This window comes from Orcinus orca, chromosome 6, assembly GCF_937001465.1.
Source record: "Orcinus orca chromosome 6, mOrcOrc1.1, whole genome shotgun sequence".
Lineage (NCBI taxonomy): Eukaryota > Metazoa > Chordata > Mammalia > Artiodactyla > Delphinidae > Orcinus > Orcinus orca.
The window spans coordinates 49,135,341-49,207,429 of NC_064564.1; the positions used below are offsets into that span (position 1 = coordinate 49,135,341).

Below are 72,089 nucleotides of genomic sequence, written 5' to 3' on the forward strand. Positions count from 1 at the left end.
TTGCCTCAACTTATCTCAAAATAGGGACAAGACCTTCCTCATCTTTATAGCACTCCCTAGTGCTTGGAACAGTGCTAATTAATAGCCATCAATCTAAATCTATTCAAAAACAATTGCTTGGTTTGAAAAACTGTATAAAACAACTGACTTGTTTATAGTGTGCTCTGTTTAACAATATAGGGAAGGGATGTGTTGAGAGAGTTTCTCTGAAACATGTTAAAACAGAAAGTTTAATCCTTAATGTTTAAACCTTTACTAATTGAAAAACCGAGACTGCCAGAATAAAGGTTGTGAAATAGTCATGTATTCATTGTACTGAAAAAATCAAGACACATTAGGGTATTAGCAATTCTGGATGAAAGGTTCACTTCTAGAAATCATGTTTCTTCTACAGATACATCTCAACAGACTAATATAAGTCGGGTGGGGTCTTCTCCAAGAACCAACGCTGGAGCTCTGGCTTGAAAGCTCTTCACAACAGACAAGAGACAAAAGAGTAAAGCAGACCTCCTGTGCTATTCTCATAGCATTGCTGTTTGTCCGGGTAATACCACATGATATAAAGTAACACCTGTGGCCAGGAGAACACAACATTTTATTCAGTGGATTTCTGAACAATTACATCCTACTGGCTGGGTAAGTATTCATCCTTTCCTACTCATTTTGACCAGCAATTTTGTCGCCTAGAAAATTCAGGTGTAAGACTGACATTTAAGGATTGCTATGAGTAATCACCACTGAAACAGCTAAAACTTGACTTTAGCTTTTCTTGAGGAACTGCTTTACTTAACTGTTTGCCCTTCCTGTAAGCCATGTTTGGCTTCCACCTGAATTAAATAATCTGTGAGGCAAAACTACCTTCCTTTGCTTCAGCCTGCCACAGCACCTGAAATTCTAACCATTAGTATCATTCAAATTATTCAATTAAACAACCATTGAGAGCTCACTACACGAGGGAAATACATTGATTAGTTGTGAGAAAGTTAAAAAAAAAAAAAGTAGACACAAACTGTTTTATAGAGTATATAACCCACAAAGGATGAATAAGCAAATAATTATAATTCAGTATATATATATATATATATATATATACACACACACACTGAATTATATATATTATATATTGTATATAATTATATATATATGTATATACATATATATATGCAAAAAATATGCTAGAGAGGGTCAAAGCTAGAAGAGATATAATCCAGCTGGGAAAATACGTTAGAAAAGCAATTGGGAAAATCTTTGTATACAAGAAAATATGTACAAAGAATCTTAAAAGATAGATTTTTAACAGAAGTAATAGTGATAGCATACAAGTAAAACAGGCATGTGAGCAAAGCAGAGCGACCTCTCCTTGGTTTATATGTTTCTTTCAAAATGGGCAATCCAAAATTGATAAAACCTAACCCAAGGACACTGCAGTGAACAGCCGACAGACAACGAGATTCAGAGGAAAGAAGATAATTGACAGGGAGGTTTCAATGGTCAAGGGAAGCCTTTGAAAGGTCCAGAACATGAGGTACAACGGGAAGATCCTGAAGTTTCTGGGGGCGGCAGGAGATCACCGGTCAATGACATGGCGATCCCAAAATGAGTTTTGCCTTCTTTACCATTTATTCTTGGGCAGTCTCTAACCTCAATGTGCATTAATCTGCTTTGACAAAGCAAAAAGAAAATAAATCCAATGATGCACTTTGCTTGAGAATGTGGAATCTATATTGAGGCCAACCTTAGGGAAACGGGAAATCAGAGTGAAGGTTACAGCTCTGACAGCGACCTGGGCTGGCTGTGCTTTCATTCCTTTCTAGGTCACACTGACATGAGGCCCAGTGACAGCTTTGAAATCTGCCAAAGAAGTCAGCACATGCCAGGATGGAATGGGATTCCACACCCCTTTGCTTTCAGTAGCAAAGAACTCTCATCAGAAATAGTCTAGTGCTTTAAACAAAGTGCCACTTAGCTTAATCATTCTTATAATTCTAAAAGGCCTTTTGATAGCCACAAATGGGTAAGGAAACAATAAAATGACAACAGATAAATGTACCAAGGATATAAATACTAAATTAAAAGGAAAATTACACGTAGACAACAAGTTCTACTAATAATCAATAAAAAGCAAATTAGAACAACTGCATACCATTTTTCACTTATGAAATTAGCCATTTAAAAGTTATAATATTCTATCTGATAAAGAAAACTCTTTGCCATAGAGAAGGAACATGAGATACTGACATAAGGCTTTGATTCAGTAATTCAGTCTTTGGAAATTTATTCCAAGAAAGTATATTCTATCTATATTCTATTTGTAGATCATATTCACATTATTTCTAATAATGCAGAACCATAAACAACTTTAATATAAACCAAGGAGAATGATGAAATCTTTTTAAGACATGAAAACTATGTGGAGCATGGAAAATGCTGATGAAATACATCAAGATACAAAATCACAAGAGTACAGCATGCATACTGATAGTATCTAAAAGGAAATATAAAACAATGCTTGTTTTACTTGACTATAGGATTTACAAATAACTTTCTTTTGTCTTTTCCTACATTTTCTCTAGTACTGACATGTTGCTCTAGTAATTTTTAAAAGCTGTATATTTTTAAAACTCTTATTCATGAATTTCTAACTGCCATTGGATTAAGAAAATTATTTCATCACAGTATTTGTAGTACCTGAAAGCATTCACTATATATTTGGTTGCATTCAATATATATTTGGTCCCATTCAGTTTTGCCAAATAAAGAAGAAGTTATTGCCTAAGAAATAGCCCTTGGGAGTGAGTCTTGTTTCTCAGCGCTAACTGGCAAGGATCCAGTAGGTACCCACCATGCCTATTCCTCTCTTCGAAACACACTTTCCAGTCCCAGACACTTTCCCTGCTTATTTTATTAACCTCACTGTGTTTCAACAAATAAAGTTTGTAAACCTTAGGCTTTGTAGAGCACGTATTCTTAACTAAATCAGGCACAGGTTTCTGTGTTGTTTCAACTCTGCAATGCTATAAACGTAATTGAGTCAATTCATTTCTGATCCATCACTTACAAAAAATATAAAAGATTATTTCATGTTAAGTGACACATGTAATGAGATAAAAAAAACTTGATTATAGTAATTCCTGACATCAGAATTCTTTGTTTTGTAAAAGGGCTTCATTGTGATAGAAAATGAGACCTTGAATGTTAGAGATAGTTAAAGCACTCTCCAAAAGAAAATTAGAGGAGTCCGCAGTTTTGTTTTGAGCTTGCCAGTTACAAGGAAAGAGAAGGGAAAGGGAAAGGACAGGAGGAGAAAGGCGAAGCAGCAAGGTGGCAAAGAGCTCCAGTATTAAAGGAGGGGAGTGCTAGTGCGGTGAGGGCGGGAGGAAATCCCTGGTGATGGTGTGGCAACAAGGCATAGTTGTAAGACTTTAGCTGTGTGAGATATGACCACTCCCTGTCACCGACGGACATTCAGAAGTTGTGCTCTCTGCCCCTCTGCAGCAGCCTTCTGTTTGTGACTGCTGTGAGTGGCTCTCATTTAGTTGGACATAAAAGGTTTAGCAAAGAAAACATACATCATTCAGCAGTGGCAGAAAACTGAGGATAAGGTGACCATGAAAGCATAAGCTCCCAGGGAACCTGAAGAAATTCTGGGAAGGGCTTCAGACTTCCACAATTCTTGGAACAAGGTTTTAATTAATTTAGAATTCCACAGACGCCCAGCTGACTTCCCCAGTAGACAAGTTAATGGCAGAGAAAAACCTAGCATCCAGGGCTTTAGACCCTAGGTCAGTTTTTGTGACACAATTTCATGCTGTCTCTTAATTCCATTTTCTATCCATATCTGTTCTAAGAGGTCATAAAAGCATAACTGTCATGGAACAAAAGACATGGATAGTACAGAGAAAAGAGAAGGAAATGCTCTTTTAACTGAAATATACTTTTTAGGTACTGAAGGATCCCTTCAAACACCTGCTATAGAATGAAATGTTAAATAGAAATGGAAATGGCAAAGATAAAAGATAAATTAGCCTTTTCTATTGCTTTCTATTGCTTTTGTTCCTCCTCCTTTTCAGTATTTTTTCACTGCTGCTTGGAAGATGCTGAGTTTCCCAAGCCCCGAATCCATTATTAGAAGATAGGAATCTTATATAATCCACTACTTTCTGATCCCTAAGCAAAAAACCAGGACATACAAATAAGCATTCGGGAGAGTAAGAAGCTGGTACAGCAATTTGCACCATTCTTGTGTACATTTTCACCGGGGGTTCCACTCCAGCCCTGAGATTTTAAGATTCCCCAGGCTCTGCAATGGTCTGGACTGGGAAGGAGGAATTTGGGAGAAGAGAGGTCATCATCTCACCTATCTCTAACTCAGAGTTTTGTGTTGAGGAAAAGCTTTGACAAAAGACTAGATCTCCAGGAATGACCAAAATGAAAGGAGATTTTTATATGTGGTCCTTCTTCTGACATAACAGTCAGCTAAATCAGTGAACCCATATTGAGAAATGAAAAATAACACAGCATGCCAAAGGCAGTTACTCCTGATGGAGGGTATGACAGACAAATCTTCACATTTTTACTTTCCTGTTTTTTTTTTTCTCCCACAGTGTCATCAATCTCTCCTTCCCCTGTAAGCCAGCTCATCTTCAAGAGCAGCACCAAGCATGACAACAGCTTTTTCTTCCCCTAGGGTTTGACACTGTTTGTTGCTGGGAAGAGTCTGTACCTTATTTTACCTGTCACAGAGGAGATTATCTTCAGCAGACTCTTATGCCTTTTGGTAAAGTGTGGTCCTTGGACCAGCATCATGGCCACCACCTGGGAACTTGTTAGAAATGTGGAAACTTGAGCCTCACGTTGAATCAGAAACATTTTAATAAGAACCCCAAATGATTTTGATGCATATTAAATTTTTAGATGTGCTTTAGGAAAAATTGGAAGGTTGTCACCTAATTCCTAAATTACCTGTGAATGAATAGTACTTTGAGTGGCATCATGAAGAAAGCATGGGCTTTGCAGTAGATGTTCCTAGGGTTGAAACCTGTGCTCACCACTTAGCAGCTGTGTGTCATTGGGCAAATTACCTAACATCTCTGGTTCTCAGTTTCCTCATATGTTAAACAATAAAAATAAATAAGTCCTATAAAGTTGTATTAAATGAAACAATGTATCTAAAATATATAATCTAAGACTGGCCATAGTAGATAGATATTTTAAATCATCGAAACAAAGTATGAGCTTCAACCAATATCTGAAGCTGACGAATGTCGTCTCATGAGCAGTTCTTAAGGGCTCACTTTCCTTTCGATAAAAGGACTGACTACTCAAAAACATTCCTCCTAGCAGACTTCCATTGATCTTGAGATTCATACCTTAGTGTTTTGTATTCTTACTGAGTTTTGTTTGTTCTGTTTTGCTCTGCTTGCTTTGCTTTCTGTTTTAGTAAGGGGTTCTCCAGAACAAAATTATAGTAGCACTAGAACAGGGATGTCCCAAACTAATAAACCATTCAATGGTGATATGTACTCAAGACCCTATAAAAGGGAAAAATATGAGCTTAGTAGCCCTGAAACAGGGAAGAGATTAGCTCTTAATTCAGAAAACATGAACTAAGCACTGATTTGGCGGTATTATAAAAAATGGAAATAAAACAGTCTTTGCCCTCAAAAAACTTAGGCTGTAAGAAGGTAATTTAATAAATGCTATGGAAAAAGGAAACACATGGAATTTGGGGAGCTCATAGAAGGGGGCATGTAGACTACATTTTTAGGGTTAGGGATGGAGTATTCTGGGAAGACCTCGCAGGTGAAGTGTCATTTAATGTGCAAAAGTTATAAACAAATTGTTTACAAGTCTATCAGCTCACTCAGGAATAAGAAAAGGCTGGCTGGCTTTAAATCCTAACTCGGATGTTGAACAAATTATTAACCTTTCTATGTTTCTCTTCATATATCAGCATAAGAGAAAAAACATTAGTGCATACATCATAGATTAGCTGTAAGAATGAAATAAAAATATATCTATACCTGGTGCTTAAGAAATACTTGCTGTTTTAGTTTTCTTTTTGCATAAATTGTTTCAGAATAGCTATCCTATCTCTTACCAGAATTTCTGTGTGAAGCAAGTGGGTCAAGATTATGGTAGATTACTGTTAGAGTCCCCAAAGGGATAATATCTCATGTTAGTATATATGTATATATTTGTATATACACACATTAATATATACATACATACACACACATACATTTACATGTATATGGAAAATATTTAAATTACATTAAGAAGAGGAAGAAATGAGGAGGTAGGTAGTGAGAAAAAGCCTCTGAGCAAAGGAGACCTCAAAAATGTCTCAAGGTCAACTCATCCGATATCAAACTATAAGTCCCCCCTGAAACTTGCTCTTCCATCATCTTCCACCTCAGTTTGTGACAACATTCTCCAGCCACTGTCAGGTCAGACACAGGAGTTGTCCTTGAGATCTCCTTCTCCCTCGTGCCCTTATCACACCACTGAGTCCTGATGCCTTGATCTCCTAAATATCTCAAAAACAACCGCCCCCTCTTAAATTCCTCCTTCACAGTGAATGTGGACCTCAGGGTTGGACACAGCATTGGTATCCAGTACACTTATCAAACCTGCTTTAGAAAATCAGAGAAAAAGCCCTGTGTCTCTTTTTCAGAAGGTATATATTTATGTAAACAACATGAATTGTGACAGAAAATAATATCTGATGTATTTTAAAAACTTGTGGGGACTTCCCTGGCAGTCCAGTCGTTGGGACTTGGCCTTCCAATGTAGGGGGTGTGGGTTTGATCCCTGGTTGGGGATCTGGGATCCCACATGCCTCGCGGCTAAAAGGCCAGAACATGGAACAGAGGCAATGTTGTAGAAAATTCAATGAAGACTTTAAAAATGGTCCATCAAAATAAAAAATCTTAAAAAAAAAAGACGTATGAAAAAGAGATTAGAAGGGAAGGGAGTCGAAGGACAGCATTTAGGTTAAGGCTTGTAGTGGGCTGGATGATGGGCCCGAAGATCATGTCCTAATCCCTGGAACCTATAAATGTTACCTTATTTGGAAAAAGAGGCTTTGAAGATGTGGATTAATGGTTTTGAGATGAGATTATCCTGAAAGATCTGGATAGGCCCTAAATGCCATCACAAGTATCTATATAAGAAACAGGTAGGAGGAGATTCCACACATACACACATAGGCGAATGTCCCGTGAAGACAGGGGCAGAGATTGGAGTGATGCAGTCATAAACCACAGAACACTGAGGACTGCCGGCAGCCACCAGAGGCTGGAAGAGGCAAGTTACAGATTCCCTGCCAGAGCCTCCAGAGTGAGCTCAACCCTGATGACACCTTGACTTTGGAATTCTGGCCTCCAAAAGTTTGAGAGGCTAAATTTTATTTTTTGCTACCATTTTGTGGTAATTTCATACAGAAGCCACAGGAAATTGATACAGGCACCACCTCATTTTATTGCTCTTTACTTTTTTGTGCGTGGTTTTTTTTTTACAAATTGCATGGCAACCATGCATTGAGCAAGTCTATCAGCGCCATTTTTCCAAAAGCATTTGCCCACTTTGTGTCTATCACGTTGTTAGTTCTCGCAGTATTTCAAACTTCTCCATTATTATTTTGTTTTGGTCATCTGTGATCTTTGATTTATAACTATGATAATTGTTTCGGGGCATCACAAACCATGCCCATGTAAGACAATAAACTTAGCTGATAAATGTTGTTTATGTTCTGACTGCTCCACCAACAGGCCATTCCCTGTTTCTCCCCCTCTCCTTGGGCCTCCCTATTCCCGGAGACACAACAATATTAAAATTAGGCCAATTAGTAACCCAGCGCGGCATCTAAGTGTTCAAGCGAAAGGAAGAGTCACACATCTCTCACTTTAATTCAAAAGCTAGAAATGATGAAGCTTAGTGAGGAAGGCACATCAGAAGTTGAAATAGGCTGACAGCTAGGCCTCTTGTGCCCAACAGTAGGCAAGTTGTGAAAGCAAAGATCTTTAAGGAAATTAAATGTGCTACTCTATTGAACACATGAGCTATAAGAAAGTAAAACAGCCTTATTGCTGACATGAAGAACAAACCAGCCACAACATTCCCTTAAGCCAAAGCCTAATCCAGCGCAAGACCCTAACTCTCTTCAATTCTATGAAGGCTGAGAGAGGTGAGGAAGCTGCAGAAGAAACATTTGAAGCTAGCAGAGGCTGGTTCATTAGGTTTAAGGAAAGAAGCCGTCTCCAGAACAGGAAAGTGCAAGGAAGCAGCAAGTGCTGATGTAGAACCTGCAGCAAATTAACTGGAAGGTCTAGCTAAGATCATTAATGAAGGTGGCTACACTAAACACCAGGTTTTCAGTGTAGACAAAGCAGCCTTATAGTGGAAGAAGATGCCATCTAGGACTTCCATAGCTAGAGAAGAGAAGTCAGTGCCTGGCTCAAAGCTTCGAGGACAGGCTGACTCTCCTGTTAGGGGCTAATGCAACTGGTGACTTGAAGTTGAAGTCAGTGCTCACTTAGCATTCTCAGAATCCTAGGGCCTTTAAGAATTAAGCTAAATCTACTCTGCCTGTGCTCTACAAATGGAACAACAAAACCTGAATGATCACAATCTGTTTACAAAATGATTTACTGGTTAAGCCCACTGTTGACTGCTTAGAAAAAAAGATTCCATTCAAAGTATTTCTGCTCACTGACAATGTCCCTGGTCATCTAAGAGCTCTGATGGAGATGTACAATGTGATTAATGTTGTTTTCATGCCTGCTAACACAACATCCATTCTGTAGCCCATGCATCAAGGAGTAATTTCAACTCTCAAGTCTTATTTCTAAAATACATTTCTTAAGGCTATAGCTGCCATAGATAGTGATTCCTCTGGTGGATCTGGGCAAAGTCAACTGAAAAACTCCTGCAAAGGACTCACCATTCTAGATGCCATTAAGAACAATTGCGATTCATGGGAAGAGGTCTAAACATCAACATTGAAAGGCGTTTGGAAGAAGTTAATTCCAACCCTCATGGATGACTTTGAGGGGTTCAAGACTTCATTGCAGTAAGTAACTACAGATGTGGTGGAAGTAGCAAGAGAATTAGAAGTAGAGCCTGAAGATGTGACTGAATTGCTGCCATCTCACAATAAAACTGTGATGGATCTGTTGCTCCTTAAGATGAACAAAGAAAGTGGTTTCTTGAGGTGGAAACTACTCCTAGAGAAGATGCTGTGAAGACATGGCAATGACAACAAAAGATTTAGAATATTACAGAAACTTAGTTGATAAAGCAGAGGCAGGGTTTGAGAGGACTGATTCCAATTTTGCAAAGTTCTACTGTAGGTAAAATGCTATCAAACAGCATTGCATGCTACAGAGAAATCATCTGTGAAAGGAAGAGTTTATCGAGGCAGGAAACGTCATTGTTGCCTTATTGTAAGAAATTGTCACAGTCACCCAACTTTCAGCCACCATCAATCAGCAGCCGTCAGCATGGAGGCAAGACCTTCTGCCAGCAAAAAGTTTATGCCAGCAAAAAGGCTTAGATGATGGCTAGCATTGTTTAGTAACGAAGTATTCTAATTAAGGTATGTACTTTTTTAGACATAATGCTACTTCACATGTAATAGACTATAGTGTGAGCATAACTTTTATGTGTACTGGCAAACCAAAAAATTCACGTGACCTGCTTCATTGCAGATGTCTGGAACCGAACCTGCAATGCCTCTGAGGAGGTATGCCTTTATAGTCCAGCAGAAGTAAAACTGGGGCCATCTGTGCACATTCAAAGAAACTGGGGGTGAGATGTGACTTCATTACAATATATAAAGTCCCTGGAAGTTTATATTTGGTCCCATGCAGTTCTGCCAAATAAAGGAGAAACGGTTGCATTTAAAAAAGTAGGACTTAGGAATTTAGTCTCTTTCCCAGAGCTAGTTGAGAATCTCCAGTATTTATTCACCATGCTTCTTTAAATCTCAGCAGCACACAACATACCTTCAAACCCCAGTCGCTTTCCTGTCTTAATTTTATCATAACCTGACTGTGCCCCACAAGCATGACTTGCGAATCTTTGGCTTTGCAGAACACCTATTACAAACTGAGGAAAGTACATGAAGGCAGAAAGGAATTCCTGTGTTAACTCTGCCACTGAACAATTCCATGAACTTAGGTAAGACTCCTAGTTTCTGGGTTAAGAAGGGAAGGGAAGGAGATTATTTCACTTAGGTGACACATGTAATGAGATTATAAAAAAATTATGGTAATACCTGGCATCAGAATCCTTCTTTGTGAGGAAACTACCTTTGCTTGAGATAAAAAGTGAGACCCTAAAAGTATCAGACAGTTAAGGTGCTCAACACAAGACCATGAGAAAAGTTTGGGTTTCTTTTTGACCTGGTGAGAAGTAAGGAAAAGAAAGAGAGAAGAGTTGGAAAGGGGAGTAGGGGCTGGAGATGTGAGTGGTTGAAGGGAAAGCGTCTTCTGGCCAATGACGTGAGTCCCTTCCTTCCCAAGAGCAACGACATCCAGCCTCAAACTGCCCTAGTCCAGGTCATCTGCTCATGAAAACACAGCACCCCCAGGCTTACTCTTCTGACCCTCTCCCATGATACTAAAAATATGAAATTAGGATCGTTTCAAGGTTCACCTATGCAGCGGCCATTGGGATTTAGGGGCCAAACTTAAAAGGTAAGAAGCATTAGTTGATAAAGCCAGGGCAGCTGGGCTCCGAGGCCATACTCCTCCTTTTACACTAGTGATGCCTGAAGTTCTTTCAGAAGGAGGAGCACATATTTTATATTAAACAATTCAAGTAGTGAAGGCTAGCAATGCAAGTGAATTTCAAACCATAATCCTCCAATAAATAAGTGCTGTTGTTTGATATGGAAGGAGACGCAAGGGGACATAACACACTCGGCAGAGAGGAAGGGGCTCGGCAGAGGAAGGTACCGCGTGTCAAGAGAGGAGTTTCTGGGTGTGGAAGGCAGACCCCAGTGGCTTCACAGTGTTCCTCAACATGCCCCTACCAACAATTAGGCAAGGCGGAAAGCAGCCGCCAGACGCGAATCCGGAAAATACTTACAGAATCTGACCACTTCTTACCACCTCTGCTTCCACCCCCTGGAAGCCACCATCTCCTCTAGCCTGGACTCAGCTGTAGCCTCACACAGGCCTGAGGGCTTCTAGCCTTCCAGCCCTAGAACCTGTCCTCAACACTGCCACCAGAGGGATGTCCACCTCTGTCACGTAACGTTATTCCTCTATTCAGAATCTTCCCAAGGCAGCTCGTCTCGCTGCAAGCAAAGGTCAAGTCCTTATAGGGGCTTCTGAGGCCCTACCCGCCCCACCCCCATTCTGACTCCATCTTCTACTGCTTTTCCCCTCCATTCTCTCAGTAGCAGCCACAATGGCCTCCTTACTGTTTTTCAAACCTCCTGCCTTGGCCCTAGCCCCAGCTATCTTCTCCTCCCAGAACACTCTCCATCCCACCATGCCCCCTGGAGAGGTCCACTCTTTTACCTCCTTCAAGTTCCATGCTAGACTCTCACCTAGCCCCCGAGGCTGCCCCTCAGCACCTAAATTAATGCTCTGCTGCCCTCTAACCCATCCCCCGCACTTCCAGTTCCCATCACCTACTCTTCATTCCACGTGTGTGTCACTGCCCAGACTGTTCCATGATTTATTACCTTTGTTGACTGTCTCTCTCCACCCCAACCCCTGGGAATATGAAGCTCTATGAGGTCAGGGATCTTTGTTTTATTCACTGATGCATACAATGCCTGGTATTTAGTAGGTGCTCAAAAAGTATCTAATATTGAAGAGTGAATGAAGGTAAATCGGGAAACTTTTCCATAATCAGCACATTTAACACAGAAGATAAGGCGATGTTTGAAAGCATCACCATGCATCCTTGTGCTCTGAAACTAGCTTCAAGTAGAATTACTACTACTCATTCATGTATTTAATAAATATTTGATGAGGGCCTGCTTTATGCCAGGTGCTGTTTTCAGTTCTGAGGATATAACAGTTGGCAAAAAACAGCCTCAGGGAGGTTCAATTCTAGTGGGTAAGGCAGACAAGATAAACAGGCAAAATACTTAGACTGTTAAATGGTGGTAAGTGCTAAGGAGATCAAGCAGGCGAGGAGGCTAAAATGATTCATATACTTTCTGAGAACAAAAGGAGATAGTAGACAATAATAGAAGTGTTTAGAGAAGTATTAGGCAACGTTGAAAATCCTACACCATTTAAAAAGTTGCATTTTTCCTATGGTCTGGTTTTACTCGAAGCAAGTTTTAGATGTGTCACGCACGTACCTCTCACAAAGTCACCGTCTAAGTGGATCGGCTTCATGTTCACCGGGGACTGTCACTTCCACCCCACAGAGAGTGCCGTCCTTCCTACGGGCAGATGGTATGTACTCACCAGGCAGGTTCAGTAAGCAGGACTGCGCGGCATTCGGCATTCAAGGATCCCCACCGTCTCCAGTAATCCCTCGATGGTGGCGAGTACGAGAGGCACAGCCTAGTGGCCCCATGAGCCATGTTCCACCACTCCAGCCACTCCTGTGGCATCTCACGCTCACAGAGTGAAGTTCCACATCAGTTTACCTCTGCAAGGGCATCATTTTGTTCCAGGACTCGTGCCTACTGATTGCAGTTTCCTTAGCCTCCCTTGAAAGAAATGATAAATGCTATAAGCAGAAAATCAATTGTGGGACCTCTGGCCTTATCATGTATCCCTTCCAGGCCACTCAATCCTCTTCCCAAGCTACTTGCTGGCTAAGTCCTCATCCCCTCACTTTCAGAATTCACCAAGATTCCTGTTCAAAGACTCTCTTGGGTCAATGAAAGTGAACAGAAGTGACATGTATCAGTTCCCAGAGGGAATGTCTAAGAGCTGTGTTCACCTGTTCTCTTCCCCTACTGCAGTAAGCCCTGGACATCGCGTCTTATGATGGAGGCATCGTAAGATTATGAAGCCTTCCCTCAGTCTAAGCCTCTAAGTAACTACAATAGCTTATCTGTGGACAGGAATCTATGAGCAAAAATGACCTTGTGTTTTAAGCCACTAAGATTTTAGGGTTGTTTGTTACCCGAGTGTGACAGTTTATCCTGAAAAAAGCCACCAGCAATCCTTTTGTGAGCACCTGGAAGTCTTTCCTTCCCGCTTAGGAAGGCTAGCACTAAGGAATTTGGTGTGTCTAAGGAGAGATTCTGACATTTTTAATAGATGAGGGAATTCATACTGATATATGAAAGAGTCGAAGTGCCTCGTATCTATTCTGGGGCTCTGATTACTAGAGAAGGTTACTTTGAGGGGCAATATAGAAATATGCCTCTGAAATCTCCTCTGATACATCCCAAGAGAATTTATTTCAAGTTTCTCTAGAAAGTGGGAGGCTAACCTCAAAGTTTAATTTTAAAAATCCAGAAACCCTCTGAGTAACGGAGAAAATGAAAACAGAAGACTTTTACTGGAGCACTCTTTGTTGCTTCAGCAGTTCTTAAAATGACATGGAAGCAAGAACAATGACTGGGGGAACAGGAGGTCCCAAAGCAACAGGAAGAGTGATGGTGCCCACATGTGTGGCAGTGACATCTTATGAAGTGGGCTGCAGAAAGGCTGACAGCCGTTAACACCTTCTATGGTTGGAGCAGAGATTAACCCCAGAGCCTATAGCAGACCTATAGTTGCTCTAACAAGAGCTGATGAGCTATGTCAGGATCCTGCTTAAGGGGAAGGAGGTGGGAGGGCCTTGCCAGAAATTTCACCATCAAGGTTCAGACTCAAAATAGGCTTTTATTGTCACAGTGACTGCTACCTGGATTCTTGACAGTCTTCCCCTAGACTGGACTGGGAAATTAAGAATTCATGTAAAAGAGGATAAATGTTTATAGAATCATCTGGAAGGATCTGGAATCTGTTGCAATAATCAGGCACAAAAGTTTAAATGAAACAAGGCATTCCCCACATCTTAATGAACCTAGGGATACCCTGGGTCTTTAACTCATAGCCTTTAATAACAACTACTTGGAAGCCAAACCCAACTCCCCCCAAACAGGAGATGTCAACAGCAGTAAAATGGCATAAAACTGGAAGCCATGGGATGCCACACCAAAACACACATTATAGTTTCAAGGACATCTTTATTTTCACAGTATTTTCTTTGAAGTTTATATAATAGTACATGGAAATTATCATCCAAATACCAAGCATACACTACAGACAGCTCTAGACTTCTCAACCCCCTCAGCCTGTAAGTTGCTTCGGGGTAGAAATGGGTGCAATGTCGAGAACAGTCATTCCAGGAATTGTCTGTGAGCTATGGCTCCCATCACAGCTCACAGGCAGCAGCTTGAATCTGCTTCAATTTAATCAGAAAAGATAGATGGAAGGGAGCCCACTTAGTTCATGGCTGCCAGCCCTCGCATCTCCCTCCCACAGACACGCACACAGGAAACCTGGCAGCTCCCTTCTCCCTTCGTGTCTCTCTCACTAGGCTAAGGAGGAGACAGATGCAGGAGGGAGGGGAAAGCAAAGGCTGCCAGAGCACTTGCCACATTCAAACTTGCCAGTACAGCCCACCCCCAGTGCCCAGTGTTCCTCCGGAGCTCTGGCCGGGCTCAAGACTGAGAAATGGGTCTGAGCACCCGAGCAAGGTGTCCCAAAGGACAGGCAGGCCCCAACAACAAGGGCTTTCTTTGAAGCAACAAATATAGGAGATGATTTTACCCTAATTAAATCCTCTTATCTCTGAAAGAGAGAATTGGGAGTTAGGCAACATTTTGCACTCAACACAGAAAATATGCCCAAAAGAGTTCAGAGATAATCAATGAAGAGTTAGGCGAAGAGCGAGTGAGAGAAGCAAATGGGGAAAATAAATTTTAAACACTGATGAACTTTTCCAGTGTCCCCACTGGGAAGAATCCCATTGGGCGACTGTGACACATGCCCAGGCAGGCAGTTTTAATTGGCAAGACAACAGACAAACCTGGGATCATGGTCTACTTCCCTTACTAATAAATGTCCCAAATGCTCCCAGCACAAACTGTCAAAACAAATCCAGCTTTACTGGGACTTCTGTGGATAGGTGTTAACACTCCACTCAACCACACAAATTATGAGGCTGCTGTATCAATGTAACCTCCTCTCTCCCAACAATCAAAAATGGCAGGAAAAATCTAGAGCAGAATCCTTAACCTCAAGCACACACTCTAAACAGAGTGAAGAATACAGCCCCTCAAGTTAAGTGACATGAGGCAAGCTAGATGAGCAGTTCAAAGTTCTCACCTAGAGCTAGAGAACTGCCTTCTTTATTTATTTGTATGTTTCTTACATGGATGGACTATGCTTGATGTAATGGCTAATAAGCTGTATGTGCTTTGTGCACTTACAGTTTACAAAATGGCAGAAGAGACAATAGTTATACGACAAGGTGATATGTCCTCTGATAATCAGTTCCTAGGGAAGCCTAAAACCATAAAGTCATAGCGGAATTATTCAATAGAGACAAGAGTAGAAACAACCCAAACATCAATTGACAAATCAATAAACAAAGGATTCTATCCTTTGTTGATCCATTCTATCCTTTGTGGTCTATCCATGCAAAGGAATATTATGCAGCCATAAAAAGGAGTGGAGCACTGATACATACTACAACATGGATGAACACTGAAAACATTATGCTAAAGAAGCCACATATTGTATTATTCAATTTATATATGATGTCCATAATAGGAAAATCCAGGGAGACCTAAAGAAAATTAGTGGCTACCAGGGGCTGGAGGATGGGCGGGACTGCTAATGGGTATAAGGTTTCTCTTTGGGATAAAAATGTTCTCAAATTAGATGATGAAGTGCTGCACAACCTTGAAAATATACTGAAAACCACTGACCTGTATATTTTAAAATGGTGAATTTTATGGTATGTAAATTCTATCTCCATTTAAAGAAATAGTTGAAGGAGAAAAATCTTAAAGCCTGTAGCCTTCTGTGAAGAAAGACCAGCCTGATCTGTACAGAATCAATGTTCCTTGTGAGGGTGTGTGTGAAGAGTAGGAGGAAAGGCTTTGGCTTCAAGATAAGGACTGTTATTTTGCTTCTCATGGCCATGGCTACCTAACCTGAAAATCAGGGATCCTAGAATGGTGTTCTCAAGTTTAGAAATAACATGTACAAATCATCTGTGGTAAAGTTGATTTTCAACCAACAGTTGACTGAGAATATTACAAAATTTACGTAGAGAGATTCACAACTAAGATGAGATTTCTCTGCTCCTCGAGGCTACCAAAATAGTGTCCAGAGATGTGGTATCCAGTGGCATGATTACTATCAAACCAAAATAAAAAAGCAGAACTGTGATAGCAGGAATAAGTGCACAGATCCTATTAAAGAAGGACTACTACCTCCTCACCATCACATGACAGCAATAAATTTCTTTTTCCTAATTTATGAGTATCTGTGTGTCTTGGAAACTCCCTAACATTATACCATTGAGATTATCCTCCTACATTTTGGAGATTCTATGCTTTGGCAAATTAATTAACTGAAAAGCAAAACTACAAGAACACTCTAAAGATGCTTCATATTGGAAAGACACTGGTCAACTTCAATCAAGACCCCAGATGTATTTCAACTGATTAATAGATAATAGATTTTGCTTAAAAATATAGAACATGTAATTAGAAAAAAGATGTGTATACTTTACCAGTTATAGTTTCCTAATTTTTATGTTATACATAAAAACCCAAGCTGAGATGGTAACTTTGAGACCTCTTTGTAGCAAATATACTCATCACAGGACAGAGTACAATTCTAGGTGCACAGTGGGAGCATGGTAAATACTTATCACCATGAAAATGCATTACATAACAGACTAGCTTCTGGCCAAGAAACTGAAATGCATGTTACATGGATTGTTCTTTCCTACTAAGGAAGAGTCATCCAAAGCCCTCTATCTTCTGGCTTTTGCCTCTCTCTTTGACGTCATCTCTTCCACTTCACTACAAACTAGTCTACAACCACACTAAACACTCTTCCCACCACACAGTCTGTAATCAAAGTAATATTTGGAGTGCTCTAAATATGCCATGTCGTTTCCTGCTTCTATGCCTCTAATGATGCTTTTTCCTTGCCTGCATCGCCCCTCACCCCCATTTCTCTACCAGGTTAAATCTTACATGTCACCTAAGATTCAGCTCCAGTGTAATCTACTCCAGGAAGCCTCCTGATCTCACCAGCCCTGCCCCTCTGTGAGGCTCAGGGGCCCCTCATACATCCTTATCTAGTAACCCATCAGACTGTGCTACAGTTGTCAGCTTACTTATATGTCTCCCATCTTAGACTGTTAGTTCCTAGACTGTGGACCCATGGCTTTCATACTCTTTTTTTTTTTTTTTTCATACTCTTAATACAGTATCAGGCATTGAATAAATGTTAACTGAGCTCATGAATAAATGAATGGATGAATAAATAAATCCATAGTTTAGTCCTAATTGTATTCAGCACTTCATTGCAACAATTTTTATTACCAACTTCTGAAATTTCCTCAATTTTAAAAGTCAAATAATTACATTTGATGAGAAACACCATTAGCTTCATTTAAATAAAACTCAGCACTATTATATGTAATTTATAACAAAGTTAATCCAACTTATACATAATAATATGAATAATTGTTATAGTATCATAAGTTCACTGGGCATGAAGTCAGACAGCACAAACAAATATAAGTAATGTTGCTTTTATTTAAGCCAAGTAAATAATTCTTCCAATGCACTGAGGGAAAAGAGAAAAGAAACTGGGCAGAGAAGGAGGCTACTCTGCCTGATTCCTTAATCAGGAGCTGAAGTTGTTTCTGAAACAGGAGCATCCAATATCCTGCACTTTCAGGAGCTAAGGGCCACAAAAATGTCATTCTTAGCCATTTGCTGGTTCACCCATTAACCCTAACACTTGCCCAAAGGAAGAATGAGAAGACGTTGGTAATTGCTTTAAATGTCTCGCCCCAATCAATCAATCTCCCCAGTGGGCTTTCTTTTTGAAGCTCAAAGCCCGAGAGTGCCTGGGTAGCATTCAGTGGTTCAAGAGGGGACAGTGGAGTCATTCCAGCATCAGGAATTGGCTGCTTTGATCTATGCAGAAGGAAATTAACCTCTCAACTAGAGAATTAGAATTCTCTAGAAAGCAGTTAAGCCATGGAAATCCTGTACTGAAAGAAGGCCTTAAACATCTGACTGCCCACGTAAGAAACCCAGGAATAATGAGAGAAAACAAAGGACCATTTTGCTCTGTCCTGATTGTCCCACCTTCCCTCCCAGATAAAGACTGCAATCGTATATTGGTTTTAATTCCACGTGTCATTCGTTTACTACAATCTCAAAAGTTAGTTATTACTATGGAGAATCTGCAGTGCAGTATGTGCTCAAGGTTATACTCCTAGTACCAGCTGCCTCCCAAGGAAGGAGTAAAAAGTCTTACTGGATGCCAGAGATTCATTTGGATCAAAAGAGGTTAAGAGAATGGAAGTTGGGGGGATATGTATAGTCAAAGCACAAGAATGGCTCACTCAGTTCTTGAAGGGCAAAAGAGAGAACCTTAAAAGTTGAGAGAGAAGGAGAGAAAGGAGGGAGAAAGCAAGAAAAAAACCTGAACATTTCCCCTCTGCATTAGGTTTCACAAAGGTGTCAACCCACAACTGTGTAGTTAGAACTCATCACTGGGAAAAAAAGCTAGTGTCACCTTCAGAAATATGTTGGTCGTTAGAAAGGAACCAAACCAATACATTTACTCTCTGTCCAGTAATACCTATATTTCAAATTAGGTATAGATCACTATCATTTTTCATACTTCAAGTTGATTTCAACTTCAACAAGATTTCTTGTTGAAATATGAGTTTAATAATTATGATTTGATGTGAATGAAATTCTTTTCAACACATTCACTGTAATTTTTTTGCATTCTTTTTATTAACATGAGACAGTCATTCTATTTAGCTTGTTTAAATTATTTTTAAATTGGCTTTATTGCAGACTTAGTATTTGGGGTATAATGTGGACTCCCACACATCTTAATTCATTCAGGATCCAATTAAATTATTTTGATATTTTAAAATTCTTAGCTCCCACTCACTCATTTCTTCTCATCCCAACAGCTAATCTCTTATTTATAACTACTTTGTCAGAGAGGAAGTCAGGTCAATTAAATAAGGCACTGGAAATGTAGTCAAATGAATCTGTTCTGTTCCCAACTGACATTCCACTTTCTGTGAACTTGGACTCTTCACCAATCCATCTGTGTGTTCGTGTCCTCATTTGATAAAAAAAAGACGGGTTTCAGTGGTCTTATTATTCCCTTGGATCACTTGATACAAGTCTTATTAGACTGGAAACTCCTTGAGGGCCACAGTCATTCTTCAACACTGCATGCTTTATCCTCTCCATGTATACCACCTGATCCAATACTCTGTAGAGGGCAGAATAGAGTTGACTAATTTGTTTGGTTTCCTTGGTTTGCTTTTTAAGACAAGTAAGTGTAGAGCTCTCTAGAGAGAGCTACTGATACAAGTTAGTCTTGCACAGTGCTTCTGACATAAATTGTGCTCAATTAGGCACAGATAACCATGACTGTTGTTTTACAAACAGCAACAACATGAGAAGTTGACTGAACTATAGTGAAGACTGACACACTGGTTAAGAGATGCTCCTGAAATATATGCTAGATTCTACATTCTCCTGTTGCAGCTTCACTCTTCACATTTGTATATTAAAGATTCCAAGAAAACTTGCATTTAAAAAGTCATGTTAAACTTTGTTTTACCACTAATTTTCTAAATTTATTGGAACACAAAAGCTTTTTTTTACAAGGAATATAAGGAACATCCTAAGGAACAAGCTTTGGGAAACCTTATCATAATGCAGATAGTTGAAGACTGACTATACCATTGACAATTTGTGCCTTTTCTGATAGCTTGGGAAGAGTAATGCACATATGAAATTTTTTTTTTCCCCTAAAAGAGTGAAATTTTATTTTATTTTGCAAAAGTAGTAAAACTTTAAAAAATTGCAAATAAGGAAAAAAATTAAAAATCACACTTAAAAAAATCATACTTAGCATTTTGATCTATATCCTGTGAGTATATCTACATGTGTATGTGTGTATAAATTCCTTAATCTGACAAAGGATAGAGAATTTCCATCAGAAATCTACAGCAGATATCATATATAAGGGTAAATCAATGAAGCATTCTCTTTTAAAAACAGGCATAAAATACATTCCCTGCTATTAATAGATACTATTGGAAACTGAACTGTTAGAAAAAGATACATAACAAAGTTTGGAAGAGGAAGAGACAAAACTATCATTGCTGATAGATGATGATTGTCTATTTATAAATATCAATAAACCAACTGGTGAATTATTTTAAAAATTAATTAAGCAAAGAGGCAATATTAAGATCAATATATAAAAATCCAAGACCCTGATGATAATTGGAAAGTGTAGTAGAAAAAGGAACAGTAGAAACAAGAATTATGAAATACTTAGGAAAAATTAAGTAATATTCAAATAATCATGTAGAAAATGAAACTTTATGAAATAATATAAAATAAAACTTGATTACTACAATATTTCATGTTTCTGGGTAGGAAGATTCAATACTGTAGAGCTGTCAAGTTTTCACAGATTAACCTTTAAATTCATGTAAATTATAGTCAATATCTCAATATGATTTTTCAGGTATAGTTGCATACATATTCTAAATTTAATATGAAAGATTAAATTTTTAAGAGTAGTCAAGAAATTTTTAATAAAGAATCAAAAGTGTAATATTTTCTTGCCAAACATCAAGACATAGTATGTAACTACTGTAATTAGAATATTGCTATTTGGGTTTTAAGTTAAAAATAACTAAGTAAAGAGAACAAAACCCAACCTATGAATATGTGGGAAAATATATTAAATATATATTCAAAAACCTTTAATATTATACAATTTAACATTTCAAACCAGTGGAGAATATTCAATAAAATTATGGAAATAATTGGCTATCTATATAAGGGTAAAGTCAAGATTTTCAACTTACAGAATTCATAAAAGCTAGTTTCAAATAGATTACAAACATAAATGTGGAGAACGCTACAAAATAAATAGTAAAGAATATCTTAATCCCTTCAGATGTGATAAGCCTTCTTAAACACAAAGAAAATCATGAAGGTAAAAGCTAACAAAATTGGCAATTTCAAAACTAAAATCTTCAAGAATGATGACATTACACATATACTAAAAATAAGTAATTTACCAGAAGAAATTTTTGCATCTGTATAACAGGAAAAGGACTAGTACTAATACTAATATATAAATAAACTCTAATAAAAATAAAACAAACTAATAGACTTACAGAGCAAAGAAAAAAACAGGTAATTCACAGAAGATGACATGCAAATAGCCAATACAGATTAAAAAAAAATAGATGCAACACAAAAATTAACTTGTTAGGACAAAATTCAGCACCCATTTATGATTAAAAAAACTCTCCAGATAGCGGGCATAGAGGGAACCGACCTCAACATAATAAAGGCCATATATGACAAACCCACCACAAATATCATTCTCAATGGTGAAAAATGGAAAGCATTTCCTCCAGGATCAGGATCAAGACAAGGATGTCCACTCTCACCACTATTATTCAACAGAGTTTTGGAAGTCCTAGCCATGGCAATCAGAGAAGAAAAAGAAATAAAAGGAATCCAAATTGGAAAATAAGTAAAACTGTCACTGTTTGCAGATGACATGATACTATACACAGAAAATCCTAAAGATGCCACCAGAAAACTACTAGAGCTCATCAATGAATTTGGGAAAGTTGCAGGATACAAAATTAATACTCAGAAATCTGTTGCATTCCTATACACTAACAATGAAAAATCAGAAAGAGAAAAATCCCATTTACCATTGCAACAACAACAACAAATACCTAGGAATACACCTAACTCAGGAGGCAAAAGACCTGTACTCAGAAAACTGTAAGACACTGATGAAAGAAATCAAAGATGACACAAACAGATGGAGAGATATACAATATTCTTGGATCAGAAGAATCAATATTGTGAAAATGACTATACAACCCAAGGCAATCTACGGATTCAATGTAATACCTATCAAATACCAATGGCATTTTTCACGGAATTAGAACAAAAAATTTTACAATTTGTATGGAAACACAAAAGACCCCAAATAGCCAAAGCAATCTAGAGGAAGAAAAACAGAGCTGGAGGAATCAGGCTCCCTGACTTCAAACTATACTAGAAAGCTACAATAATTAAAGCAGTACAGTTCTGGCACAAGAACAGAAATATAGATCAATGGTACAGGATAGTTAGGCCAAGAGTTAAACGCATGCATCTATGGTCACCTAATCTATGACAAAGGAGGCAAGAATATACAGGGAGAAAAGGCAGTCTCTTCAATAAGTGGTGCTTGAAAACTGGACAGTTACATGTAAACAAATGAAATTAGAACACTGCCTGACACCATACACAAAAATAAACTCCAAATGGATTAAAGATGTAAATGTAAGGCAAGACACTGTAAAACTCTCAGAGGAAAACATAGGCAGAATACTCTTTGACATAAATTGCAGCAAGCTCTTTTTTGATCCACCTCCTAGAATAATGAAAATAAAACAAAAATAAACAAATGGGACCTAATTAAATGTAAAAGCTTTTGCACAGCAAAGGAAACCATAAACAAAACAAAAAGACAACCTCAGAATGAGAGAAAATATTTGCAAACAAAGCACCCAACAGGGGATTAATCTCCAAAATACACAATTAGCTCATGTAGCTCAACATCAAAAACAAACAAACAAAAACCCAGTAAAAATATGGGCAGATCTAAATGGACATTTTTCCAAAGAAGACATACAGATGGCCAAAAAGCACATGAAAAGATGCTCAATATTGTTAATTATTAGAGAAATGCAAATCAAAACTACAATGAGATATCACCTCACACCAGTCAGAATGGCCATCATCAAAAAATCTACACACAATAAATGCTGGAGAGGGTGTGGAGAAAAGGGAACCCTCCTGCACTGTCGGTGGGAATGTAAATTGGTACAGCCACTATGGAGAACAGTAATGGAGGTTCCTTAAAAAAATAAAAATAGAACTACCATATGACCCAGCAATCCCACTCCTGGGCATATACCCAGAGAAAACCATAATTCGAAAAGATACATGCACCCCAATGTTCATTGCAGCGCTATTTACAATAGCCAGGACATGAAAGCAATCTAAATGTCCATCAACAGAGGAATGGATGAAGAAGATGTGGTACATATATACAATGGAAAATTACTCAGTCATAAAAAAAAGAACAAAATAATGCCATTTGCAGCAACATGAATGGACCTAGAGATTGTCATAGTGAGTGAAGTAAGTCAGACACAGAAAGACAAATATCGTATGAAATTGCTTATATGTGGAATCTTAAAAATAAAAGTGTACAAATGAACTTATTTACCAAACAGAAGTAGAGTCATGGATGTAGAAAACAAACTCATGGCTACCAGGGGATAAGGTCAGGGGGAGGAGGAATAAATTGGAAGATTGGGACTGATGTATACACACTACTATATATAAAATAGACAACTAATAAGAACCTGCTGTATAGCACAGGGAACTCTACTCAATACTCTGTAATGGCCTATATGGGAAATAAATCTAAAAATAAAAGAGTGGGGGGCTTCCCTGGTGGCGCAGTGGTTGAGAGTCCGCCTGCCGATGCAGGGGACACGGGTTCATGCCCCGGTCCGGGAAGATCCCACATGCCGCGGGGTGGCCAGGCCTGTGAGCCATGGCTGCTGAGCCTGTGCGTCCAGAGCCTATGATCCGCAACGGGAGAGGCCACAACAGTGACAGGCCCACATACCGCAAAAAAAAAAAAAAAACAACAACAAAAAAACAAAATAAATGAGTGGGTATATGTATATATATAACTGATTCACTTTGCTGTACATCTGAAATTAACGCAACATTGTAAATCAACTGTACTCTAACCAAAAAACTTTTTAAAGTTTAAAAAAAATTAAGAAAATAGGAATTTGGCTTTGGATTCAAAATTTTCCAGTCCAAACTCTGCCAGGTGAAAAACAATAGCTAACTCAGTTTATACTCCCCAGTATATATGTTCAACTTTCACTGCAACTCAATTGTTCACCAGGAAAGGCCCAGCTGATGACTTGGGGTGTCTCTGTATCATAGTGAAGTTGCAGCTTTATAAAGTGAGAACTCTCATTTTAGATTCTTACCAGGGAAAGTAAAAATAAAATAATCTTTTTCAATTAAAAAAATTAGGGCTTCGCTGGTGGCGCAGTGGTTGAGGGTCTGCCTGCCGATGCAGGGGACACGGGTTCGTGCCCCGGTCCGGGAAGATCCCACATGTCGCGGAGCGGCTAGGCCCGTGAGCCATGGCCGCTGAGCCTGCGCGTCCGGAGACTGTGCTCCGCAATGGGAGAGGCCACAACAGTGAGAGGCCCGAATAACACACACACACACATACAAAATTAACTTGTTAGATAAAACACAGTAATATGGATTCCAGTCAATGTTGAAAAGGAATACTATGTGTTTCTAATATAATTCCTGTGAAATGTTGCACAGGAATACTATGAAGAACTGTATACCAAAAAATTAAGTAACTTAGATGAAATGGAAAAATTTCTAGAAAGAAACAAACTGCAGAAACTGAGTAAGCTTTTGCACAGCAAAGGAAAACCATAAACAAAATGAAAAGACAACCTATGGACTGAGAGAAAATATTTGCCAATGACAATGGCTTAATTTCCAAAATATACAAACAGCTCATACAGCTCAGTATCAAAAAAACAAAGAGCCCGATTGAAAAATGGGCAGAAGAGCTAAACAGACATTTCTGCAAAGAAGACATACAGGTGGCCTATAGGTAGGTACATGAAAGAGATGCTCAACATCACTAATTATTAGAGAAATGCAAATCAAAACTACAATGAGGTATCACCTCACACCAGTAAGAAAGGCCATCATCGAAAAGCCTACAAACAATAAATGCTGGAGAGGGTGTGGAGAAAAGGGAACTCCCCTACACTGTTGGTGGGGATGTAAATTGGTACAGCCACTATGGAGAACAGTATAGAGTTTCCTTAGAAAACTAAAACTAGAGTTGCCATATGACAGCAGTCCCATTCTTGGGCATATATCTGGAAAAGACAAAAACTCTACTATGAAAAGATACATGCACCCCAATGTTCACAGTGGCACTATTTACAACAGCCAAGAAATGGAAGCAACCTAAGTGCTCATCAACAGATGAATGGATAAAGAAGATGTGGTACATATATACAATGTATTATTACTCACCATAAAAAAGAATGAAATAATGCCATTTGCAGCAACATGGATGGACCTAGAGATTACCATACTAAGTGAAGTAAATCAGAGAAAGACAAATATCATATGGTATCACTTATATGTGGAATCTAAAATATGACACAAATGAACTTATTTACAAAACAGAAATAGATTCACTGATGTAGAAAACAAACTTATGGTTACCAAAGGGGAAAGGCAGGGAGAGGAATGAATTAGGAGTTTGATATTAACAGATACACACTACTATATATAAAATAGATAAACAAGGACCTACTGTGTAGCACAGGGACTATATTTAATATCTTGTAATAACCTATAATGGAAAAGAACCTGAAAAAGAATATATATATAACTGAATCACTTTGCTATACCCCTGAAACTAATACAACATTGTAAAACAACTATACTTCAATTAAAAAAAAAAGAGCCATTGTTCTGATGATATCATGATCCTCTGGACTAAATTATGTCCAAAGCTAGTGTACTTCTGGGCTTTTCTGTTAGGTGAGGTAATGCATTTTCTTGATTAAAAAAAAAAGAAATTAAAAAATTTGAGTATGCTTCTAACAAGTAAAGCCCAGGCCCAGATGGCTTCACTGGTGAATTCTATCAAATGTTGGAAGAATTAATGCCAATTCTTCACAAACATTTTCAAAATATAGAAAATGAGAGAATACATTTCCAGCCATTCTATGAGGTCAGTATTACCCCATTTCAAATCAGAGAAAGACATCACAAGATAAGAGATATTGGTCTATAGTTTTCTTAGGAATTAGTTGCAAAAATCCTCAACAAAACACTAGCAAACTGAATCTAGTACTATATATATAAAGGATTATAAACCATGATCAAGTGGCACTAATCTCAGGAATGCAAGATAGCTTTAACGTCCAAAAAATCAATGTAATATAACATATCAAGATAATAAAGGACAGTACCCATATAATCATCTCAATATACGACAAAAAAATACTGGGCAAAACCCAAATCCTTTTCATAATAAAAACACTCAGAGTATAAGTAGAAGAGAATTTCCTTAATGTGATAAAGGGTATCTACAAAAAAAATCCAGAAACAACATACTTAATAATGAATGACTGCATGATTTTCCCCTAAGAAAAGACAAGGATGTTTGGTCTCACCACTTTCCTTCAAATATTTTAGTTAAGAATATTAGGCAAGGAAATGAAAAGAAAAAAAAAACATTCAGATTGGAAAGGAAGTAGCAAAGTTATCATTTGCAGATAATATGATTTGGTATATAGAAATTCTAAGTCTCTATGTCACTAAAAATCTTTCAGAACTAATGCATTCAGAAAATTTTTTAAAAAGTCAATATACAAAAATCAGTTATATTTCTAGATACTTGCAATAAAAATCTGAAAATGAAATTGGGAAGACTATTCCATTTACAATAGGATCAAAAATAATAAAGTACTCAGGAATAAATTTAACAAAACAAGTGCAAAACTTATATTCTGAAAACTAAAAAAAAGTTGTTGAAAGAAATTAAACAACTCTGAAATTAAAGAGTTTAATTACAGACATTAAATTATCTCTGTATAGAGATTAAAGACATCCCAGTTTCATGGAGCAGAAGACTTAATATTTTTAAGATGACTCATTCCTCAGATCTTTTGATCTGTAGAGTTAACACAATCCCTATCCCAATCCCAGCTGACTCCTTTGCAGAAATTTGTAAATTGAACCTAAAATTCACATGGATGAATCATCCAAAACAATCTTGAAGAAAAAAAACAAAGCTGGGAATAAGAAAGGGAAGATGGCAGCATAGGAAGATCCTGAACTTGCCTCCTCCCACGGACACACCAAATCTACAGCTATGCATGGATCATTTTCCTCTGAAAAAGATCTGAAAACTAGATGAACTGCTCTCCACAAAGCATAAAAAGACCACATTGGAATGGGTAGGAGAGACATAGACTTGGGTGTCAATTTTTATGACTTTGGATTAGGTAATTGTTTCTTAGACATGCTACTAAATGCACATAGGTAAATTGCACTTAATCAAAATTAAAAACTTCGTGGGACAGAGAACGCTATGAAGAAAGTGAAAAGACAACCTACTACCCACAGAATGGAAAAATATTTGCGAATCATGTATATGATAAGGGACTTGTAGCTGGAATGTATAAAGAACTCTTAAAACTCAACAGTAAGGAGACAAAGTTTAAAATGAGCAAAGGTCAGAATAGGCATTTCTCAAAAAGATATACACATGACCAATAAGCAACTGAAAATATGGTTAACTTCATTAGTCACCATATTAATACAAATAAAAACCACAATGAGATACTACTTCTCATCCACTAGGATGACTATAATCAAAATGACAGATAATAACTGGTGTTTGTGAGGATCCAAAAAAGTGTAGCCCTCATTGGAATACAGTCTGGCAGTTCCTAAAAAGTTTAAATGCAGTTACTGTATGACCTAGGGGTTCCACTCTTAGGTACAAAGCCAAGAGAAATGGAGACATGTTCACATAAAAACTTGTACGTGAATGTTCCTAACAACCAAAAGATGGAAACATCCCAAATGTCCATTAACAGATGAATGGATGAACAGAATGTGGTATATCCATGCAATGAAGTGTCATTCATCCATAAAACAGAATGAACTATATTGATTTATGTCACAACATGGAAGAATCTGGAAAACATTATGCAAGTGAAAGAAGCCAGACATGAAAAGTCACGTATCATATGATTCCATTTACATGAAGTGTCCAGAACAGGCAAATCTACAGAAACGGAAAGTGAATTAATGATTGCCTACGGTTTTCAGAGTTGGAAATAGGGGGTACTGGGATTTCTCCTTGAGATAAAATAGTCTAAAGACGATTGCAGTGATGGTTTCACAACTCTGAATATACCAAAACCCATTGGATTGTACAGTTTAAAGGAGAAAATTGCATGGTATATAAATTGTAGCTCAATAAAGCTGTTTAAGAAAAGGACAAGACTGCACAATAAACCACATCTCCCACTACATGTATTTTCTTAGGTGCAACTAGTTATAAAGCAATTTTCTACTATACTGCCTTTATGATTTGTTGAACATATGTATTTTTTTGTTTATATAATCTGAGTTCTTTATACATTTGATTACAAAAAAAATTAGAATAAATAACAAAATCTATTACTGGAAGATAATATTACTCTTCTGTTCCATAGAGATTATTCTGGGGAAAAAATTGGTCAAGAACAATAGAAATAGGCTGAAATTAGGATATGTTACTGCTTCCAAGGACAAAGAAGTCACCATCTGTAACACACAACTTTATTTAGCAATAAAGAACTTGTTCCTAAGAGGAAAACACCTCTTGAGCTAAACCAAATAGGCCCCTCCACTAGGAGAGGGGATTTGGCCTCCCACTTGACTCGTGAGAAGTGGATTTCACAAGTCTACATGCAACCCAGAATTGAGCCACATTATCCACTCACAATAAAATTGTGGGCCTTAAGTACCCCATTTTATTCCTTCATCTTGCCTGCCAGAGCTTCTATTGATGAACCATATAATAGAGGAAAATGTGGATGACCTATGGTTGCTTCCTTGTCAAAAGAAAAGAAAAGAAAGAAAAAAAGAAAGGGTCTCCAATTATATACATTAGCCTTAATTTTGGCCTTTGGATGATCAGATAATGTTTCTGCCCATGAAATGAATTCTTGTGGCAAGCCCATGCTTTTCAATGTCAAAAATAAAAGCTTCCAATTAACAGTCAAAAGCTTTTCCAGAATCTGGAGACAGGAGTAAATTGGAGTCTTTTATATTGGTAGCTTTTGACATTATATTAAACAATCTCCTAGGGTTGTCATAGTCCATTCTCCTTTGTATATATCCCCATTGGTTTGTGTTTATCAATTGTTTTATTAAGCAATCTATCTTTTAGCTCAATTTCTACATTTCTTATGTTGGAGTGAAATCAAGGGACACTTCTGCTACTGTGTAATAATCTTCACATCCTGTTTTCAGGAGAATAGGGCCTTGGATATCTCTTAGAGTGTATGAAGACTTTTGCATCTTCTTCCCTTACAAAGTCACTCCTGAATGGGTTTATGTACAGCTGTCTCAGCAGTGGTAACCGTAGGGGTGCTGTGTAGACAACTAATCGGATATTGTAGGTTGCTGTAATCTGTTCCACAAGGAAAGGTAAATATCAGAGCTACTGATCTCTGCTTATGTACTTCTCTTTGAGTAAGATTTTCTCTTTAAAATAGAAAATGCTGCATGGAAACATTTTCCATTTCTCAGTATCTTCTCTACTCTCGACGATTTTCTTTGTTTTACATTTTGAAAAGGTAATCAAGTCACATAAATGAGCTAAGGATTTTTTATTTGCTCTTAACTCTAAAACTTTAAGTTGGAAGCAGAGAAGCTTCTTTTTTATTCCTTCATATGTTAATATCTGGGGCTATTTTCTCATTTGATTTCTGTTTTTTGTTCCTCTTTCATAAGAATGTCTGCATTTACCAAATTTAACTTGTGTTCCTTTTGGATTCATAAAAGCATATTTTTCTTTAATCAAACTCTGTTCCTTCTGGGAAGCTAAATATCATTCTAGGCTGAGCATATTCTGAATTAAAAAAGTGAAATCATTTGTATTTATTTTTCAAAATACCTAGCCCAGTTTAGAAATTCTTTACTTTATTGGATTTGTTCATTTGAATTTTTTTTATTATTAGGGTAATTCAAATATGCAGATGGCCAACCGTATAGACTGAGACAAGCTGGAGCAATTGTACCTGGATGAGAGAGGGGTGATTCATTTGGAGCAGATGAGTAAAGAAAAGCCATGTGATGGCATGAATTTCTTGATGCCGTTCCTACCAGTCTCCAAGCACTTTTTGGCTGAGACAGATTTATAATTTTTTTTTAACCTGTCCTCAACCTTGTACGGCCAAAACAAACCCTTTAGGTGTATTTTTGTTATTTATTTATTTTAACATCTTTATTGGAGTATAATTGCTTTACAATGGTGTGTTAGTTTCTGCTGTAAAGAAAAGTGAATCAGCTATACGTATACAGATATCCCCATATCTCCTCCCTCTTGCGTCTCCCTCCCACCCTCCCTATCCCACCCCTCTAGGTGGTCACAAAGCAATGAGCTGATCTCCCTGTGCTATGTGGCTGCTTCCCACTAGCTATCTATTTTACATTTGGTAGTGTATATATGTCAGTGCTACTCTCTCACTTCATCCCAGCTTACCCTTCCCCCTCCCTGTGTCCTCAAGTCCATTCTCTACGCCTGCATCTTTATTCCTGTCTTGCCCGTAGGTTCTTCAGAAATTTTTTGTTTTTAGATTCCATATATACATGTTAGCATACAGTATTTGTTTTTCTCTTTCTGACTTACTTCACTCTGTATGACAGACTCTAGGGCCATCCACCTCACTACAAATAATTCAATTTCATTTCTTTTTATGGCTGAGTAATATTCCATTGTATATATGTGCCACATCTTTATCCATTCATCTGTCGATGGACACTTAGGTTGCTTCCATGACCTGGCTATTGTAAATAGAGCTGCAATGAACATTGTGGTACATGACTCTTTTTGAATTATGGTTTTCTCAGGGTATATGCCCAGTAGTGGGATTGCTGGGTCATATGGTGGTTCTATTTTTAGTTTTTTAAAGAACCTCCATACTGTTCTCCATAGTGGCTGTATCAATTTACATTCCCACCAACAGTGCAAGAGGGTTCCCTTTTCTCCCTTTAGGTGTATTAACCAGTTATTTACACCAAGTTACCAAGTCCTGTGGTGACCAGGGTAGACAAGGTCATGTGCAAACTGAGGTGCTTGTCTGTAGCAAAAGTAGTTATAGGTCCAAAGGCAGAGAAAAGTCCTAAGTACATATCAGAATAATGTATCTGAAACCTGAGAAGAATGGAAATTGTTCAGGAACTGAATGCAAAACAGGTTAGAATTAGCAGATTAGACAAGAGGACATGAAAAAGTTGAGGTGACACCTGTATTTGCACTGGGCTCTGGTTGCCACCTTCTCAGTGGAAATGTGAGGGTTTAAAGGGACTCGGCAGGATCAGCCTCCACCATCACCTGGACTTCTCCTCAGTCCTGACAATCAGGGGAACCCTCTCAGGGGCAGCTTGGCTCCAAAGGGTGATGCAATGCTAGGTATTGTGGCTTACCCTCTGCCCCATCTTGCTTAAACAAAAAAAGAAAGCAAGCATTTTCATGCACTTTCAGAGCCAATGTTCAAAGGTACTAACCCCTAACTCCAGGTTCCACTCCTTAGTCATTTGCATGTTGATGTCCGTGAGATATTGCTCCTAAATTCTGCATTTTAAATTCTTTGAGTTTAATTTTGTTCCCTTGCCCTGGAATTTTTCTTTACGCTGACATTCTTAATAGAGACTATGTCACTGATGGTCTATTCAGTCTTCTATAACCCTCTCTCCACCCTTTCCTAGCCATCTGAGATTCAACCTCCTTTCTCCTCTAAAAGTAAAATGAAAGTGTTGATTATGGGGATGGGAAAAGTTGAAATGACTTAATATCTCTAATTATAGCTCCCCCTCAGGCCCCTTGGATGGAAATATGCAACATTTTTCTCTAGCATTTTAGGTTTTGTTTCAGAAGGCTAGTTCATTTCCTACCAGCCTGTATTCCTACATTATTCTTAACCCTAAAGTGCATGAGATCAGATGGGAACAAGAATCCCATCTTTCTACTTTTTATATAAGGCAGCCCTTTGGGAAAACCTTCATACTTAATAATTTTAGTTATGCCAGAATGCTCTAGATGCCTTTACATTGGATGAGGTTGTTGAAAAAGAAGATGATTTAACAGCTAACGTTTATTGGATACTTACTAAATGAGTCAAACACTGCTAAGTTCTGTATTCCATGGATTATCTCATTTAAGCCCAACACCCACTATTATCCTAATTTTATACATGAGGAAACTAGGGTTCACAGAAATTAACCTGCTCAAGAGAATGAGGTAGCCAAAATTCAGGGACAAAAAACTGTGTAATGTATAATTAAGGGAATTAAAAAGGAATATTAAAAGTAATGTCCTTTCATAGGCATTGTTTCTACTACTCAGTAATAATGGTTAAGTTGCATAATGTGCTCAAGGTCCTCATGTTAGTAAACTGGTAGCCTGGAAGACTCTCTGTATAGACATAGGGTATGCCCCTTGATTTAAGGATGTCACTATACTGGGTCATGGCATTGGCAGGCTTCCTTTTGGATGCAGTAAATGAATGAGATCTAGAGGGCTTCTGGCAGCAGGAAGAAATTCAGAGAATAGAAATTCTTTTCTGCAAGGCCCATTTCCATCCCTGAATGCTCCATGTCCTGGATGTGGATCATACACTCTAAGGAATTGTAGCTGCAGTCAGGAGCACTGACCTAGTTCAATGCTTTAAGATTGGAGGTCTTGCTGAAAGAGTGCATGTGACTGAGCTGCCATTACTTGATCAATCAAGAGGCGAGTTCATGTATGGCCTTCAGCACAGGGTATAGCAGAGGAAGCCCATAATATTTGTTCTTAATACCACTATCATTAAGATCACCATGGAACAGTGGTTAAGAGTATAGACTCTGGAGCCAGACTGCCTTGGGTTTTAATCTAGTATGTACTACTTATTATAAAGTGTATTCTTGGGAAAATTATTTTACATTTCTCTGCCTCTATTTATCTGAAATATAGAGGTAATGACAGCACCAATTTTGTCAGATTTCTCTGAGAAGTAAACTAATACTTATGCTGGGCACCTGTAGGCACTCCATAAACATTAGCTAGTATCATTATGACAATCATCACTATCATCTCTGTTCCAGGATCTAGAGGTGACAGGAAGTCACTGGGTGGGGATACACTGAGTTCCAGCAGCAAGGATGGATATCTATGTAAGCAAACCCAGCCAAAGCCCATGCTTAGACTATGACACAAGGGCTCAACACCTCATCTCCTTTTCCTTTGTTCCCATCCTACAGCAGACCCTCATTACTCCTGACCTGTGCTATTGCAAAATCCCCCAGACTGGTCTCCCCAAGTCAAACTCTTCCTTCTCAAATCAGTCATTGATATTACTTAGAATAAAGCAGAAAGCTTGATCTGCTATCTTATATCCTTCCTAAAGCCTGACACCTGTTGTACTAGATCACACACTGTGGAGATACTGAGTGAATGTTTCTTGAGACCACTGTGTGATTCCACTTCACAGGATGGGAAATAGTGCCAGTTATTAAAAAAAAGGGGGGTGGATACTAGCAATAGTAATAGTGGTGGCATATTAGTAGCGGTAGAGTCCACTGACACTTTGCTTTACTGGTTCCAAAGTACTTTCACATGCTCTAGAGGGTAGGCAACGCACATGACAGCCCCATTTTAAAGGGAAAGAAACTAAAGATTGATTACAGAGGTAACATGACTTGGCCAAGGTGAGATGTCATTACATAGTGAATACTGGGTCCCAAAGCCCCTGGGCTAGTTTTACATTGTCTCTTTTCAGTAACTAGAAAGTAGGGCCGTCTTACGTTTCCTAATGAATTATGTCCAGTGTGATTAGAATGTTAATGTTATCAGAGATTGACTGAGTACTTTCTAAGTGTCAAGAACTGTGTTGAGCATTCTACATGGATTATATAATTCAATTCTCTCAACAGCCAGATTTGCTTCTTTTTCAAATGAAAAAACGTGAGATTTGCAGGTATTAAGTCACCGGCCCAGGTAACTGGGCTATAGCAAGTCAACAGAGAAAGCTGCCAGCACCTGTGCTCTCAATTACAGCTCCTCCTGCCTCCTCATTCCATGGTTTCTTTGTATTTCTGACTGAGCCTCAAGCTGGTAACCTGAGGTCACCCTAGAGGATGATTTGAGCTTTTCCCCACATCAGGTGTATCTGACACAAGAATTAGGTAATAACTTAGAAATGCACCTAAATTATGCTTTGTAGTTTTAAAATCGGCTTAACCAAATTCATCTTTTCCATACTCAGATATTCATTTGTTTTTTCAGCTGAGAATTCCCTAACTAAAAATATTAACTTCACTCCAAAAGGCATTTTGTAAGGAGTGATTTTGTTTTGTAAAGCTTTTTGTAAAGCTTTTGATTCCTAATTCTTATTTGGGGTTTGATATCAGAGCTACCATCTAGGGGTGACTGATATGTAAGCCAGTGATTTTGTCACAACAGCTACCTACTGCAACTGAACAAGGAACAGGGCACCACAGGAGGACAGAGAGAGAAATGACTTACTCTTCCTACAGGGGATGGGTGAGGGGGGCCATAAGGAAGTGAGGCTTCACCAAAGAGAACACATTTTAGCAGGACCATGGTATATGAACCATTCCTCAGGAGGAAAAGAAGGAAAAGCCATTCTAGGCCCAGGATAGAACATGTGTAAATGCTAAGACTGTAAAAAGGGTGTTGAGTTGAGAGGCCTGCAAGTATATAGGTGGATTGTAGGTGCTTTTGTGTAATGGCAGGTGAATCTGGAAGTAGAAATGAGTCAGATTTGAAGGAACTTTTGTGCCATGTTGAGGAGCTTGAAACTCACCCTGTAAGTGAGGGGGAGCTACTGAAGGGTATTAAGCAGGAAAGTGACAATTCAGTTTGATTGTTGAATGATCATTCTATGCAATAAATACAAAGATTGGACTTGGGATGGCCTAGAACTTAGGGCAAACAGGTCTACGAGGAGGTTATTGCACACAGGTCCCCATTAAAGCAACTATCACATAGATGTTTTGAGCTCTCATAAGTAAAATTATCACCCACTGTTTCCCTTTCTGCTTTGACTACCAAGAAGTTCAAAGCCACATTTAATCTTCATTCACAGTAACTGTATTAGCCCTTTGAATCAGCCTATTTTGGTATGCCTCCATTTCATGGTGTATTAATTTTCTATTGCTGCTATAACAGCTTACAACCTATTTAGAAGCTTAAAACAACATAAATTTATCTCACAGTTTCCATGTATCAGAAGTCTTCACAGTCTCAATGGGCTAAAATCATGGTATTGCAGGGTTATGTTCCTCATTAGAGACTGTGGGGAATAAGCTACTTCCAAACTCTCAGAAATCAGTTCCATGCAATAGTAGAACTGAGGTCCCAGGTTTTTTTTTTTTTTTGCTGTCAGCCAGGGGCTGTTCTCAACTTCTAGAACTTACCTGCATTCCTTGACTTGCAGTCGCCTTCCTCCATCTTCAAAGCCATCAACAGCTTCTCTGACCTCCCCTTCTGCCGCTTCTCTCTAACTGATCCTTCTACCCTCCTCCTCCGGTTTTAAGGGCTCACATGATCACATTGGGCCCACCTGGACAACCCAGGATCCTCTCCCTATTTAAAGGTCACCTGATTAGAAACCTTAACTCCAGCCTCAGCATACTTAGTGTTTAATTAAATACCAGGTGATGGGAATCTTGGAGGGCCCATCATTAGAATTTGGCCCACCAAACATGGTTTTAACTTTCAGTTTCCATTTTAACAGTTTTAGTGACAGGCACCATGAATCCTTTTTAGAAAGAAATATATTTTTATTCTCCTTTATTATGTTTACTGTTTTGGACATAAAAGTAAATATTGTTACTGTAGAAAATTTGGAAAATGAAAATGGGAAAAAACAATTATAACCAGTTGTAATCACTCACATAGAGCTATGATTAGTATTTATATTTTTCTTTCAGTCATTTTCTCTGCATATATTCATAGAAGTTGAAGTTCAAACTGTATATGCATTATTATAATCTACTTCTTAAATTAATGTCAGGTTGAGAGCAATTTCTGGTATTTAATATTTATATAATTGGCACACAATATTACAGTGCATGAATGTACTGTACTTTACCCTATTTAAAACTGCATGGGATGTTGCAAATTTTTCATTATAAATAACATTGAATTACACATTTTTACATCATTGGCATTTTGGATTTCTTCTGGATATATACCTAGGTGTTGAGTTGGGGTATTATGTCAGTTTTTTAAAAATATATTTCTTATATTCTAAAATGTATTTGCAAACTAGTAAGTTTTTAAAATATGAAGTCAGAAGAAGCATCTGGTTATGACTACAAGTGTCTTTCATTTAGAACTCTGTTGCAAATATGCAAAAATATTTCTGCAGAGTTGTATTTTCCCAGAGTATGGTTCCCAATTCTGAATACATTGTAGCCTACTATAATAAACCTCAATATACAAAAATCAGTAAAGGGTGTGGTAGTCATTAGTGCTGCTCATCAAATATTTCCTGCTCTCTTTACAGGCATATCGTAAGAATGTACTTCTCTGCTTCCTTGGAGTTTGATGCAGCTGTGCTATTTGCTTTGGCCAAGGAAATGTAACTGAATGTGTGTGTGCCGCCAGTCAGTGAAAGCACAGGGGCCAGTATGTGATTAGTCATGCATTCTCTCCCTCTGCCTTGGAGACTGGCAATGTTTCAGAGTGTGGTTACTCTACCAGCTTAGATTCTGGAGTTAAAATGAAGCAGAGCAGATCCCCCAGGATAGACAGAGTGTGAATGAGAAATGAACCTTTCTTTTTTAAGTCACTTAAGATTTTAGGATTATTTGTTACACAGTATAATCTCTCCCATTTTGTGTAGATTGGATACAGATCCTAACCAATGGAAATTAGTACAGAGAAGTCGGCTCCTACCATAACAAAAATGTAGTATTGATAAAAAAAACTGTGGTGAGAATACTGTCCATGGCACTGGAAGAATGGTGACCCATGTTATGGAGGAGCAGAATATTTGATAAAATGTCATGTACTATAACTCTGAAGGCATACTATACATCTAATAATCGTGGAGAACTAGGGGAGCAAGTTGGAAAACAAAGTGTTAGGAACATGTTTTGGCTGCTATTGGCTCTATATGACGAAGTATTATAGTGTAGAGAAGCTGAAGAAAGAACTAATTGGTTTACAAGTCATAATAAAAAGGAAATAGAAAATTCTCAAATTCAGGGGCTTGTAGTGTTAGAAGAAATGATACTTTTCACACTTAAACAGTAAAATATGTAATTGAGAAATGGTTTTTGAGCAACAAGGCTGATTAAAACTCAGCCTTGCAGCTAACACTAAATTAAGGTTATGGCAACAGTGTTAAAAGCTAGTGTTGAAAGCTCTGAACAGATTCAAGATGTGTATTGGTTTCCTGTTGCTTCTGTAACAAATTACTACAAACTTGTTGGCTTTAAATAATGTATATTTACTCTTATAGTTCTGATAGTCTTAAATGGGTCTTTCTGGGCTAAAATCCAGGTGTTTCTGGAGGCTCTAGGGGGTAATACATTTTCTTGCCTTCTCCGGCTTCTAAAGGCTGCCCACACTTCTTGGCTTGTGGCTTCCTTCCATTCCCAAAGCCAGGAATGGCCTAATCTTTCTAATATTGCATCACTCTAACTCTGACACTGACTACTTCTGCTTCTAACTTCTGCTTTTAGGGACTCTTGTGATTACCTTGGGCCCACCTGGATAATTTAGGATTCCCTCCCTGTTTTAAGGTCAGCTGATTCACAAACTTAATCCATCTGTAACGTTAATTCCCCTTCACAACATAATATAGCATATTTGCAAGTCTAGGGATTAGGATGCGGACATCTTTCGGGGAACATTATTATACACATGGTAAGACCTAGAAAATGCTTTAAAATCACAAAATTGTTTAGGGAAAACAGATGAAAAGCATGGTTCTGGACATCTGATAGACACAAGATACCCATATTAAAATCAAGAGAGTAAGAGCAAGAGAGAAATAGAGGGAGGCATGGGAGTGAGGAAGCAAAGACACTCAACAAATACGAGTAATTATCTAGAAAGGAACTGTCATGCATTTTTGGTACATGAAGCTGACTGAAATCAAAGAGATAGAAATCCAGTGAAGTTTCTGAGTGAATTATATTGCCAAAAGAATCAGCCTGAACTAAAAGAAAATGTGATAGTTCATGGCTTACAATAATACTGAGGCTTCAATCATTATTGGATCAGATGTAAGGTAAGAAGTGTGCCTAACCCCCAAGGGAGATGTATTCCCTGACACCCACTTCAAATGTGGCCAAGAAAGATCACAGAAAGGGAGACTCTCCCAGAGGTCAAAGACCATGTAAGTAATGAGCCAAGGAGCCCTTCTTGCTCCAGGAGATGAGGCCTTGATAACATTCACCAGGTGAGGATTCTGACTTGCAATAAACCAGTGATGTGTATGCCTCCCAATTGTACACTTTCCAAATAAGAGTGTTTATTGAAATTATCTAGGTGCCATTTTGCAACCGTCTATTGGGTGTCGGGAGGTTGGTGAGTAAGGAGGTCGATGACTTGCCTTTTTAACTTACATGTCTCTGGATCATCAGGAGCCATGTCTGGACCCGGTGCCAATGTCTTGCTTCATTCTTGATATAAGATTACTAGAGATTCTAGACTTGATGCTTGATGTTATGACTGGATGGAATTTGGGTTGTCTCTCTTAGGGACCAGAGGGAAAGAGTGTATTTTACCTGTGGAAGAAGGAGAGAGGAGCAAAATTTTGATAACCAAAAGGCAGACTGTGATAGTCATTAGTGCTGCCCATTCTCCTTTCCTTCTACCCATACAGAAGACTATCTTAGCCCTTTTTTGTTGGGCAGGACAATGAGAGTAGGTCTGGACATTGGTCCAACATTTCCAAGTCAGAACACTTAAATGCTGGTGTGAGATGCTCCTGAGTTCTCTTCCCCCCTCACCCGCTGGAGTGATCCTAGAAGCATGTGTGAAGATGGAGCTTCCATCAGCTTTCCAGAGCTTCCTGACCAACCCACTTTGGAAAAATTGTATGAGGAATAAATACGCTTGTTATGACTGGGGAGTTATTTGTTACTGTAGCATAAACCTGCCTGTGCTGACTGATACAGAACACAAGGATTTTTCTTTTTTTTTTTTTTACTGTGTAAAGGTTTATCCTGAGCTTTCTTCAAATACCCCCTAAGATATTTTAATAAGAATACATGTACAGGCCTTCTATTTACACCTGATTTCAGGAATACACCTATTGGAGAAAGTAATCTACATCTTTGTTGCCTTCTTCACTTATGTAAATTTCAATAAATTTAAATAAATATTCAACAGTGAGATAGAGATAAAGAATTTGTAAGAAAATCAGATTCATTATATCTGGGGTAACCCTGCCCTTCATTGTATCAGTTAGGCAAGGATTTAATGAACATTGATTATTGGCTCAATTTCATTGTGAAAAGGGGGTTTAAGGCTTGCCTCTGTCAGTTAAGCACTTCTGAAGGCTGGGGTAGGAGAGATGGAAAACCAACCCCATCAAGCAGTTCCAGGGTTGGGTCACAAGGGTCAGCACTTAATTATGTTACATACAGAGAGAAAATCACAAATTACCCCAAATCACAGAAACTTAAGTCTATTAACAGACCCAACATGGTGAGGTTAAAGTCAAAACTAGGGAGAGAAGTTATAAAACTTAAGTAATTGGACAATTGCAGCTAAAAAATATTGAGCAGGTGTAGCAAAAAGATGAGAAGGTACAAGATTCTTGTCATGAACGGAGCTGGGGCAAGTGGCTTCTCTGTTATTAGGTGCTAAGCACCTGGTCCAGAAGTGGGCTGGTTCAGGTAATATACAGTTTCAGACACACAGTATCCAAGCTTGGGATGTCATTAAAATAACTATGCTACTAGTAAAACAGATAAATTTCTACAGTGATTGTTTCAGATTGTCAACTAATATCCTGAAGACTTCTACGATTTCACTAGAAAAGACTGGTATTAATCTAAAATGAAAAATTAACCACAGAGAAACTGAAAGAAGTAGAGGATTGTCAAAAAGAGGAAGGGAAAAGGAGGAGGAAGAAGAAGAAGAGCAGGAGAAGAAAGGAGGAGAGATGGAAAAGGAAAAGAAATGAGTGTTAAAAAATACTAAATGAAAAGAAAAAGCTTCATTAGTTCTGGAGCGTCTAAGGACCACAACAGGCTACTGGGAGAGTCCAGAGAAAGGACCCAAATAGGACTGAGGCAACCAGAAACATAAGAGAGCTTGGGTTTGCTGGTAATGCAGGCAGTGAGATCTGGCCTGGAATGGAATAACCGTATATACTTGCATCAGTGTATCCAGGGCAGAGAAAGCTCAGTAAGAAATATCTCCCAGCTGAGCCACTACCCACCTTGTCTTTTGGCTCCTATTTTTTCACAGCCAAGAAAATCTCTGGGTGCTGCCGAGCAGTCAAGCACCCCTTCCCATAGATGGGAGGAGGTTTATTACATTTGACACAAAAAGTAAACAAAGTGTTCTGAAGAAAACCTAAGAAAGTATGTTTAGTCCTTTCCAAAGGTGCCAAATCAATCTCCCCTTGAGAAAGCAAGGTAAAATCTAAAAAATAAAAAACAATTCATCTTATGCTTACTTTGGGTAGGAATTTAAAAGAGTGCCTTGCTTTCCAACCAACATTTTGCCTCATCACTAAAGAGTACAGCAGTCTTAGGACTACACCTGAGGATTTATTTTAAAGCTGGCATAAAGCATTTCATTCCAAACCAATCCCATTTGAAATAAAATTCATTTGAGTTCAAAAACTGAAGAGATGCAAACACAAAGTTGGCATTCCTTTAACATTTTCAAAGATAATAAAAGTAACATAGCGACTCCTTTAACTTAAGTAAGACTGTCAAAATGTTGGTGATATTGCTTTCAGCTGTTTTCCAGGAGCATATCTCTTCTGAAATATTTTTCTCAGTTAATTTTTTCTGTTTAATAAAATATTTTAGCATTAAAAGCTCTCCAGTCATGCAGATGTGTTCTTAGGACCATAAAGCTAATATTAAACCTCTCCTGATGACTTAAATCTTCAAAACAGCAGCCACGTTTTGTCGTAATTGCATTCTCACTTGCCCTATGTTCATTTTTACTTGATTCGGCTTGTGCAGTGAAAGAACTGAAGTCAAAAGATGTGCCAAGTATGCTCTCTGGGAACTAGATTTATCACTATGAGCCTCAGTGTGACAGAGAAGAACAAACCTGACTCCATATTGGATCTGTTCTTTTAGCTCTAACCCTTGTGCTCTGTTACCTGTGCTTAGTCATGCTGGCTCTGCACCTTTGTAAAACAATGTTGCCTATAGCCTGAAATATACATGATAGCCCATTCTCAAGGCTCTGACCTTTAAGTGTATAACACTTTTCTATCCATACAGAGATAAAAGTTGCAGAACAAAAAACAACAATTGTCTTGTTGGAGGTTTACAGGAACGTTTTAACCAGACCTACTTACACAGCTGCAAGAACAAAGGATTCATGCACCAAGAAGTTTGCAAAGACCAGCCACTCCCCCTCCCCTTTTAGTATAAAAGAAGCCTAAATTTTAACTTGGGTAAGATGGTTCTTTGGGACACTAGTCCACCATCTCGATCTGCTATTTCTTGCCCCATCACCTAAATTTGCTATTTCTTGCCCCAACAACTTGTCTCTCGATTTATTGGCCTGTCATGTGGAGAGCAGTACGATCTTGGACTTGGTAACATCAGTTCTTCATCAGCAAAATAGGTATAATAATACCACTTCTAGCCCCTTCACTCAGTTGTTTAGGAAACACGATGAATCTAGCAAATTCAAATGCTTCAAAAAGAGAAAAGTACAATGGAAATTTAAGGCATGTATTATAATTGGTGTTATTATGATTTCTCTTTTAAGGTATAATTTGTGTGACTGAAACTCCAATGCAAAGGGCTCATAAAAGATCTATTGCATGTTCAGGCAAGTTTGTGTGTATCCGGGAAGCCTATGAGGAAGGCACTGCTGGGAGCTCAAGGCTGTCCAGAGAACTAAGACCTTTAAGACACTAAGAAACTCAATTATTCATAACCACTGAGGCAAGAGAGGGTGGCTGGTGATGAAAAAGCTAGTTTGGTGGCTTTCACCAAGGAGAAAGTAGGAAAAATTGCTCTAATCATCTATCAATGCTTCTCAGACTTCAATGTACTACAAATCACCTGAGAATCACATTAAAATACATATTCTGATTTGGCAGGACTTGGGCAGAGCCCAAGAATCTGCATTTCTAGCAAGCTCTCAGATGATGCCTATACCACTGCTCCATGAACTACCTTTTGAGTGGTTGAAGATCTATTCTAGACTATTCCTAAAGGAAATTTTCACCAGGATCCTAGGGAATCTAGAAGATTAAAATTTTCACTAGTCATTTTAAGGAACTGAGAGCACAATTTATGGATACACTTCTGCAACATGTTAGAGTGGGTGGGGCATTCTCCACCATAGCACAGGAACAGGGGATTCTGGAGGAGAAGAAATGGTTGACTTGCTAATTCCAGAAAGAGTTGACATTGCTTGACTCCTGATATCAAGCCAGGTGACGACAAGTGGGAATTGCTTATATTGTCAGGGCAAACTATTACTACTCTGTAACATTGAAGCAGTGGGCTGTCATGGCCAGTCAAGAGCAAGTGAGACTTCCCAGTGATACCCTGAGGATGGTCATGAAGAGGCATCGGCTGAGGTTCCAATGATACTGGTGAAGGGCAATGAGTAAGAACGTTTCTTGGTATTATTGTGAGCCTGGTGGTCTCAGGCTGATGTCATTTGGGGAAATGTGGGTTATGTGATCATCTACATTTTATTGTTGTTACAATCATCCTTAGAATCAACATCCTTATTATAAGAGAATGATATCCCTGAGATGGTCATTGGAAATAAAGCATTCCCCAAGCCAGTCCACTTCTGTGGGCAGGTGCACTTTCTCCTGTTTCTTTAGTGTGGGTGAAGCCAGAGAATTAAGTGGGGCACAATTTTTAAATATAAAAATCTTGCCTAAGTAGGAAAAACAATGTCCAGCAAGTAGAATATTCAAACAGATGAGTGTGATATAGAATTTCAGCATTCTCATAGCAAGAAACAGTTGAGAGAGGGTGAAGGAGAGAGGAGAGAGAAGAGAGAGAGGGAAATAGTGTGAGGGAGGGAGGGAGGGAGGGGGAGAGGGAGAGAGAGAGACACAGAGACACAGAGACAAAGAGGTGAAGAATTCAGATGATGAAAAACTCTAAAACAGTAAGCCATGAGAAGTTATCAACCTAGGTGCTTTCCTGTCACATACTTCACCTTCCCAAATGGAATATTCTGTCCTAAAGAAAATGCTCTCTTTTCTGTTTCTTTGTAACCATACATTATATCCAAGTGGCTTTCTACGATGGTGTCTCAATACACCAAATTGCTAGATCAGTGGAAAAAAAAAGTGGAGTTATATCTTTTTCACAGGAAATTATGCATAAATCTATCTATCTAATCAGTTTGTTAGTAAATTTGGCTAATGAATGTGTCCTACACTGAGCATTATTTATTCCTTTAACTAATATTTATTGACTTCTATGTATCCAGCACTGTGCTAGGCATGGGAGTTGCAGGAGTGGACATTAAAGACATTTGCCTGACGTCATGAAGATTACAATACAGCAGATATGGGGGGAAAAAAGAAAATAAATAATAACATTATATATGCTATTATGGAAAAAAAAAAGGACCTGAGATAGTAGCAGAATGGTGGTTTTTAGGCATGGTGATCAGAAAAGTTCTCTCTGAGGAGGTAATGGTGACAGAGGACAGGCTAGAGAAGGAGAACAAGGAAACTTTTCTAAGAAAACAGAAGATATTTGTAGAAGCTTTAGGCAGGAGATTGGTATGTTCAAAGAAACCCAAAGCAAAGCCAATGTGGTTAGAGATACCCAGTAATATAAGCCAAGGGTATCACAATAAAGGATATGAGGGTTTATTCATTTGCTCTTTAAGACACTGAATACTTATTTACCACCTATTCCATCAAATACTCTGTTAGAACAAGACAAACAAGCCCCTATGCAGCTCATGTGCAAGTGGGGGAGATAACCACTCATGATGTGTCATTATAAGTTGATATGGAAGAAGTACTAGAAGCCATTGGAATGTACAGGGAGTGGGGGAAGTGTTTTCCAAGATACTTCTTTTAATATAATTATCCTCATAGTATACAATTATCTTGTGGAAAAACCAGTTATTTTAACTTAAAACAATATATACATTGAAACATTAGATATTTCAAATCATTCAAAAGGTTGAAATTATGCTCCTTACTTCCAATATTTCTACTCCAACTGGGAATATGTGTGAAAAGTTTAAAGGAAAGTTAAGATATACTGACCGATTCTTAAATTTTGCTCAGCATGAGACCTAGAAATGTCAGCCATTATTTTTAATTCCTCTGTCATTTCACGACTGACCCATTCATTGCACAGTTTACATTTTATGTGCAAATTATCCCATGTGCAACAACAGATTATAAGCCTATCGAGGGCAAGGATTCAGGATTCTCACCTTCCAAATGACTCAAGACAATGTTTTGAATAAATTAAGGTCCAGATAATTTGATTCATTCAGATTTATAAAATATTTCAAAATATCTCCAAGGTCCTGATAGATCATAACGTGTGATTAACTTGAAAGAACTTTCACTACTTTCTTTTCAAGTTAGGGATTCAGACCCCGGCTATGTTTCAGAGAGAAAGTGACTGCCTAACCACCCACCCTCTGCCTGAGCCTATGGAGGAATGAAAGCCAAACAGTGAAGCTTCCTCCACCAGAAAATCTAATACTAAATCACGCTTCTTTCCATCACCAATGACTTCAGTCATTTTATTCATGCTAATACAATTAAGTAGAGGCTCTTCAACACCACTTGGCACATAAATTATATGATTCCTGTTACAAATCAAATCCATATATGGAGAATGTTTTTGGGCAAACCTATTTTGAGGACACATTTTGATTGTTAATAATTTTATCAAACAATTTTACCCTTGTATCTGAAGATTTTTTAAGGAATCTAAGTCCAAGGATGATTTTTGTTTTCCTCTAAACTTTGGTCAGAGTAATTCATACATACATGAAGGCAGGAATATTCCTGTATTATTACAAGCAGCATGAACACTCAGTTTGGACTTTGGTCTGAATAAGATAAATAATATCCTTCATCTTTCGAACTTATATTTTTACTAAATATTGTAACTTTTTGCTCAAGCAATTGCATCTTAAAATTTCCATGTAGCCACAGGCAAACTCCTCAGCAAGGTTAAAACGTCTTACATTTTACAAGAAATTTATTTTTTAAAAGTAAGAAATGTGCATGCAAACTGGGGACACTATATATTGACTCTGCTTTTTAGGACATCAAGCAAAGTGAACAACTTTTGGCAAGTATTCTGGCATTTTGATACTACTCATTTGAATTTTGCCATGTTTAACATAGGTCCTAAGACTCCCACAATTCCATAATTGCTGCAGAAACCAAGACTATGGGAAATCAAAGGGCTGTATGATGGTTGTCCTCTCCCCGCCACCTCCCCAGCCATTTGAGTTTGCAAAGGCTATTCTTATGCTCAGGGCTAGCAAGTTTAATTTGTCAACTGAGGCAGTCTCAGGTCAGTAGTCATGCTCCAATTGGAGAAGCAATCACTCTGGAACTGTCCTAGCTGAGCAGATAGCTCATGTTCCAAAAAGAACTTCAGTATTAACACCTTAGCTCCAGCCCTGGAGTCATCTGCAAAAACTTCCTTGGTCCCCCTTCATTCACTCAATAATTATTTACTGAGCATCTATGATGTGCCAAAGAGTGTATATAGAACACACAGATGAAAACTGATGACCCCTTCTCCCAAGAGGCATGTACTCCAATGGAAAACGATGGTCTATTAATTAATTATTTCATCAATTCAACAAATATTGATTAAGCACTTATTATTTACCAGGCTTGATTCTAGACCCTGAAAACACAGCAGTGAATAAGATTGTCAACGCCTCTGTCTCAGGAAGTTTACTTGTTAATCAAGGTGGACATAGATGGTAAACAAATAAATGAAGTACAAACTCAGATATAGAAAAGTGCCATGAGGAAAATAAGAAAGAATGATGTGATGGTGAATGTGGATGGCGTTGCCACTTTAGATTTTAAAAGGGAAGACATCTCTGAATCAGTGATAACTGAGCTGATACCTACTGAAAATGAAGTCAGTCTAAAATCCTAGGGTAGCAAGTTCTTGAAAGCAGGTGGACAAAAGAGGGTAGAGTGAAAGAGGAGAAGATATCAATGGGGAGAAACAACATATACAATGAAGTGAATATGTAAAATAACAAGACATGTTCTGGGAACCACCAGTGGGTATTGCAAGCCAACAATTAAATGTTGAGCTTTGAGTACCAGGCAAAGAGTTTAGATGGTAGGTGACGGGGAGCCCCTGACTCAAGGGATTTTATGATGGTCCTCTTTCATGCCTTGTCAGCCTGTTCCCTAGTTTTCTGAGATGGCTATAGGTAGATTGACCATATACACATTTCAATTCTTCATGCTAATCCCCCATATACTTTATTCCCTACTATCATATCACACACATATTTTCAAATTAGCACTTTTGCACTAAATTGTAACTATCTGCTTCATTATTTCCTTGAGGTTAGGGACAATGACAATTTAATTCTGCGTCCCCAATATCTGGCACAGCATTAAGCACATAATATAAGCTCAGCAAATATTTAATGGGAGGGGGATAGAAGAATGGGTGGGTGGCTCAAAGTTCATAAAATCTTTCAATTAGTCTCCAGGGAGGAAATCAAGGTTTTAGCACTATAGCATGGGCAAATAGCATTAAGATGGCTCTGATATTATACTGAGAGTTTCCAATGTTTTTTAAGTCCACAGGCTTATAGGATTAATTGCTCAGCCCCACCCAGCATTGTGATATTGCCCACGTTCAAAGCTTCCTCACTAGCTTTTTTTTTTTTTAAACATCTTTATTGGAGTATAATTGCTTTACAGTGGTGCGTTAGTTTCTGCTTTATAACAAAGCGAATCAACTATACATATACATACATCCCCATATCTCCTCCCTCTTGCGTCTCCCTCCCTCCTCACTAGCTTTTGACTAATCTCACTGTTGGTTTTCTCTTGGCTGACCATCAGCTCCCTCTAGAGGAAAGTCTGGAGTCAATACTTAGCCCTACTCATCTTCCTCATGCCTGTTTTCATCTATTTACAGAGACTGAGCAGAGCATCTCTAGCAACCATTCAATGACTGGTTAGATTCCATGTACCATTCTTCAGGAGAGATAAATTCTCAATCTGTAACACATCAGTGTGTTACACACAGACTACTAGTCATTTCTCAGAGTGCCCCCTTCCGTAGATTACCCAGATATGAGAGAGATGGGGAGAGGGGGAGGGAGAGGACAGAGACAAACAAGGATGGAGGAAGGGAGGGAAGGATGGATATATGGATAGAGGGAAGAACAAAGAGATCATGTTTTCTTATTCAGAAGACATATTTTTGTTCATATGGTCACATGTTCATATTTAGAAATCACTGCATATGACACAGTGTTATATAACCCATATGCAGCAAGGTTCCCAGATCACAGGCCTCAGGAATAAACCCACAGCAAACTGTGGATATGCTATGTTGGCTACATCTGGACAGACCAGCAGGGCAGCAAAGACAGCACAATGAACTTCAGAGAAGAGGCAATACTTGAAGAAGTGGACAACATTTCCTGAAGTTCAGACTCCAAATTAGTATTGAGTAATGGCTATTTTTTATCTCTGGATGGAACTGGATAGAGGAGTTCTAGATAGGAAAGAAATATACTCTCAGAGAGAGATAATTGGGTACCAATCTATTTGTGGAATATTAGTTGGAGGTTGAAAGGAAGGAAAGATTTGGTGTGCGACCCTGAGCAGTATTTAACAAAACTGTCTTTCTGTGTAGCCTCCAGGGACTTGTGATGGGTTCCCAGGGAAATAAAAGAGTGAATGAGATGGAAAAACTGCACAATATGGGCAACTTAGAAATATGAGAGGTCACGCCATTCTGCTTTTAGTTTAATAGCCTAGTTTAAAGTAAAAGAAAAGAAAAATGTCTGCTTATCAGGTAAAAAATGATACGACGATAAGAGAGGCAGGTTAAGAGGTGTTCAAAAAAAGTTAATTTCCTTCCTCCCTCCGTCCTTGTCTCTAGAGTAACCACACACACACACACACACACACACACACACACACACACACACCCCTTCAGAAATAAGACCCTGAGGTGAACAACTACTGCATCTTTGGCCTCATAGAAGCAAACTTGACCAGTGATAATCTCTCCTCAATTGCTTCTCTTAAATAAAGTTTATATTGACCAACAGAATATATGAATGAAAGAATGAATATAACAACGATTTAGTAAATTTCTATTTAAATCTGTACTTGATATTCTAAGACATCTTACTTATTTAATCCTTATCACACTTATAAAAAAGGAATTCTTATCTTCTTTTAGAGATGTGGAAACTGAAGCTTATAAAAGTAAGTGGCTTGCCTAAGATCCCAACAGAGGAACTACAGAGTTGAGATTTAAACCCAGACGATTTGATCTTAAGTCCACCTCCTTTTCCTTTGTAACAAAGCTTCAATGGACAGCTGTTTTCACTCAGCCACAGCATCAAGTCTAGTCATTAAACACAAAGTTAGCTGCAAGAGTTATCAGGCATTGTTGGAGAGCTAATCTAAGATCCATTCCCAAACATGTCTCAGAATATTTGAAGCCAGGAATGGCCATATGCCTGAATTCTACCCAGTGATTTGTAAGTGGAAGTTTGCTGGGGTAATCTGGAAAACTTTGCTTTATGATAAAAGAAGCTTACTTCTCCAGCAGTACATCTGCCCCTCTACATCCTGCATGAATATAGGCATGAGGCCTGGAGCAACAATAACCATCCAATGACTATCAGGAAAAGGTAAAGAAAAATGCAGAGACACTGCCTCTGACACTGAGCTGCTCAAACAACAAAGAGTAGCCACCTACATCCTGAGTCCCTGCTATGTGAGAAAAGCAAACTATTTGTTTAAGGAACTGTTAATTGTTATCCTTGTAATTACAGGTTAAAAAAACAATGGATACAGAAGAATGTCTAAAACAATGTCTCTAAAGTATCCAGATTAGTGAGATGACAGAGAAAAACAACTTTAATCTATCCTTGCATAAAAAGCATATTTCCAAAGTCATAATTTCCTGCTCTTAAAAAGATCAAATATCATCCATGTCTAGTTGATCCTAAACTCTAATATGAGTGACAAAGAAAATTTTTATGAAAATTGATTTATTAAGATAAAGACATTTACCCTGATTTTTCTAAACAGCATCTAGCACATGGGTGATGCTCAATAAAGACTGAGAGCTAAAAGCTACATATCTTATTAGCAACATTTCTCAGTACTATGATTTGGAAAAAGTTTTTTCTTTCACAAATCAATATGATGAAGAATCAGGCAGCAGGTGGAGGATGTAAAAATGAATCATTTTTCAATAACTTCTTTTAGTGTGGAAGGTTTCACATGTCTAGACATATTTTGCTATTGAATACCACACTGATATTTAAGGGGTTGTTTTTCCCTATTGCACACAAAATTACCCTAATTACAGCAAAGCATTTTGCTCACATGCTGTCAATCCCAGGCAAAGAGTGAAGTCCATCTGTGTCCTTCTCTGTAGCTCCAGCCAGTACATCCAGCATGCCACCTCAGTCATTAGGTATGGGATGAGCAATACGATGTCTTCTCTATGGTTTGAAGATAAACATCAAATTTCTTTTATTTTTCGAATTGAGTGGAAACATTACAAATTTCCCACATGGCATTTTATTAAAAGTTTCACCTATTGCTTAGTAATAAAAATGTAAAAAATAACAAGTAACAAAATTTTGACTTAAAAATTAATATTTAGTGAGACAAGAATTTGAAAGCACTTTCATGTTCATGGTTTCTTTATCATTCTCAGGTAATTGGGTGTCAATGACTTGCAGACTTACATCCATGTCATGTTTGAGAAATTTTCAGAAAAGATAAACCCAGCAGGATGAGAAAGCCCAGATACATAATCATATTGGGGATCCACCTGGAGCTGAGGAGACAAGGGAAGAAAGAACAAAGGACTAGAAGACCTACTTGGCTTGGATGACAAGAGTCACCTGGGTAGGACAATCGTAATTGCTCAGATCAAATGATTCTGAAAATGATTTCAAGTATGTTTGATACAGCTCATGAGATGTTCCCCAATACATAAGCTCACCATTCTGATATATGTGAAAAGATAATCTTCATTAGCAAAAAGGAAGAAATCAGATTTCAAAGTTTCCAACAGGTCACAACATTGCTATTGAACACCCACTGTCATCACCTCACTTTTCTCCATCACACTTCATTAACCCTTGATCCATGTTTGCAATTACTTCAAATAAGGATAGAATTCTATTCTGGGTTGTTTGTAGGTGAATAGGTTGCTTGCCTTTTCTCTCATGCCTAGTGGGATTAGGCAATTCGATATTTTGACTTGTCCAAGCAGTATTTGATGCTAGTCTGCTCTTTCCCTAACCAAATCACTGCTACCTCTCATTTGAGGCAATGTATTCCAACGACTCATTGCCAAAATGGTAGTAATTTCACTGGTGCAGACCATTGACATGCAGGCTGGGCTGTGCTGGCTTTCCTGCAGAAAAGATTTTCTGGAATAATAGAAAGTGTTTGGGACTTGGTATTATCATATGCCTTGGGTTTAAACCCTAACTCTGCAACTTACCAGGTGTATGAATACAGGGGAAGTACTTCATCTCTTTGAACCTCCCTCTCCCATTTATAACTGGGATCTTGATCCCTAACTCACAGGACTATTAAAAGGTTGAATGAGACGGTTTGTTGCAGAGACTTAGAGTAGTTTTAAAATAAACTTTTACTGAATCTGAGCTGTTTCGCTTTCCAGTAACACTGAAACAAACATCAGGAACCCAGTAACTTCCTAGCATCCAGAGACGTAAATGTACCATGCATGAGAATACAGATGCTTTTATGTGTATATATGCACTGTTACAAAAAACAAATGCCACATATCCACCTAATAGGACTGGAATGACTGACAGATAGCATCGACCTTCTCCCAGGAAATCACAGATTTTCAAAACAAGCACTTTTTAAAATTACATAAGTATACAGCATGAATCAGAAAAGCATGAGGCTGTGTTTGCTTGTTTTATCAATGGTTCATTTTCCATAGCTTCCATCTTCCTTTTATTGCTCGGCCAGCTATTTCCCTCCATAGAAGATGAAGGCTATTGGGATGTTTGTTATAACTGTGTGCTTAAGGTTCTTTGGCAGATCACATGTTTTACTTAATTAAATAATGTTCCAATTAATTGATTTGTTTGTAGACATTCTTAATTTAGTAAACGCTGAGCAGAATGCTAAAAATACCATTATATTTCTGACAGAGGCACCACTAAAGTCTGATAATTGATAGCTTTGCTGTTTCCTCTGATGGCCTGAAAAGCTTTTAAAGCTAAATTCTGTAATCATGTTCATCTTTGGAAATTAGTTTTGTGAAACCACACATTTAGTTCTTGCTGAGAAATCTCATTTTAGTCATTTTAACATAATTTATAATGCATAAACTAAATTAGCTTTTGTAGCTAAGCCAGCACATTTTTCTTTAATTTTTATCTCATCCTAATATATTTTTGACCTTGAAAACTGTAATGTCTGTTGGATATTGAAGCCTCTGAACAAAGAAAATCATTTCCATTCCATCACTATGGTTACACTTTCTTCGCTCTCCAGCACTGAACAGTGCTGAAAGTGTTGAATCTGGATTCCTCAGGAGGGCAAGGGGAACTTCATGTAATATCATTTAGTTCTGATTAAATAAACACATATACATAATGGAACCCAGGAAAGTAGCAAATTATTTCACTCTGTTTACATTGCATATGATATGACTTATGGTAAGGGGCAATATATCACCCAATGTTATTTTCTTCAGGTTCTGTTGTGTGTGGATTTTCCCCAGGCAGTCACACATACATATTCGTCATAGAAAACACAGCCAAAATGCCAGGCAGCTCCTAACACCTCCAGTACTCCTGAAGTCAAAGCGTTTTCAACCCTTTCTAAAAACAGAGAACTTCAAGTGTGAATCATACAGTTCCCTGTCCACGAGAGATGTGTTTCACATGGCTTGTGACCTCTCCCACCATCCTAAAATGGCTCTGGCTGCCCTACAAAAGCAAGATAAGGAATTGGTCATTCAAATAAACGTTATACCTGCTGCCTCTGATAGAAAAAATATACTCTCTTTACAACATACTCTTTTGAATTTCTTTTATTACATAGCTGGTTCGCCATGTCAACTACAAAAGGTTTTCTGTATTTTCTTCTCCTTAGTAGTTCATGTGTCAAAGGTATCTTGAAGAAAACTGTTGGCAATAGTCAAGGTCTTCAAGTGGCCATAGCATTTAAAAGAGTATATCCAATCAGTAGCGTGGCAAATTATATCCGTATAAATGCAAATGGAATGTCTCATTTCTAAAATTCATACGCACACAGATTTCTAGCTACCTTGATTGGGTTGTGCAAAAGCAGTGAAGAACTATTAATTTCAGCAACAAATGATAAAAAAAAAAAAGTCAGGTGAGGGGAGGAAACACTTGACAATATGCAGAGGCTCAGTGTAGGAGAGAAATCTGCATCTTCAATAGCCTTCAGGTACAGGGACCACCATAATCATCTCTGTGGCCTGCCATAGGGCTTGCCCATAGTGAATAGGCATTAAATGTTTGTGGTATGGAAGGATAGGTGGATGATACAAAGGGCTGTTTTATAAGACTTAAAGAATCTTTGATGGTGGGATACAACACACCGACACGTGGACAGAATAGGTGAAAGGCAGAACCCTATATAACTTACGGTTCCAAATGAGAGAAGGCTGTCAGACAAGGTCATAGAGGGGGTTTCACCCAGGACAGGATAACAGCAAGCTGAAGCTAGAGAGGGCAGCTTGTGTATGGCAAATGCCATGTGGTTAGCTAGCTTTCCTGGACTCCCTGTGGATTGGCTAATTTAAATGATTCTGTGGACTCGAGGGCATAGGGGTTAATGATCTGATACCTGGCCTCTGGGTAATTAGGGCTGGTGCATAGTGGCCTAGTGGCCCACAGTGTAAGAACCCGATAAGGAAAGCTGATTAATCAGCTGCTCAAGGAGGGGGACTGACTCACCGGTAGCCGGGATCTCAAAACTGGATCAAGATAGGATTTTTCTTTTTAAACTCTGTTATGTTCATCTGCCCTTAGAAGGAGAGAACTCATTCGAAATTCAGGAAAGAATTCTGTGATATTTAAAAGCAACTAAAAGAAATCCATATTGGAAAAGAAGAAGTAAAATTGTCCCTGTTTGCAGAGGACATGATACTATACACAGAAAATCCTAAAGATGCTACCAGAAAACTACTAGAACTCATCAATGAATTCAGTAAAGTTGCAGGATATAAAGTTAATACATAGAAATCTCTACAACTGTGCCTTTATTTCTGTTTTGTAAATAAGTTCATTTGTAACATTTTTTAAAGATTCCATATATAAGTGATACCATATGATATTTGTCTTTATGTGTCTGATTTACTTCACTCAGTATGACAATCTCTAGGTCCATCCATGTTGCTTCAAATAGCATTATTTCATTCTTTTTCATGGCTAAGTAATATTATATTATATATACATACCACATCTTCTTTAACCATTTGTCTGTCAGTGGACATTTACGTTGCTTCCATGTCTTGGCTATTGTAAACAGTGTTGCAATGAACATTGGGGTACATGTATCTTTTCAAATTATGGTTTTCTCTGGGTATATGCCCAGGAGTTGGATTGCTGGATCATGTGGTAGCTCTATTTTTAGTTTTTTAAGGAATCTCCATACTGTTCTCCACAGAAATAGAGTCACAGATGTAGAAAAAAGTCTTATGGTTAACAGGGAGGAAAGGGGGAGGAGGGATAAGTTGGAAGATTGGGACTGACATATACACACTACTATATATAAAATAGATAACTAATGAGGACCTGCTATATAGCACAGGGAACTCTACTCAATACTTTAATGACCTATATGGGAAAAGAATCTAAAAAATAGTGGATATATGTATATGTATAACTAATTCACTTTGCTGTACAGCAGAAACTAACACAACATTGTAAATCAACTATACTCCAATAAAAATTTTAAAAAAGAAACCTCTTGTATTTCTATACACTAACAGTGAAAGATCAGAAAGAGAAATTAAGGGAACAATCCCATTTACCATCACATCAAAAAGAATAAAATACCTAGGAATAAACTTACTTAAGGAGACAAAAGACCTATACTCTGAAAATTATAAGATGTTGATGAAAGAAATCAAAGATTACACAAACAGATGGAAAGATATACCATGTTCTTGGATTGGAAGAATGAATATTGTCAAAATGACTCTACTATCCAAGGAGATCTACAGATTCAATGCAATCCCTATAAAGTTACTAATGGCATTTTTCACAGAAATAGAACAAAAATTTTAAAATTTGTATTGCAATGCAAAAGACCACAAATAGCCAAAGCAATCCTGAGAAAGAAAAACAGAGCTGGAGGGATCAGGCTCCCTGACTTCATACTATCCTACAAAGCTACAGTAATCAAAACTGCATGGTACTGGCACAAAAGCAGAAATATAGATCAATGGAACAGGACAGAAAGTCCATATATAAACCCACACACCTACAGTCAATTAATCTACAATAAAGGAGGCAAGAATATAAAGCGGAGAAAATTAAGTGGTGCTGGGAAAACTGGACAGCTACATGCAAAAGAATGAAGTTAGAACATTCTCTAACACCATATGCAAAAATAAACTCAAAATGGATTAAAGACCTAAATATAAGACTGGGTACTATAAAACTCTTAGTGGAAAATGTAGGCAGAACACTTTTTGACATAAATTGCAGCAATATCTTTTTGGATCCACCTCCTAGAGTAACAAAAATAAAAAAAGAAAAACAAATGGGAACTATTTAAACTTAAAAGCTTTTGTACAGCATAGGAAACCATAAACAAAACAAAAAGGCAACCTTCACAATGGGAGAAAATATTTGCAAATGAAATGACTGACAAGGGATTAATCTCCAAAACATACAAATAGCTCATGCAGCTCAATATTAAAAGAACAAACAACCCAATCAAAAAGTGGGCAGACCTAAATAGACATTTCTCCAAAGAAGACATACAGATGGCCAAGAGGCACATGAAAAGCTGCTCAACATCACTAATTATTAGAGAAATGCAAATCAAAACTACAATGAGGTATCACCTCACACTAGTCAGAATGGACATCATAAAAAAGTCTACAAACAATAAATGCTGGAGAGGGTGTGGAGAAAAGGGAATCCTCCTACACTGTTGGTGGGAATATAAATTGGTACAACCACTATGGAGAACAGTATGAAGGTTCCTTAAACTACTAAAAATAGAGCTACCACATGATCCAGCAATCCCACTCCTGGGCATGTACCGAGAGAAAACCATAATTCAAAAAGATACATGCACTCCAATGTTCAATGCAGCACTGTTCACAATAGCCAAGACATGGAAGCAACCTAAATGCACATCAACAGAGGAATGGATAAAGAAGATGTGGTACATATATACAATGGAACATTACTCAGCCATATAAATGAATGAAATAATGCCATTTGCAGCAACATGGACCTAGAGATTGTCACACTGAGTGAAGTAAGTCAGACAGAGAAAGACAAATATCATATGATATCACTTATATGTGGAATCTAAAGAAAAAGCGTACAAATGAACTTATTTACAAAGCAGAAACAGACTCACAGACTTTGGAAGCAAACTTATGGTTACCAAAGGGGAAAGGTGGCAAGCAGGGATATATGAGGCGTTTGGGATTAACATATACTCACTACAACATGTAAAATAGGTAATCAACAAGGATTGTTCCCTACAGTATAGCACAGGGAACTCTACTCAGTATTCTCTAATAACCTATATGGGAAAAGAATATGAAATAGAATAGATATATGTATATGTAAAACTGAATCACTTTGCTGTACAGCTGAAACTAACACAACATTATAAATCAACTTTACTCCTATATAAAACAAAAATTAAATTAAAAAAATAAAAATAAAATCCACTAAAATGTCAATGAAGTGTGACAGGGCATGTTTACCAAAAGGTAACCTGATCCTTACTCATGCTAACTATAAACATAATTCCAAAATAATTTATTTGAAGTCTTTTGGCAGGATGATCAAGTTTTCATAACTTAGTTTTGGTGAGCAAAAGACCCCAAAAGGCAGCTCACAAATGTTTTCCATATTTTTAATAGCCTCAAATGTTTTCCCATAATCTTTTGGGTCAATTCTGCACATGGGCTGGAACGTGTATATATTTAAAGCAAATGTAGCTGGAAATGTCCAAGTTCCGGAGAGACTGCCATCATATAGCATGATGCACCAGAGGCAGAATTCAAAAGCCTGCTGTGGCAGGCAGAATAATAGTCACCCAGAGATGTCCCTGCTCAAATCCTCATGGCAAAGGGGAAATCAAGGTTGCAGCTAGAATTAAGGTTGACAATCAACTTAATTTAAAAATAGAGATGTTTATCCAGGTGGGCCCAGTGTAGTCACAAGGGTTCTTAAAAAGAAGAGGGAAGGAGAAGGGGAGGTCAAAGTGATGAGATGTGAGGGCTCAACCTCCATTGTTGGCTTTGAAGAAGGAGGGAGGGGGCCATGGCTTAAGGAGTGTGTGCAGATTCTAGAGGCTGAAAAGGCAAGGGAATGGGTTTTCCCCTTGAGCTTCCAGAATGAAGCACTGCCCTGTAGACATCTTGATTTTAACCCAGTGAGACTCATGTTGGACTTTTGACCTACAGAACTATAAGATAATAAATTTGTGGTTTTAGAAGCCACTGCATTTGTGATAATTTGTTACAGCAGCAAATAGGAAACTAATGACCATCCAAACTCCCAAAGCATAAAACCACCACTTCCTTTTTTCCAGATTTTCTTCACGCCAAATTTTGTTTACCAAAGAAGCAAAACCTCAATGATTCGTCCAGGAACAGCTGATTTTTGCTTCTGTTGAAATATTTGCATGTTTCATATATCCAGCTGTCCCTCAGTATCCATGGGAAATGGGTTCCAAGACCACCTGAAAATACCAAAATTCACAGATGCTCAAGTCCCTTATATAAAATGGCATAGTATTTGCATATAACCTATTCACATCCTCCTATACTTTAAATCATCTTTAGATTACTTATAATACCTAATACAATGTAAATACTATATAAATAGTTGCCAGCATGTGGAAAATTCAAGTTTTGCTTTTTGGAACTTTCTGGATTTGTTTTTTTTTTTCCGAGTATTTTTGATCCAAGTTTGGTTGAATCCCAGGTGTGAAATCTGTAGATACGGACACGTAGGGCCAAATGTAATTCATGACAACCTTGTTCTGAAAGCATTTCTGTTCATGTACCATCCTTTATTCTCGATATTAACTCTCTTTCAATATTTATATTTAAAAATAAAACCTAATCTATTTTGATTTTTTAAAAAGTGACACTGGAACAGAAGAAACTTGTTTCTCAGACCACAGTAATTGACTTTGAGGACTTCAACTCTAATGCCATATAATATTCGAGGAAGAGAGCCATGTGTTCTGTATGTTAAAGTACAGGAATACCTCATTTTATTGTGCTTCACAAATATTGCACTTTTTTTTCACAAATTGAAGGTCTGTGGCAACCCTGCATTGAACAAATCTATTGCTGTCACTTTTCCAACAGCATTTGCTCACTTCTTGTCTCTGTGTCACGCATTGGTAATTCTTGCAGTATTTCAAACCCTCCACTAGCCAAAAGATTACAACTACAGAAAGTTCAGTGATGGTTAGCATTTTTCAGAAATAAAGTACTTTTAAATTAAGGTATATACATTTTTTAGAAATAAATGCTATTGCACACTTCATAGACTACAGTATAGTGGAAACATAACTTTTACATGCACTGGGAAACCACAAACATTTCTGTGAGTCACTTTATTGCGATATTCACTTTATTGCAGTGGTCTGAACTGACTGCAATAGCTTTGAGGTATGCCTGTAATAATTAATTATTTTACTTTCCTTCTTTGTATTCATTCTTGTACACTCAAAAGAATACACCTAAAACTAAACCCCTCAAAAGTGGAGGATACCAGAATTTACAATGTGTTTTGAATGGAACACATTGAATAGTAAAGCAGAAGTGGTTTCAAGGTCAGGGTTAAAGAGTTAATGGGACGTAACAGTGGCTAGAAATATGCAAGGTGGCTATGTTGTCATAGCATGAATCTTTCATGGGCAGGCATTTCTCTAAACTGGTTACCAGGTTTATGGGTAAATATCAAGAAGTGCATAATCTAGAGAGCAGATCACTGAGCGGAGAGTGAGATCCAACTGCACGTCGATGCCAGCTTCACTCCTGAGTAACCATGGGCAGTTTTCAAGTAACCTCCCTCTGTTTCTGTGTGACCTTCCTCTGTTTCTACAGCTAAATCAAAATGCTTCTATACCTTGCAGGGATACTCTAGTTCCTTTACTTTCCACTTGTTTCCCATAATGGAGTTTTGACTCTTTGATCTGTCTCTCCTGCTTTTTTCCTTTCTGAGTTCAAAAAGCTGGAGTATCTGATTTCCCTCTCTTTTTTCTCTCTTATCCTTCTAATCTGATTTTTAAATGTCAGTTTCAGTCAAGGATATTTCCATTTTCATCTTGGGCTTGTCTTCATTTTCTTTTTTCTTGAGAGGAAAGTTTCTTTAAAAATCTACTTTATTACTGTTGTTTACTTTTGTTGTTGTTTTTAATAACAAAACTTTATATCTCAGAGGAAGTAGCAATAATAAATCTCTAGAGGCATATTTAGTCCTTCTTTCAGCATCTTTTCACCGAATGCTTACTTCATGATAAACTTTAGGGAGGAAAGATTAAAAAGACGAATAAGGCAGTCCCTACCCACAAGAAATTCACCAACTAATAAATAAGAAAACAACTATATTGTAGAAAATAAATAAATGCATGTGATCATCAATTCCTGAAGGACATGATATGATATGATATGATATGATATGATATGATATGGGATGATGCTTTCCCTCTCCTTTCTTACCATCATTTTTGGACACCAAAGATAGTACACCTCAGCACAAATTCCCTCAGTTGAAAGAGATGGGTAAACAAGCAGGTACCAATCTCATCAGTGGCCCACAAATACCCAAACTTCAAATACTTCATGAGAAAGGAGAAGAAGGAGCTAAAGCATGATAAGTGATCTCTCCAGACCGTTCTCAGGACTCTCACAATCTCAAAGCACCCTTCGAAGTTAATGAAAATTCTGCCCAGGAGAAAAAACATGAAGAGGTTGATATATGGAAAAAAGTGAATTCTGACTGCTGGAACCTTCGATCGATAGAGAAACTTTCTCCACTTCACGATGAAAGAAAATGTTTTTTAGATCCTAGAGAATCATCATCTATAACTTTATTCCCAACGCTAAGCCGTTCCTCTCTCCATGCATTTTTTTCTTCAATTTTTCTCCTAGACAAGTAGGCTAATCATCTCAAGTCCATCTTCAGTTCCTCTCTTTATCTCACACTACTCTTTCAATTTGTCACTAACTGGAACTGATTCTACCTTAGCAATATTCAAACTTATCCCTTCCTTTTAACTGCTGAATACAGTTTCTCTGTATGGATGTAACACAATTTATCCATTCTCTTGTTGGTGGCCATTTGAGTTGTTTCAGTTTTTGGTGATCATTAATATAGCTGCTATGAATAATTTTATACAAATTGTACAAAAGTCTTTTTGTGGACATACACTTTTATTTATCGTTGGTAAATACCTAGTAGTTATTTGATCATAAGGTGAGTAGTACGTTTTGATTTATAAGAAACTTCCAGATTCCAAATTGGTAGTACCATTTTGCACTCTTATTAGCAATTCACGAGAATACTATTTGCTTCATATCCTGGCCAACTTTTAGTATTGTCAGGCTTTTAAAATTTAAGCCATTCTAGAAGTATAGTGATACTTTAATATTAATTTGCATTTTCTTATGACCACGAATGTGCAGTTTTTCAAGTGCTTATTAGTAATTTGTATACCTTCCTTTTCAAAGTATCCAATTTACCTATTTGTTATTGAGATGTTGTCTTATTGTTGAAGGTGTTCTTTATATAGTCTGCATACAAGTCCTTTGTCACACTTTGTATTGTGAATATTTGTTCCCATGCTTACCTATTCATTTTCTCAATAAACACTTTCAATGAGCTGAAGTTTATAATTTTGAAGAGCAATGCATCAATTTTTTATTTTATGGTCAGTGTTTTCTAAGATCACTTTACCCAGTGGTCCCCAGCCTTTTTGGCACCAGGGACCGGTTTCGTGGAAGACAATTTTTCCACGGAACAGGGCGGGGGGGATGGTTTCGGGATGATTTAAGTGCATTACATTTATTGTGCACTTTATTTCTATTATTATTACATTGTAATATATAATGAAATAATTATACAACTCACCATAATGCAGAATCAGTGGGAGCCCTGAGCTTGTTTTCCTGCAACTAGATGGTCCCATCTGGGGGTGACGGGAGACAGTGACACCCGAAGTGTGTGACTTATGTCCAGTCTACTCCGTAATCTTGTTTCGGTTGCTGTCACTGCAGAAAACCCTGCTTCACAAAAATAGGATGTTGGAAATGGAAGCAGGCTTTTCAGTGCTTCTGTGGCAATCTCAGGATATTCTGCCTTGACATTAATCCAGAACGTATGGAGATCTGAAGTCGTCTCACACATACTTTTAAGGCCACCATCAATTGTGATCTTAAGCAGATGATTCTCTTCTAGCATGGACAAAGCCGATTCACCTGGCTTATTCACAAATGGGTCGCGGATCTATTCCTTCCCAGCTCAGGGGTTTTTTGTGGTTGGGAAGTAATGCTCAAACTCTTCTGAAAGCTGAGATAGGTGATCATGCACCAGCTGGGAGAAAGAAGGCCCTGGCTCAGTCTCTTTCAAAATCTCTGCTAATGTTTGAAACATGTCAAAAATCCTAATGTTCACTCGTTGCCCCCACAATTCCAATTTGGCTTTGAATGCAGCCACTTTATCTGCCAACTTGAACACAGTTGTCGTTCTCCCCTGAAACGACAGATTGAGTTCACTGAGCAGGTTGAATATGTCACACAAGTAAGCAAGTTTTGCAACCCATTCTGTGTCACTGAAATGTGCTGCCAGTGGTGACTGTTTTTCTAAAAGAAATCTCTGGAGTGGCTCTCATAACTCAAAAACTCTGGCCAGTGATCTACCCTTAGAAAGCCATCTCACTTCTGTGTATAAGAGAAGACGTGTGTGCTCTGCGTCCATCTCCTCACAGAGCTGCGCGAACAGACGTGAGTTAAGGGCATGTACTTTAATGTTGATAATTTTAATCACATCCTGCAAAACACTGTTAAGTTCAGGTGACATTTTTCGGCTAGCCAGCACTTCTCTGTGGATGACACAGTGTGTAGACTCACATTCAGAAGCGACCTCTTTGACCTGAGTAGTGAAACCAGAAAGCCATCCAGTCATAGCAGCCGCTCCGTCCGTGCATATACCGACACAAAATGATTCATTCAGTTTTCCTGATACGTAATCATTCAAAGACTTGAATAGTTCTGCAGCTGTGGTGTTGGTTGGCAACAGAAGTGCACATAACATACTCATGCACATCCTCCTGAAAAATATATTGCACAAAAACAAGCATTGTTGCCTTGTTGTCGACATTGGTAGACCCGTCAACCTGGATTGCGTGCCACGGTGACTCATTAATCCTCTCTAACAATTGCGCCTCAATATCCTCTGCTATTTCTTCAATTTGTTTAGTTATGGTACTAGCCAAAAGAGGAATACATGCCACCTTTTGAACTGCAGCCTCTCCTAAAAGTTCACGATAAATGTCCTTAGCAGCAGGCAAGATCAACTCTTCACCAATAGTAAAAGGCTTCTTAGCTTTAGCAATGCGGTTAGCCGCTAAGAATGATGCTCTCACTGCAGACACATTTGATGAAGTGGTGGCCTTCAATAATTGCTTCTGTTCTTCGTGTTCACATTTTTTTCTTTTGAGAAACTCCAAAGTCTTGTCTTTTAATGCAGGGTGTTTGGTCTCCATCTGGCGAAGCACTTTGGAAGGTTTCACGGCTTTGTTGGATAGCAGTTGCCACATATTATACAAAGCAGACTTTGAAAATGTGAATCACCTGTTGCAATGAACCCGTAATTTAAGTAGGACTCTTGGTATTTTCTTTTAAATGCAGCTTTTTTTTGTTGGCAGTCTTAGAGTCTTCTGCTGTCTCATCATTGGGTCTTTCCCCCTACTCAAAGAAGCTCTCCAGCAATGTTTGTGTTTTACTCATTTTGGCTACCAAAATGTGTGCTTACCAAAACTGTGACTGAGACAAGCGCACAGTGCGCAGTGTGGGAAAGAGGCACGGATGGAAATGGTAAATAAAATAATGGGCAGGTCATGAGAGTACTAAAATAAGTGTCGGATTCTGACTTAAAGCCTGCCACCAGATGCAGCTTGTCACTTACCACTCACTGATAGGGTTTTGATATGTCTGCAAGCAACTGATTTATTATGGTCTCTGTGCAGTCAAACCTCTCTGCTAATGATAATCTGTATTTGCAGCTGCTTCCCAGCGCTAGCATCACCGCCTCAGCTCTACCTCAGATCATCAGGCATTAGATTCTCATAAGGAGCGTGCAACCTAGATCCGTCGCATGCGCAGTTCACAGTAGGGTTCGCGCTCCTATGAGAACCTAATGCCGCCGCTGATCTGACAGGAGGCGGAGCTCAGGCGGTAATGCGAGTGATGGGGAGTGGCTGTAAATACAGATGAAGCTTTACTCACTTGCCCACCGCTCACCTCCTGCTGTGTGGCCCAGTTCCTAACAGGCCACGGACCACTACCCGTCCATGGCCCAGGAGTTGGGGACCCCTGACTTTACCCATCCCAGGGTTATGAAAACATTGCATTAAGCTTCTGAATCAGATTCACAGATATGAATTTGCTCTAATGTTTACTGACTTTTATTTATTATTGTATATTTATTTCATTCCTATATTTCCCATTCTTTTCCTTATAACTTTGTTTTTCCCATTTTTCAAAATAACTCATGCTTGTTGTAAAAGGTGAACAATGTAAAAATTCATAAAAAGTAATAATTGCTCTTCTTCCTACTCCACAAAGAAAATGGTTAACCACTTAGTATATATTTTTATTTGTATATTTAGTTTATATGCTTTACTTCTGGACACATAAAACATGTCCTGTTGATATTATTTTATATATTCACATAGGTATGTGTATGGACACAGAACTATTTATTTATTTATGAACACTTAATATGGTATCTACCCTCTCACACATTTTGAAGTGCACAATATTGTTAACAATAGACACAATGTTGTACAGCACATCTCTCGGACTGATTTATCTTGTATAACTGCTTTTAGTACTATATAATTTAAAAGTAATAACAAATATAACACTGAAGGATTGAAGGTCTCTTTTATACTATTATCATCAGACCTGGATGCCATTTTGAATTTTACAGATATTTTTATTTGTGTATGACTTTGTACATAAAATATTAAACTATGGTTATACTTCCATTCAGGGCTAAGGCCTAAACAGTAGCCCATGTGTTGAAGGGCATCGTGATACCCATGAAAAAATAAGTTGTCCTGTAGTATTTGAAAGTTGACAATTATGAAAATGGTGAAGGATGAAGAGAGATAGCTGGTATAAAATGTAAAGAAATCTTAACATTTCTTATAACAAGTGTCTTTATGAGTGAGAAGAAAGAACTTATAAATAATATAGCCACGAGCAGTCAACCCATCTTTCTTTCATAGCGATAAATGTCGTAATAGATTGGCGCTCTGCCTCTACTCTTATATATTCAATGTATATTTTTTCCTCCTTTATTCTTTGGGACTGAAATTACTTTAGAGGGTAGTTAGAGAAAATTGAGAGTGTTTCAGAATGTGTAGGAATAAAAAGTTCAGACTGCAGTGAAAACTTTAATAACTTGTGAATTATGTCATCTGTGAAATAACAATAGATGACAAACTCAGCTGTGAGGAGAATAAAAGCATCCTTTTCTTAAAAAAAGAAAAAAGCCAGTCTCCTCCTGGAACCATGATCAGCTTTAGATTTTCAATGTTCTTTGTGCAGTTTTAGTGTACCACGAAGTATATCTTAGGTACAATAAAGATAATATCTTTAATAGAGTCTGATGTTCAAGTACCAGTTTCTAAAGTGTTAAATCTGCCCTGGTGATGATCTCATGTTAGGAAGGAATTTAGATTGTATCTCCCTAGATTGTTTTACTAATTTACAAATTGATTATCTCTGCCACATGTAGACTAGATTTTCTGATAAACAAAGAGGTTTCTTATCAGAAATTCATCAGGTATTATTGCTAATACTGTCCACTTGATATTTATTTCCTCTCATATGACTAATAAACATCTCATACTTGAAATCTCCAAAACAGATCTCTTTACACCCCAAATCACCTTGGCAGAAGAACTCAGTGGCTCTTTTAATATTTCATTTTCAGAAATGTTTCCCTTTCTATCGAATATACAATTAAACTTTTAAAAGTCATGTACATGGAATGTTCACTGCTAAGAGATTATCATCTTTTTCCTTTAGATTTTAATTATCAGAAATTCTAACGGCTTACAAATACCCCTTTTCACTGGTTTATAGGTCTGCGCTCAGTTTGGCAGTCAGATTGCACACAACAATTAGTGATACCCAGAGAATAAAACATCTCAGTGAAATTTCAGGTCAGAAGCAATCTGATTGCATCATGTAATATAGTAAAAAAAAAACTAACCTTATATGTTGCAGAATTCTATTTGTTAAACATTCATTTACAAACCCATGTGAGCTTGATATTTTATGAAATCTCAATCCAAATAATCTGTTCTCTGTTTTGAGTCCTATTTATTTTCTCCTTGGGAAAAATGACCCCTTTTCTTCTTTCTTTCATGAAACATAATAGTTTATGTTATGTGATTTAAGTTATAGTTTCTACTCTACAATCTTATGAGTAATTTCCCCAATTCAGTATTTTATCTTGCTTACCTTCAAGTAGCCATCCATAATATCCTAAAAAACAGTCTAAAAAGAGGTGTACTATTTAGAAAATAGAGAAATTTTATCCATAATCTTAATCAAATTTATAGAACTACATTTTTGTATGTTCCCTTCTTGTCATTTTTTCATATGAATCTGTTTACATATTGTCACATTTGTATCCTGAGTTTTCACTGGGTAATATTTAATAAGTGTTATAATCTTTATAATTATCATTTATAACTTCCTTTTGACTTAGCATTATCTAATAAGGCTAAACTTCACAATTATCACTTTAAATATTTTAATTTCTGTTTAATATTCCACATAGTAGATATTCTATAATTTAAGAAAGCATTTTCCTGATGCTTGTTATTTAGATGCCTTCCAGTTTTCTCCATTATAAATTATGCTCCAATGAATAGCTTTTAATATCTATGGAGACAGACAAACACAGAGAGAAAAACAATGTGGTAAAATGTTAACATTTCGATAGCTTGGGTGAAGGATACACAGGAATTCTTTGAACTTATTCATGCAACTCTTCTATAACTTGAAATTATCTTAAAATAATTTGAAGAGTACATTTGAATAAGTAGAATTATTGGACCAAATGTAATACATGTTTTGAAAGCTTTCTTTTTACATTGTCATTTTATACCAATAAGTGGTACAGCAGTATGTGAATATCTTTAATTGTAAAGATAATTTCCATGATATTTGTCCTGAGGAGAAGACTATAAATCTATAGTGATCACTGTGCTTGGGATCATGATTTGTAAAATATAAGCATAAGAAGAGACAGAAATAGATTTTCATGGTAGCCAGGTGTTATGCATTTTATAGCCTTAAGTTTACCAGTTCAGTGCCAAAGAAATGCTAATTCATTCATTCATTCTTAACATTTTGCATTTTCCCTTCCATCTGATGTTAGAAATATGGCTCACTGTCTCCTGGCCCAAAATAGGAGGATATCCTCATTTGAGATCCTTCTGGTGGCTGAATGCTTAACCGAACCAGATTCAAACCTCTGCTTAATGCAACCAAATTTGTATTCATACATTTTTCACTGGGTGCTGGTTTTTCCTGGAGTCCCCAGTGTTTTGTTATTACAAACAAATGTGGCAACTGTCATTTTCGTGTTCACATACACAAGTAAATTCACAGAATAAATTCTTACAGGAAAGATTCTGACTTCAAAGGCTTGTAAATTATTAGTTTGATTGATATTGTCAAGATGTCCTCCAAAGCAGTTGCACCAACTTACACACTGAACAAAAATATATGAAAGGGCCAGTTTCTCCACTCACCTGCTTGCCAATATTGTATATGTTAAAACCTTGTTCTTATAATTGAAAATATTTTTTAATATTGTTTTAATTTTTACCTATACAATTCTAAGTAAGGATAAATGCCTTTCACTTGATTGATATTTGAAGAGATCTAGAATTCATACTTCTGGATAGTTGGGCAGGTTCTGAAAAATGTAGTTTTTAGCTTATGAATTTGGAGCTGCATTTCTATTTACTTCAGCAAAAGAAACATTGTCAAATTAAATTAACAGAGTTATTCATGTTAAGAATACTTTGGGCACATCTCTTCTCTCTTTGACAAAAATCCTTATTTTTGGATATGTGGATATTTCTTTGACTTTGGTTTCATAGAAGTGTGTGGGTGTTTTCCTTCCAAGAATAAGAATGAGTTCATTTAAAAATATTGAAAGAAAGATGGTGTCTTCCGTACACAAAACCAATCTTTTAATTTTCTTGCTATCTTTTGCTGAATCAGTGCACCAAGGCTGTGGAACAATGTATTAAATTCATTCCACCTCCAGGGATTTCCTGGAGGTGATTATTTTCTGAGAGAATTGTATTCCACTTGGCACATACCTTATTTTGGAGGAGAGGAATTCTTTCGGCTTTCTGTGAGTTAGATAGTTGTCTTACTTTTGTGAAATTTGAAGCCTCATCTACAAGTAATGACATCTGTTTAATTCTACCATATGTTATTTTGGTGGCAGATGGCTAGTCACCTAGAGAGTAAGCTAAAATGCGCAGGATAAAGATGTCATGGTAGTTAAATAGTAAATCTCTTAACAAAACAACATTTACAATTTAATATAGTCCATCACAACATTCTTAAACATTTATGTCTAAAATGTACTGATTAGATTTTATGTCATTATTTATGGATTTCACGAAGTAACATGAAAAATATATTATTCATTAACTTTGGGTGGCAACTGTACTATGAATGCTGCTTTTCAATAAAATTTAATGGGGTTCATATCAAAAATCAGTGACAGGAACTATTAAGATTAAAGGTAGCATTTTGATTGACAGGTGGAAATCAAATTCAAGAACCACATTGTGGCAAATAAAGTGGTCCACTCTGATATTTTGAGATGTCATATGGATGGCATAGCATTTTGTTGTAATATCAGTGATTGTAGAGGAAAACATATTTCTTCTGAACCAGGAGGTCTGGAGATTATTTGCCATTTGTGAATACATGTTTACCTAATTAATACTTTTACTTTTTCTTCTGGTCAATGCCCTGTTTTAATGTTCTTATTTTTTTCCTGATTAGCAGGAACTTTCAAACTCCACGCATTAGCTAATTTTTTTTCTTTGAAAAAAGAAACATTGGAGAAAATATAACACTTATTGAGTGCATACAACATGCAGTAGAAAGCACTGGACTTGGCACTTAACTCATTTTGTAGGTGAGATAACTAGGTCTCAGAAAGCAAAGGTAACTTGTCAATGATTCAGTATCTAAGTGGTGGATTCATGATTTGAACTCATGAGTGTTAGATTCGAAAAGCCAATCTCTAAACGCTATACTATGTTACTTCAATCAGGTTAGCTAGTGGGGAAAGGTGGTCCATTGCCAGCTGTTTGAACAGATGAATTCAACTGTCTAAACTTACTGCATCTTGCAGTGCATTTCAGAAACCTACAGCTTTGTAATTGGGGCAGAGGATCACAGTGATTTTCTCTTTTATTAATCATCTGGGTGATGATGTCCCTGGAATCTTTTCATAAGGTGAAAGGGAATTTGCATTTGTTGAGGTTCTTCTACATAATGGTCATCCTATATACATATGATCACATTTTAATCCTCATTTTAAATCTGTGAAGTAAAGATGGAGAAATTGAGGCTTATTAGCTTGCCCAAGGGTGATGAGTGGTCTAAGTGCAGCTGTAAATTCAGAGGTTCCCATCATGCCCATGATCAATGTAATGTTAACCAAAACATAACTGTATTGTCTTATAGAGACAAACATTATAAAAAGGTTTAACATTTTTTGTGCTTGACCCAAATCTAAAACATAATAAAGTTTTTAAGTACTTGCCTCAAATCTAAAAAAACAATAAAGTTTTCACTATTTTCTATTTTTAAAACATTTTAACTTGAGTTCTCGAATGGGAAAAATGTGACATTTTTTCTGGTATCATAAGATTTTAGGAAATATAGAAGTAATGATCTTATGACTCTGCCTTTTCCCACCAGAGTGGACCTAGTTTTCAGAATCAAAATATCATTATTTTACCAGTGGGAGATTTGGGGAAATGTTTTAGGTAACAGAATAGCTTATTTTGACTCATGTCTCCATTATTTCACTTCAGATATGCCTCAGGTCAAACACATTCTTTTGAAACACTCTCTCTCAAATAAAATCCCTTTATAGAACACACAAAGAAGAATCTGATGTCACATTTCCCTAAAACCAATACCAAGGAGACATTATATTCTTGTTAGAATATGTGTCCATGAATTGAAATGGGCTGAAACCATTTCAATGGGCTGAGCTTGAACATTAAGCATATTATTTTGAGAATTACCAAAAACTGCAAGCAAAGGAATTAAAAAATTTCAGGCGATTAGAATTTGAGCTTAATTTAGTTTTATGAATTTAAAAGAAAGAGATAGTTGGAGATTTAAAAAATGACCTTGTCCTTCACATGAAAATAATGAGTTAAACAATCCAGTTCAACATGGTAAGCCTTAGAAATGGGAATCATGACCTTTCTGTTACTCAGTGGTGAAATATCCACAATAAATACAGCTTTTTTTCTGTACAGCCTCAGTCTATTTCCTTTGATAAGAATTAAGTGCTCTGTACTTGTTATGACATCATTTCTTTCGTGTTACGATTCCTGGTCATCTTGTGTGAAACTTATAGGATTTACGCTATGTTAAGTAGTTCAAAATGGAATCACAGTAGCCAATATGAACCTCTGTATTAGTTGTTTTGAGACGTCCACTGTAGTACTACGACTATTTTAGTGTGATAAACTAAGAGTATTACTTCAGGTAAGTTTGATGGGCCATGTAATGTCACTGGAACAGAAGGAGCAACTGATAGAGTCAAGATCCCCTCCCCTGGGGTAATACTCATTTAGAAGGAGCTTCAAAGAGCTGCAGAAAAGGATTTTAAAGGTAGAAAGTGGGAGGGACAAGGTAGTCGTAAACAAAAAAAGAGGATTATTTCAGGTAAGATCATCTTCCTCTGGGGGAAGGCAAGGGTCTAGCACATCGACTACCTCACTAGTGCTGCCAGGAAATTCCAGACTGACTGGTTAAGATTACCTTCCTAGGAGAGGCTGAAACTATAATTAGGTTAGGTATTAAGTCTTGTTTTACTGACCTGGGGCTTAACACAAGTGACTCCATTTTGGCCTGCTGTTTCTTTTTTTTTTAACACATGTTTATCCATTTGTACAACACTAGAGTATCCTGTATTATTTAACACAAAAGCAATGGTGTATAAATCTTTGTTCATTTCATATGTGATCACTTCAGATGAGATGAGAATTCCTTGAAGCTGAACTGTCTGAAGTATATTCTGTTATCGTTCATTTTCATTTTAGCATTTTGTTTTCTGCTGACTTATACCTGATAATCCCCCAAATGGAAAACCAGTCTACTCAGGGATCAGCTTCATCAAAATCAAACCAAAATTCAGAAGACAATGTTATACATGGGGATTATTCAGCATGAATCTTCTATACCAGAAAGAAATATCTGTTGGTAAGTAAAGGGAATCCCACAAGGAAATGAAAACCGGCCATTTCACACAAGTATTTCTCTCCTTCTATCCCTCCCTTTTACTCACTCTACTGACATCTTTTCCTCTTCATCTCCCTCCAAAACTCTTTCTCTCCTTGATTCTTCTTTCTCCAGCGAATATGCTGTTTAAAAAAGTACAAATGCACAATAAAAATTATTTTCTAAAATCAATATAGTAAGAGCTTCACGTCAATGAAATACACCCTATGATGTGATAAAATGTATTTCTTATTTGTAAATTCATTTAACCATCCTTAGTGACTATGTCATTTTTCCTTTCTAACATAAATATTCAATTTTCCAGAAAATTCAATATTTGGAGTTCTTATATAACTCCATGCTGATTTGTTAAGGAAGATGTAGAAAATACACAATCCATAACAGGAGGAAAATCTATCTTATTTAATTTCAAAAGAATCTGAAGTGATTTTTTTCTCTCACTTTTTAAATACCCCAATATCATATTGGGTAAAAAACCACAATTAATCCAGGAAACATAAACTATAGTTTGAACTTAATGAACAAACCTGGTGTACTCATCTGTTACTATTATTTTTATTATATTCAAAGCCTCAGCTTTCTGCCATATATTACCAATATTATCAATTATCATATTCTAATGTTTTAATCAGTTAAATAAGAGTTTTAAAGGTTAGTAATATCAGTTTTGGGGAGGAAATAAGGCCTCATCTGGTTCCAATTTCACCAACAGTGTATGAAGCTCTGGTGAAGTTGGAACTGGATAAAAACTACTCTCAAATGAATCTGGCAATATTTACCAAATTTGAAATAAATATAATAAAGTATACTAAGATATTAGTATACTATTTCGATTATAGCTCTCTTTGTAAGAACAAATATAGTTCCAGTTAGTCACTGTAAATAGGGGCTTGTTAAGTGCATTATGATATGTTCACATGACATAGACACTTCTGAAATGCTGTAGATAAGTATATGTTGATTTGAATAAAAACCTTCAGGATGCATTAAGTGAAAAGTTTGGTGTAGAAAAGTGAGTCTAGTATAAGCATTCTTTACGTTTTAAAATTGAGATATGCAGCTATATGCACGGAAACTGTTTCTGGACTTACAGAAGTAGCTGTTAATAGTGGCTCCCTTTAAGAAGAGAGACTCAGGGGTATGGGGTTGTGGGACAGTTTAACCTCTCATCATATACTTCTCTGAGCATTTATCATATCTAATTATGCATGTGTAAAACTTCATTATTTTTTAACTATCAAAGAGGCTAGTGAAATTATAGGTCAAATAAATATAATCTGGAAAATATTAACTTGTGGCTCACAGTAGTAAAACATTGCAGTATATATCCAGGGCTTAGTATGTATCCTCTATAAAAAGGAATCCTGATTTTACATTAGATACTCAGGAATTCTGGAGCAAGTTTTAGAATGACTGACTAGAATTGGGTACGCGGAACTCAGAAAAATTGTTTGGTGACAGGAAAGAATGGCCA

At 37.5% G+C, this 72,089-nt stretch overlaps 1 long non-coding RNA gene across 1 annotated transcript; it reads right to left on the bottom strand.

Moving 5' to 3' along the window:
- Positions 1-12,458: 12,458 nt before the first annotated feature.
- LOC125964715 (uncharacterized) lies at positions 12,459-50,048 on the bottom strand. Its single transcript, XR_007477951.1, has 3 exons — positions 49,930-50,048; positions 38,759-38,920; positions 12,459-12,685 (listed from the first exon to the last, which is right to left on the bottom strand). It is a non-coding gene; the product is annotated as an uncharacterized LOC125964715 (long non-coding RNA).
- Positions 50,049-72,089: the final 22,041 nt, after the last annotated feature.